General features: G+C 35.6%; 1 protein-coding gene across 2 annotated transcripts; it reads left to right on the top strand.

Moving 5' to 3' along the window:
* Positions 1–489: 489 nt before the first annotated feature.
* GOSR1 (golgi SNAP receptor complex member 1) lies at positions 490–47,779 on the top strand. 2 transcript variants are annotated; one of them, XM_058560168.1, is made up of 9 exons: positions 490–592; positions 2,903–3,017; positions 5,501–5,588; positions 5,959–6,066; positions 9,021–9,112; positions 11,821–11,895; positions 36,660–36,689; positions 43,979–44,061; positions 47,205–47,779. In XM_058560168.1, the coding sequence occupies exons 1-9, from the start codon at positions 562–564 to the stop codon at positions 47,327–47,329; spliced, it is 747 nt and encodes a 248-aa protein (XP_058416151.1). In that variant the 5' UTR covers positions 490–561; the 3' UTR covers positions 47,330–47,779. The 2 variants fall into 2 exon arrangements, with proteins under 2 accessions (XP_058416151.1, XP_058416150.1); XM_058560167.1 differs by having other exon boundaries at positions 2,903–3,023.
* Positions 47,780–51,268: the final 3,489 nt, after the last annotated feature.

Raw genomic sequence — 51,268 nt, 5'->3', positions numbered from 1 at the left:
TGGAACTACATCAAACTAAAAATCTTCCGTACAGCAAAGGAAACCATCAACACAATGAAAAGGCAACCTATGGAATGGGAGAGAATATTTGCAAATCATATACCTGATAAGAGGTTAATATCCAAAACATATAAAGAACTCATACAATTCAATAGCAAAAAAAAACCCCAAAAGAGTCTGACTCTGAGAAGGGAAATATACATTTGAGAGAAGGTGAGGGTAACAGGGAGTTGGGTCTGAGGATAATTTTCTTCTCAGCCAAGCAGGCCCTTGCTGAGAGCAGATAAGCCGAGCTGAGGGCGATGATGCAGGTTTGGGGCGCGGAGACCGGATATGAACACGAGGATGACAGACGTTCAGGGAGTGTCAGGCGCTAAAGCTAAACTTGTCAGCCTCGCTCCTCAAAAGCTGTACAATGATGAACTGCCCGCCAGGTGGCGGTGTCTGCGGAAGCTCACGTATCCCATCGGCCCTGGCGCCAGGGCGGAAGAAGGTTCAGAGGTGATTCTGTGGCTCGCTGCGCCTCGGCTCTCCTAGCCAGACTGACGTTGGACAACAAAGATGGCGGCAGGAACCAGCAATTACTGGGAAGGTGAGGGGGAAGCCTCCGGGTGGATCCAGCCGAGGGGCAGAGGGGCTGAGTGCGGACGGGGCTTGGGGCAGGCAGCGGAGGAAAGAGCCTGGTCTCCGGAGCGGCCGGGCTGAGGGGCGGGGCTCGTCTAGTGGGAGCCCGGGGCCTGGGGGCGGCGGAGACCGGACGGTCCGGGCCAGGGGCTGACCTGCCAGGCAGCGGGACCTGGGGCAGGGTTGGCCAGAGAGGGCTGAGCGGGGACGGAGGGAAGAGGGGCCTGAGTCGGCGGAGGAGGACTGGGTTGAGGGGGTAGCGGAACTTGGACGAAGGGGCTTGGGCTACGAGCTCGGAGAGGAAACGAGTGTTGAGAGAGAAGATCCGAGCCCAGGAGACTGGGGGAGTCAGCGCGTTCGAGTTGAGGTCGCTGTTGGACAGTTGGGTAGGAAAAGCGAAAGGAGGAACTGGTCAGTCCGGTCCACAGAGGGAAATTGTGTAAGTGGAATGTCTCTTACTGGGTCCCCTTGGCAGCTTCAGGCTGGGACTTCGAGGACTGGGTGTCGAGTCGGCTTTTGAAGGCGGAGGAAATAACTTTGCCTTCTGCTCTAGAGATGGGTTTTGTTAAAAAGAGAAAGTTGGGAGAACCACTGTGAATTGTCATTATTGCATTTGCTATATACCTCTTCTACCAAAAAACCGTCTTGTGATTTGACAAGTACGTTTGTTTAATTCCTGAAAATATGGTCCGATAAAGTGGACTCACCTAAAACTCATTCCTGGACCGTGATGATGAACAAAAATCAGAGGAGGCTCACCTTTTTCTTTCAGTTGTCTCTTTGCTTTACTGCAGCATAGAAACTATTCTCAGAATCTCTTACCCCTTTTAACCTATTTCCTATTGCTACCCACTGAAACCTCTGGAAACCCACCACAAATAACAGTATTGTTACTATCAGATACTTGGTCTAAGAAACTTGATTCTAAGTTCATCCATACTTACCTGTTATACTTTTCAAAGTGCTTTTGCTTGATGTTTTCTGTTAGAAAATCAGTTACTAATTACAGAAGAGCATGCTTATAGTTTAAAACACGTATTAAAATGCCAATTTGAAATGTGTGTACTAGCTAGAAAATATTTTTAAATTATGTAGAAGTGGCTGTTGGTATCTTTAATACAAGTCAGTAGACTATGGTTTTTTGACGCACCGTGCTATAATAATTATAGAGCTTATTATTGACAACCTACTCTGTGCTAGGGGCTTTAAACACATGATTACTAATGCATAGAAAAATCTCGAAAGTAGGGGTTTAAAAAACAAAAAGCTGAGGTGCATAAAGTAGATTGTCAATAAATCACAGAGCCAGTTCTTAGAATCTCAGATTTTTAGGCTGAGCTGAGATTCTAACTGAGATTTGGTCTCTGGGCAAATGTTCTCCACTGTATTACTCTGCTTTTTACTTCTGGCTGATAAGTATATTGAAATAATGTTTTGTATTCCTTATTCCGGAAAGATGAGATCCTTACATTATTCCTTCCTACGTTTCAGCCCTTTTATTTGGACCTTGCTTCACCATGAATGAGAGTACTCACATCTAGATGTGGGTTTCTGAACTTTGGCTTCTCTCACTCAACCACTTACATGCCAGACTACTATACCAGTTTCTTTGCTTGTTTGTTTTAAAACTTATGCTCTTATTTCTGTCATACTTAGGTCTAACCCTGTTAGTGGCTCGTTGTTTATTGTTAGTTTCAGCCTCTCCAACTTTCTTTCAGTAAACTTAAGGAATTTTTTTTATCTTTGTCTATGATTATTTTTTCTTTATGCTCAATCGCTAAGTCATTCTACTATTAAGAATTTCATAAGGCTAATAAAGCTTTGGGACATAAAGAGATAGGAAAATCTCTGTCAAAAACAGTCGTGGTTTCTTGTCGTAAAGATAGCTGGTAAACTAATATAATGCTGGTCAGAAACCAGTTCCTTTGTGATTTGTATTCTCTTCTGTTTTCCTCCAAATTATGAAATTTTAGTTACTGCTATAGAAATAATTTCGTGGATGTTAGGACATTTGTTGTCTAGCTGTTTTTGAGATAAAGCTGAAATTTTGTGTCTCCCACTGTCCCTCCCCTTCTTGTCCCATCTGAAGTTTAAATAAGTGACAATTTGCTTTCCTGGGTAAATACTTGGTTTTGTCCTTATAACACTTCTTTATGGGAGGATCTAGATCAATATGTGATCATTTGCATTGTTTGTTTTCTTCCGGTTAGTTTTATGATTTTCATGTCTACTGATGGACTTGTTATGTCTAATTATTTGCTTTTATAATTTTTTAAAGATCTGAGGAAACAGGCTCGACAGCTGGAAAATGAACTTGACCTGAAACTAGTTTCCTTCAGTAAACTATGTACCAGTTATAGTCACAGCAGTGCCCGAGATGGAAGACGCGACAGGTATAGGTAGTACCAGATTCTGTCTCTTATGTCTTAGAGTAAATAATGTTTTTCTGTGTGAGTGAGGAACATCAGCCCTGAGCTAACATCCATGCCAATCCTCCTCTTTTTTACTGAGGAAGACTGGCCCTGAGCTAACATCAGTGCCCATCTTCCTCCACTTTATGTGGGACGCCGCCACAGCATGGCCTGACAAGCAGTGCATCGGTGCGCACCCGGAATCCAAACCCGGGCCGCCAGCAGCAGAGCGCGAGCACTTAACCACTAAGCCACGGAGCAGGCCCCTAAATAATGTTTTTAAAGCATTAAAAACTAAACCAAAATATATAATTCTGTACCTTGGTCATTTTGGTGAATTTTTGGTGTTTTATTTTGTTATTGATTGTTTTATTTTTTATTAATTTATATAAATTCTTCTTAATTCTTGAGACTAGCATTTATTTGGGATCCTTTGGCAAAGACTGTGACAGTGTTAGGAGGAAAATGCCAATGCTTAAGAATGAGTTTGTGTCAGAGATAAGAGTTTCTAGTTCAGCGTTTGTAAGGAAATGTGGTGGATTTGCCCACATTGTATTTCTTATAGCTTCTGATTGCTAAATGGAGCTGAGGAGCTACCTAAATGCAAAATATACGTACTGCTTTTCTGGTGTTTTAGAATGGATCTAATGCAGTATGTGTCCTCACTATTAATCATCTGAGCTGCTTTTAATTTTGCTTCTTTTTTGAGCATCTGGTATACAGCTGTATTGAACATATGGAAAATAAGTTCTTTGAATCTTATGCTCACGTTGAATCTTATGCTCACATCCACTTGCTTCAAAGAATTTTAGGAAATCTTTAAGATGCTTGGAAAGTGTCTTAGATGTAATGGACTCCCACATGCCTATCTCCCATTTTAAGAAATAATCGTTAACAATTCAGTTGAAACCCTGGATGGCATTTCATTTGCTCCCTCCCCATAATCTCCATATATTTTTACTACATATGTTTGTGTTCCTGAACAGTTCATGGGATCCTACTATAGTTATTTTGCAGTTTTCTTTTTTGTTTAACGTTATCTTTGAGATTCAGCTGTAGATATATTTAACTGTGGTATATTCATTTTCAACATATAGTATTACATTGTATGATTTTATCACAATTTATTCTATAGTTGCATGTTGTTTCTAATTTTTGCTAATTAATAATAATTTTAATAGCTGACACAGAGTGTTCATTATGTGTCAGGTCCTGTTTTAAGCGCTTTATATAAAGGCTACTGGGAACATTTTTACCTATAAAATATTTGTATATACGTAGCAGTAGAATTGCCGGTAGCAGAGTTGTTAGTTGTTATCCTCTCTTTATTTTACATACTTTTTTGAGGATTGGTGGTAGGCAGGATATTTTTTCAGCTAATAATAATAACAACAACAAAAACTGATCTTGGGTTTGAACCTAGGTTTTTCTATCTCCAGAGCCCTCAACACTAGCCAAAGTGTTGCTTCTTTTTAGTAAGGGCACATTATTAAAGAATTAAAATTAAAGATAGCAGGGCCAACATATTGACTCGAGGACCTAAAAGAAAGCTATTGGCATATCACATAGCTTTGATTGCAGTGCATTTTGCGGGGCTTGCCTTTACTTAGCAAGTAAAGAGAATAAGGAATGTCCTTTTCTATGAGTAAACTTATTTTATCATTGGAAAGCATTTTTCCTGAAGTCTCCCACTTGGCTATGCCAGTGAGTATACAATTTTAAAACTCCTAATTGTTAAGGGATACAGGGGCCAGCCCAGTGGTGCAGCAGTTAAGTTCGCACGTTCCACTTGGGTGACCGGGGTTCGCTGGTTCGGATCCTGGGCACAGACCTACTACTGCTCATCAAGCCGTGCTGAGGCGGTGTCCCACATGAAAGAGCTGGAAGGACTTACAACTAGTACATTTTATGGCTCTTCTTATATGCCATACTACATAGTTCTGTGGTTTTTTTTCACGTGATTTGTTCTTTCAGATTCAGCATTCAGTTGGGCACTGCCATAGCTTAAGTTACTTTCATCTGGGGCAGTAAACAAGCATTTGGAATTTCTTTACATTATGAAGATTGGATGTATTAAAGCTTGGGAAAATCTTACATTCAATTATATTTTATACTGAATTTAATATTTAGGATATGTGATCTTTATAGGAAAACTCCTATAAAATTATAGCTTCTTAAGAAACAGAGAGATCTCAGGGGTTCCACTTGACCTCTTTAAGAATAATTACCCTCCACTTTGGCGGCCCAGGTTCATAGGTTCATTGGACCTACTCTGCTCATCAGCCATGCTGTGGAAGCCTCCCACATACAAAATAGAGGAAGATTGGCACAGATGTCAGCTCAGGGCAAATCTTCCTCACCAAAAAAAAAAAAAAAAACCCAACACTAATTACCTTATTATTTTAAATATTTTTTAAAGGATTGGGTTTAAGTAATGGATTCTCTTTATTTGAACTTCTCTTTAGCTCTGACACAACACCTCTTTTAAATGGATCAAGCCAAGACAGAATGTTTGAAACAATGGCAATTGAGATTGAACAGCTTTTGGCAAGGGTAAGCACTTAACAGCCATCGGCTAAATGGCTATTTTGCTAATAACTGTGTGTTTGTTAGTTATGATACTAGATTATATTACTGCAGACGTGTTTATTGAAGTCACCCTTTCATTCAAGATATGTGCCTCCCCAGGCCACTTGAATTTTGATGACAGCCATTCCCAGATCCTATGAATATTATTTTAGCCTTTATGAATTATTTGGGGGAAATACTGACATTGTGTGCTGTCTTCTTGTTGTTTTTTGTTTGTTTGTTTGTTTTTTGCTGTTATCCAAAAGGACATACAGGCAAATAACTTACTTTTATCTCTTTATAGTGCTTTCTAAAATATTTTTATTGGTTTTCAGTATTGCTTCTTTTTTTTTAGCTTACAGGAGTAAATGATAAAATGGCAGAGTATACCAACAGCGCGGGTGTCCCCTCCTTGAATGCAGCACTGATGCATACGTTACAGCGACATAGAGACATATTACAGGTAATATTTTGGGCTTAAGATTTTTGTTATTATAGGAAGTTCTTTTTTTTTTAATCCCTGTAGAATGTGTACACATGTATTTAAGAGAACGAAGGGAAAAGTCTTCTGAGAGGGTAAATGCCATGCTATAGAAGTTTGTCTTATTTTACTTTTTTTTCCCTTGGTATTATAAAACTCTGAAAATGTCTAATAGCTCTTGCTTTTGCCTAGTAAAATAGAATAATATTCATCAGTAGATAAATATACTTCTACTGTGAGAGACCTTGCTAGCTAACTGTAACAGTGAAATAGCCAGTGGTCATTATACAGTGGTTTAGAGTATACTTTCATCAGGCTTTGAAGATAACATGGAAGAGGTGTAATTTACTTTATTTAATATATTGTTTGAGAAAATATTAAAAGTGTACCAATAAAATTAAATAAACTCTTAAACATTTTCTTATGGGCGTGTTAAAAATATAGTAGTACAAATAGAAAGGCAGATATTTTTAATATTGAAAAAATTCAGCAACTGTTTCTAATTTTAAAAACTCTTCTTAAAAATTAGAATAGAAGGATGCTTTACCTAATGTAAAAATGTGTATATCACATTAAAAGCTAGCACTAAAAGCATTCCCATTGAAGGAATAGGATATCCACAATCACCATAGATGTTTAACATTGTTTTGGAAGTTCTTGGTGGTGCAATTAGACAGTGAAAAGAAACAGGATATAAATATTGGAAAGGAAGAGATGAAATTTGTATTATGTAGCAGTGATAAGATTATATATCTAATATGACAAGAAAACTAACCCCCCAAAATTAGAAACAAATTCAGTAAGATGGTGGATTACAAAATTGATATATAAAGGCAAGTAGTTTTCCTACATATGAGCAATAATCTGTTAGGAAATACAATGGAAGAAACTGTAAAATCCTTATGTATAAATTTAATAAGAATGTATAGGACTTGTATGTATAAAACTCTACTGAGGAACATAAAAGAAGATTTACTCTGCTTTTGGATGGGAAGATTCCTCTCTAAATCAGCCTGTGAATTGATTGCTATCCCAATGGAAATAGCAGCGTTTTTTGTTTCTTTGTTTCATTGTTTTTTAATTGGCAAAATGACACCAAAGTTCAAGAATAAACAAGAAAAAAAATGTGAAAATGAAGATAAGTAGTAAAAGATGCCTAGTTCTACCAGATATTAAAACCTGTGAAGAATCTGGAATAATTAAGACAGTTTGATCTAGAGAAAAAATAGACCAATAGAACAGAGTTCATATATAGACCCAAATGTGTGTAGAAATTTAGTTTCTGATAAAGGAGGTATTTTAAATCAGTGGGAAAAAGAGGGATTATAAAATAAATAGAGCTGTAACAATGGCTAATTATTTGGGGGGAAAATGAAAACCTCAATTTCTATCTCATTCCTCCCATCCAGAATAAATTCCAAATGGATCAAAGATTTACAAGTAGAAAAAGAAACCATAAAAGTTCAAAATAAAGCATGGGTGAACTTATACAATTTGGGTATTAAAGGACTGTATGCAAGACCTAATACCAGAAACTATAACAAATGACTAGTTTGTTTAGTATACAAATAATAGAAATTAAAAAAAGACAAACTAATAGGAAAATGGGCAAAGGATATGAACTTGCTGTTTACAGCAAATGAGTGACCAAAACCATAGAAAGATCTTTGGCCACATTCCCAAATAAAAATAGACAAATCAAAATGCGACGTGATTTTTCACCTGTCGGATTAGCAAATATTGAAACATTTGTAACCCATTATTGGCAAGAGTATAGAAAAATGGGCACTCATCCATTTGCTGGGGACATAAATTGGTGCAGTCTTTATAGAAGGCAGTTTAAGTGCTATCAAAATTTAAATATAAGATTCTTTGATCCAGTTCTTCTGCTGGGCATTTACTCTTTAAATACACTTAAAAAAGAGAGGTTCTATAAAATATATATAAAAGAATGTTTATTGCAGCATTTTTTAACAGAAAAAAATGAAAGCAACTAAAATATTTATCAGCAGGGAATTTATTAAATTATAATAGAGCCATAAGGTAGAATTTTATATAGCTTTTATAAAGAATACAGATTTCTGTTTGCTAATATGGAAAGATTTCTTGGTATTTTATGAACTACAAAAAACGAGATGTATAGCAGAATACCATATGATTTCTTTAGCATAAATGAAAGAAATAATAGACAAGCTTGTATATGCAAAAACATCTCCTGAAAGAAAATAAAAGAAAGTGATGATAATGTTATGAACTATGGAGCCAGGATGGTTTTACTTTTATTCCTTTTGGTGCTCTTTTAGTACTCGCCCTATGTTCATGTGTTATTTTTGTTTTAAAAGGGTCAGTATGGGCTCGCTGGAAGATAGGATTATGCTTTTCATCTTCTTGATATATACATCTCTTAATTTAAAAAAGTAATGAATATTTCTTAATATCTTAAAAGTATGGTAATAGAAAAAGAAAGCAAAATATTTAAAGATTATTTTGTTTACAGTTCTCTTGGTTTTGTTCTTTGATTAGTTTAGACATTAACTTTCTTTGGGAATTCCAAAAGGATGAAATCTGAAAATAAGCCCCATTGAGTACACTAAGGAGTAGAAAGAGCCCCTCAAGTTTTCTCTTAGGCTATTTGAAGTCATTTTATCTTAGAGTTATTTTTTTCTTTACAATTCTGCCCCGTAAGACAAGGTGCTAGAACATATGAAGAATAGTGATTTAGTGGCACCATTACCCTAGCACCAAATTGTTTTCATTTGAAAGAAGTTGGGCATTCTTCAGGAAAGTGATTATAATGTTATTTTAACCTCTTGGCAATTTTATTTCTTAAATAGCAGTTTTTTTGACTGAAATTTCTAAAAGGATGACAATACATAACTGGCTCAGTAAGATGAAAATATATAATTATGTTGAGACCGGATGTTGATTTATTGCAGGATTATACACATGAATTCCATAAAACCAAAGCAAACTTTATGGCAATACGGGAAAGGGAGAATCTCTTGGGATCAGTACGAAAGGATATTGAGTAAGTTACCTTTTATATTATCTTGTGGGATGTTTATTCATATTTAGATTGAGAATATATCCATGATTAACAGCTACTTGAGTAGGAGAACCATGTTTCAAGATTTCTCATTCCCATTTCACTGTTTTTTAAACATTGCTGCTACAATATGGTCCTAATCTACTTTGCTGGTTTTATCTCCAGCTTCCCTTGTTTTGTCATTGACTCCTGCCAACCTTGACTTTCCTGTCTTCGTTCAAATTCCAGTTTAGGTGATATCTTCATGGGTTTTTCTCTGATCTACCACCCACCTTAAAAATTGTAACATTACCAGTAACTGAAGCTCCCCGTGTTTCCCTTCCTGATTACCACCTATCCCCCTACCTTCTCCCTTGCCCCAATAATTATATATTCAGGTAGCTATCAACGTAGCCTTTACTTCCCTGGAATCAGAAATATCTGTTTTTTACAGATTTTATACAAACTTATAGCCTTATGTCAAATTATTGAAGGACTCCCAACATTTTCATGCTGATCTCAATCCATAATTTTAAAGATTTGTTCTTTTCTTCCATCCCTGTACCACACCTTCAGTAATATAGTCTAGCATTTCATACACGTTTTTGAGATTTTTTTCACAACTGAACGTGAATGACAATGTTAAATCCATGGGGCATCTGATTAAAACTGCAGACTTTCCCACTTTTAGACCATCTATTGATGGCTATCATTGTCTCATGTGATAAGTTTATGATATTTATGTTTCATAAGTATGATACTTATGTCTCATAAATGGTTATTTACATTACCATTCATAAACTGATATATATCCTGTGTACCCTGAGAAACATTTTCTTAGAGATCCTTTATTTTGTTATAACAGTAAGACAGCTCTGCAGCAAAAATAATTTAATATTCGTCGCATTCAAAATTTTTGTTTGAAACTCTAACCCAGGGTTATCCAGCCACCAAAGTTATATTTCTACCTCCAGAAATTATCTTGGAAAATAAATTTTTATTGTTTATCTCTGTTTTATTTTTGTTTTTTATGTTTAGTCATATGTACTTTGTGTAACATGGAGTAAAAAACTAAATATTTTTGCCATAATTAGGAATTTTGTAATATCTTTAGTTCTCAGGAACATGTAATAGATGTACAGTCTATTTACATATATATTTTAAGGAATGCATTGAGAACCAGTAGGGGACAGCCTTTAATGTATAGGCATTTAGCTCCCTCACAGTTTGTGGGAAACACTGGAATACAGCCCACTGTAATAACTGGCTTTCTGAAAGATGATCATAAAGGAAAACTTGTTCATCCATTCATTAAATTATTTTCTGATTACCAACCATGAGTAGGGCACTGTGTCAGTCATAGTAGAAGGTAGAAATGAAAAGACCAACTTGGCTCTCTAGGCGTTTATAATCTAGGTGCTAAAGAGGAGTAGGGCACATACTCAAATTTATATAATACGAGGCAGAATATGGTTAGTGAGATGAGATATAGTAGTAATAACTGACGTTTTAAAGTTTTTTGCAATTACATACCACTTTTCCACATATTATCTCTTTTTGACTTCATATAATCTTTTGATATAGACAGAAATTATTAGTCCTATTTTATAAAACTAGATACTAAGAGACTTGTGTCAGGTTAAATGGCTAATAAACGATGGAGTACAGATTTAAATCCAAATCATCAGTCTTCCAAGTCCAGTGTGTTCTTGGTTATGTCATGCTGCTTTTCCTGATGTTTTCTTTCCCGCTGTGCTGTGAACATTAGCACTGCCTCTCAGCCAGTATCTAGTTCAGTTTTAGCAGCATGACCCTCTTTTGTCTTACTGCAGTATATGTGCAGTTCCTTGAATTTTTATTTTGTTCTTGATAAAGTAAAGAACAGAAACATGAAAGTGTTGATAGTAGTGATACAAAGCATTTTCTTTTAAACTTTAATGCACTTAGGACCAAAATAGAAGTTCTTAAGTACGCCAGAATTGTCAGATCTTTAGCTTCATTTTAGTGCTCCTGAGGCTTCTATTGATGGACTGCATGTACTGTTGTGAAGGAAAACATTCTCTTTCAGTAGCTTCACCACCCCATGTGCTGTGTAGTAATCAGTCCAAAGTTTTACTTCCACTTGAAGAAAATAAAGATATAGGAGATAATAGACAAAGAAAGGAAAAGTAAAGTTTTTGTTTATTTGTTTAAGAATGTTGGATTATTTTGCTGAAAAATAATAAACTCTTAGGCTTAAATGAGAGAGGCATTCGTATTTATCTATTTATAATAGATGTCATTTTTAGAAGGAGATGAAAAGGATTATACCTTTTAATTGTTAATTGAAAACTGGAGAGGTTTTGGGGTCAGCTCTGTACCATAGTGGTTAAAGGTTCGGTGCACTCCACTTTGGCGGCCTGGGTTTGCATGTTCAGATCCCAGGCGTGGACCTAGGCCACTCGTCAGCCGTGCTGTGGTGGTGTCCCACATAAAAAATAGAGGAAGTTTGGCATGAATATTAGCTCAGGGCTGATCTTCCTCAAGCAAAAAAAGAGGAAGATTGGCAACAGATGTTAGCTCAAGGTGACTCTTCCTCAGCAAAAACAAAACAAAACAAAACAATGGCAAGGCTCAGTTTATCCGCTTTGGGTATTTCTAGAGTCAGTCACTTAATCTTTTTTTGTAATATCTGCCAAAAATGTTCATAAATTTTCTCCATTTTGTTCTAGGTCATATAAAAGTGGGTCTGGAGTAAACAACAGAAGAACTGAACTATTTTTGAAAGAACATGATCATCTTCGAAAGTAGGTATTATTGAATGTATGCACACTATGTAGTTTTCTATACCTATTAATTCATTTACTTATGTAACAAACATATTATGGTTTTTATTATAGTGAGTGCTTTATCATTGCAATTCATTTTATTCTTCTAATGACCCTATTCGGAAGAAATGGAATTGCAACTGTTCTGACCATAATTAACAAAGATACTACCCTGTCAAATATCCAAAATCTGCATTCACACTTAATTGTTACCTGTAATATGTCCTTTTTTTTTTTTTTTAAAGATTTTATTTATTCATTTTTTTCCCCCCAAAGCCCCAGTAGATAGTTGTATGTCATAGGTTCACATCCTTCTAGTTGCTGTACGTGGGACTCGGCCTCGGGTTGGTCGGAGAAGTGGTGCCTTGGGGCGTGCCCGGGATCCGAACCCGGGCCGCCAGCATCAGAGCGCGCGCACTTAACCGCTAAGCCACGGAGCCGGCCCTGTAATATGTCCTTTATTGCCTTAATGTTTCTTTTCTTTAGCAAGTCTATTGCTCTAATACTTTTGTCCACTACTGTAAGTTATTAGTAATAATACTGATACTGACTTATGTTTGAATGGCCTGATACCAACTAATATATGTCAAGAAACTTTATAAAGGATAATTGGCCATACCTCAAATCCAAAGAAAATCTATTTCCCAAGATTTCAGAAGAAAATGCCTAAAAACTTGGATGAACTATATATATATTTTAAAGCAAGTCACCATGCTCGATCCCTGCTTCATCTATTTTTTCTCTGAATGTACGGTTTCTTTAATTATTTTCTCTGTATTTTGTTGTAGAACTTAAGGCTCAAAAAATTACTTATCTCTGTGAGCTCAGCCTCTAAGCATTTGAGCAGCTAATATCCGTGATAGTTAAATGTTATGAATTATGCTGATATTTGCTGTTGAATGTCATAAATTAGTCATATCCGTATGAGCTTAATGTACTGTTCATTTTTCTTTAAAGATCACCACTTTAAATATAAGCTGTTGAAATTAGAACATGGAAAGATCAAGACCTTTTTAGAAGTCTGGATGCTTCTAGTGTTGGAAATAGTTTTTGTGTTCTTTCTTAATCTGTTGAATATTATTGATTGACACAAGGGGGCAGTCTTTCCTAGAGTATGTTTAGTTTATAGTTATTCATAGCTTTGGTAGTTCCTTTTGTATTTGATAAAGACCACCATAAAAAGAATTTTGCATTACATCTAAAATTATATTAAAATATTCTTGGGGTACAGAGTAATTTAGGGGGTAAGATAACTCAAGGAGCACAAAATAAAGATTAGATTGCATCAGTGTTTTTATATTTATTACTTCAAAAAGAAATTAAACAGAAATGCAGTAGTTTAATTACTTTAGGAATGATTTTGATGCTGAGAAGAGTATACCAGAGTAATTACATAAGTTAATATCTTTTATTATTTCAGAATACATTGTTTATGAAAATTTCCAGTTTTGCGTTTCTTTTAATAATTCAAAGAAAACTCTTCAGGAGTTTAATATTGTCCATTTACAGAAAAAAATATAACAATTTAGAGACACACAGCTTAAGTAATTTGTTTAGGGTTATAAAAATGAAGAGATGATTGGAAATCAAAAGATGTTTTTCCATTTTTGTTTCTCAGACAAATATATACTTTATGTATATAGTATATGATATATGTATATCATAGTATATGATATATATATCATAGTATAAATATGTATATCATAGTATAAATATGTATATCATAGTATATGATATATATATATAGTGTATAATATACTTTCTGTATATTCCTGTCAACATTCTTGTGAAGAAGTTTGTATGTACTCATTGTGTACAGAGAGAAACTGGAGCAGGATGTAGTTTAAAGTAAAATGGAATATGAGCTTCTGATGAATTAGGGGAATTGTTGAGACTAAAAACAAGGGCTTAGTCCTTGCTCTCAATATTAGAATACAAAGCTTCCAAATACATTTTTGAAAAATAAATCTTTTGTATAAATTACAAATACTTGTTAGGTAATAAGATAATATAAAATTATGGACAAATATGCAAATATGTGTACAAAATAATATGAAAAACTTTCTCTGTTTTTTTCAGTATTGTTTCCGTATTTCATTTGCAAAGTGCTTTGAGGAAGAATTGACAAGATTTTTTTAGAATAACTTTTTTTAATAGAAAAACTATAAATATTCTTTGTAGTACTTATTTTAGAAAGTATTAATAATTCAACAACACAAAAAAGACGAATCACTCATTAGTACAGTCTGTAACCATTTTTTACTCATCAGTAATTGTGAGCCTTTTCCTATGTTATTTGATGATTTTTTTGTTTGTTTTTGAATAATTCTTTTAACTTTTAATAGTGTATATATTCCATAATACAGATAAACTGTAATTCGTGTAACCATTTCCCTAATGTTGGCCTTTTGGATTATTTCCAGTTTTTACTGTTACACATACTGAAGTCTTTGCATATATCCATAACTATTTCCTTATGATAAGTTCCTAGAATTGGAATTACAGGATTAAAGAATGTATTCATTTTTAAAGCTTTTGGTATAATATTGTCAAATGTCCTTCCAAAGATTTGCTAGTTTAGAGTCCTTTTAGTAGCATATACATAAACATTCCGCAATACCCATACTAACACTGATATTTTGATTTTTTTTTTTTTTAATTCCTGCCACAAAGATAAGTGAAAATTCTCAGGCAGTGTTTTTTTTTAATATAAGGAATACATTTTCATTAGAGAAAACGTACGTTAACAGCCAAGCAAAAGAAGCATTAAGAAGTAATAGTTAAATTAACCTAAAAGTGATATGGACAGCAAGGGATAAAATATTTCATCAAGCCCGTTTGTAATTAATTGGCTGGATTTGCTGCGAGGGTACTTTTTATTTTGGTCTTTCATGAATAGAGGTTTTTTTCAATACTCAGTAACTCAGGTAATTAGTTTGATTTTGTGCAGTAGGGTCAGACTTTTTATGGCAGAAGCATTTTTTATTTGATTCTTCATAAAATATTGTTTTTTTCATGTTTATGTAAATTGCTACAACTTATTTCAAAAGTACATATTTGTTCCTTGAAAAAGAGTAAAACAATGTTTATAAATGAATGCCAAACTTAAAAAATTGACTTTGTAATGAATTGTTTTTACCAGCTCCCCTTAATACTCTTTTTGTCTAAAAATTAATATTGTTAGCATCTAACAGTTTATCTTATGGAGGACAGAAATTTCTCTTCCTATATGGTGGATAAGGTAGCTTTCATTTTTGGCTTGTCTTTTCCTGAGTCTGTCTCAGTATGTCAGTCAGAAGAAAATGCTGACTTTGAATTGTGTCAAGGTTGTAGCTATTTGCTTTTCGCTGGACTATAAATGCATTCCTATGAGCTCTTTGGTTGCTATTTGGATTCATTTTTCTTCCTTTATATAATTGTTCTCTTTCAGTGCTCCCTTATATTTTCCTTTTTGAAAGAAGTATCTGAGTTAGTTTTGTATTTTAAAGTTCTTTTTTTCCCCTTAAAGAACTTCTGCTTTTATGATCTTGTCTGTCTACATATTTATTTTTAAAGGATGTAGGGCTGATTGTATTATTGCTATTTTTATAGATGGGAAATTAAGGAATAAAGATGATAGACAGACTGAGTTACCTGAGGCCTTAAAAAGCTGTGATTTGTTCAACGTCATACAGTCAGTATCTGACCAAGCATTTGTGCTTTTGCTCTAGAAGCATTTTGCCATTTTGAATAAAAGCATGTCTTCCATATTCACTTTAATGAAGCTGACAAATTTCAGAGATTCTCAGTAGTGGTGAGAAACTTGGATTAGGAGGTAAGTGTACACAAATAGAAGGAGGTTAGCCTCTTCCTGGGCTTCTTTAATATTGGCGATCATCTTCAGGTGAAAATTAGCCACCTTTTACCAGGGCTGCAACCTTCCTCTTGTCATCTGTAATTCTACCACCTCAGAAATCTTCAACTCTGGCCTCTCACTATGACCAACACACTTTATCCTTTCAAGCCTGTCTACAGCATCACTAGCTTGTCTCCTATTTTTCTTCTTACAACCTCTCCTCCTACCCTAGCTAGCCTAGGTCTCATGGTTGACTAACTGAAATACTTCCAGCATTTGGCCTTTCCTCTGCTCCTGTCTTTCTGCTGTGCCCCTGTAAAATGCCAACCCAATCCTCAGTCTACTGTTCTTCTCCTATATCTGAGGGCGAGAGAAAAGCACCCAATATACAGATTAACCCTGTTTTAAATTCATCATTTCCAACCTCATCTGGGTATTCAGTATTGCTCGATATCTTTTGCTTGCTTAACTCTGTTTAGTTCTCTCTCATTCTCTACCAAAACTTTCTCTCTTCTCTTCTTGACTCTCCTGTCCCTTCACCTAAAAAAGAGGTCCTTACCTCCTACTTCACTGAAATTTTTAACTTTTTGCTCTTTCCTACAAATTTACTTGTAGGAGTACCCTTCTCTACCCCTTTCCTAGAGTTTTTAGAGGATGGAGTATTTCTCCTGGGAAAGCCAATGCATTCATCTGGCTTTTGTCTCTATCCTTATCTGCTACATCAAATATTCTACTCTTCAGTCATCCTATATACTGGCTCTATCTCTCTAATTTATAAATATACTTTCTATCTTTGTGTCAGTACTCATTTCCTCCTTAGCCTGTTGACTTCTTCTCTCACAACTCTACTGAGCATGTTGTCACTAGGGACATCGGTAACCTCCTGAGTGCCAAATCTAATAGACGTTTTTCATTCTTCATATTGTTTGACTGCTCTACCTCATTTGATAGTGTTAATCTTTTCCTTCCTTGAAAACCTAGGCTACTTGTAACGCTGAAATTTACTGGTTCTCCACTTACTTTTCTTAACTACTCTTTGTTTCCTTCCTGAGTGCCTCCAGCTGCAGCCTCAGAATCCTTTACATAGTGCTCCAGACAGAAATTAGTTAGAATTAGTCCACAAGATGAAACTTATTTGCCATCTACCCTCTCATTTTAGGCCAATTATTTGTCTTTGGCCCACATCATAATAACACTTCCTCCTCCCCAGAGGTGGCAGCTAAAAAGAAAACCTAGCAAAGAGAAATTGCAATTTTCATTCACAAATTTATAGGAAGCCAATCGGTGAGATTTTTTTTATTGCCAAGAATAATAAAACTAACGAGAGAGTTGAAGGAAGAGGGACGAACTTTGAAATTATATAGAACCAGCTAAGGAGTTAAGCTGAGGAATTTCATCCATACTTGGAGACTGTTTGTTTTCATGAAAGTAGTCTGATTTGTGGGCATGTCACAATTACAACTGGAGTTGAAGACTGGATATATTAAGGACATCAGCTTAAAAATCTTTGACATTTTTAAAAGACCCTTGGCAGTATTTCAAAGTGGTCAAGATATTTAAAATATTACCATAATTTATCAGTTCCTAAATGTAATTCCACTTAATTGCATCACATCATAAGAACATATAAATAATTGACTTCTTGGTTTATAGAATTAAACATTTTTTTTTTAATTTTTCCTCTCATTAATTTGCCACTTTTATCTTGACTAAGATATCTTAATGGATTTATTCCTTGAATTGGCACAATGGAGAGGGCATGGGCTTTGAAGCCAGACAGACCTGAATTCAAATCCTCATGTGAACTGTATATTTTGGGGCAAAGGCCTTAAACCCTCTGGCTGTCTACTGTCTTTTAAACGGGAAAAATCTTCCTTATTTTGCAAAGTGTTGCAACGATTAGAGATGAAGTGTGTCAAGTTTACCTAGTACAGTGCCTGATGTATAGTAGACCAATTCTCTAATTACATTGAGCCATTCTTGCCCATAGTGGCGTTAGAATAGAAAAGTAGACTAGTACACTAGAATTGTGTACTTAGAGCTAGGTGACAGAGACTCCAGCCCTCTGGGGCCCTTCACTGTCAAAATGGCATGTTGGAATAGATGAATGTCAGCTAACCCTGATTATCTATTAAAACTCAGAGTGTGTTTTTAAATCATTCTCTTCATTTATTACTCCTTAGAGTTTTGTTAGTGGAGTGAATGGTTTATTTATTCATAACCTTTATTATTTTTAGATGAGAGTTCTCAAATTCCAGTTGATTCCATCTGTTTCTTTGCATTTATTGAATGCATATAAATTTTTTGTATCAGTTTTGGTTGTTTTAACAAGCATTTGTTGAACATCTATTGACATGGAAAGCATTGTACTAGGTGTTGGAGATAGGGAAGAGAATAGAACATAGTGGCATTCTACCCTGTCTTCAGTGAGCTCAGCGAGGGTGGGAGTTGGGGCAGAACAGAAATGTTAACAAGTAATTATAGTTCAAAGTAATAAATACTTTAATATATGGAGAGGTTTGTGTATACTACTATAGGATCACGTTAAAAGGAGTGTTTAACTCTGCTAAAGCTTCTGAAAGGGCTTTATAGAAGTAAAACATTTGATTTGAGTCTTGAAGGATGAGTAGGTGTTTGCCAAATGAAGAAGAGTTTTGGGAACAGGTGAGACTTGAACCTTACGAACATACCTTTCTTTTTTTTTTTTTTTTTTTTTACCTGTATCATTCCTGATAAATTATCAATATGGATATATTAGAAATGTCATTCATTTGTTGCCTACCTGCAAACCCTCTCCCAGATTACAGGCCTTACTCATGGCCCTGAAAAGGCAGCCCCATATAGAGCAAGAGATGGCAGTGGAGGGGTGAACTGAAAGGTTATATGGAGTTAGTCTAAGGCTGCCATTGTTTTCATAAATCAAATATAAAAGGTATAATTTACTTATAATGAAAATGTAGCCATTTTAAGTTTACAGTTCAGTAAGTTTTAACAAATGTATATACTCTTTTAACTGCCCACCACAGTCAAGATATAGAACATTTTTATTACCCCAAAAAAGTACCATGCTTCTTTGTAGTCAATCTCTGTTCCCCAGTCCCAGACAGCTCTGTCACTATAGATTAGTTTTACCTTTTCCAGAATTGCATATAAATGAATTCATACAATATATACTACTTGCACTTAGCGTAATGTTGCTAAGATTCATCTATTTGTTTTTTGTATCAGTAGTCGCTTCCTTTCTATAACGATAATTTCCATTGTACGATATACCTCAATATATGGATTTGTTTATCCATTCACCCATTGATGGATATTTGGGTTGTTTTTAGTTTTGGGCTGTTACAAATAAAGGTGCTGTGAATATTCATAGACAAAATTTTGTGTGGTCATATGTTTTCATTTATCTTGAGTAAATACCTAGGAATTGTATTGTTGGGTTGTATGGTAAGTGTAAGTATGTGTTTACTTTATAGGAAACTGTCAAACTGTTTTCCAAAGTGGTTATACCATTTTTGCCTTCCCGTCAATACCATATTGAGAGTTTCGCTTGCTTTAAGTCCTTGTAAACATTTGATATTGTCAATCCTTCTATTTTAGCCATTCTGATAGATGTGTAATGGTATCTCATTGTGGTTTTGATTTGCCTTTCTCTGATGACTAATGATAAGCATCCTTTCAAGTGCTTATTGGCCATTTGTACATCTTCTTTAGTGAAGTGCCTGTTCAGATATTTTGCCCATTTTTTAATTGAGCTTTTTGTCGTCTTACTATTGAGTTGTAAGAGTTCTTTCTATACTCTTACACAAGTCCTTTGTCAGATAGAGGTTTTGCAAATATTTTCTTGAGCTCGTGACTTGCCTTTTCATTTTCATAATGGTGACTTTTCAAAAGAGCAGAGCTTTTACATTTGTTGAAGTCCAGTTATCAGTTTTTTCTTTTATGGTTCATTTATTTTCAGCGTAAGAAATCTTGACCTATTCTAAGGTTGCAAATATTTTGTCCTTTGTTTTCTTCCAGAATTTTTATAGTTTTAGCATTTTGACTTCATTTTTGTGTATGGTGTGAGTTAAGGGTCAAGATTCATTTGTTTACCATGGATAGCCTGTTGTTTCAGCACCATTTGTTGAAAAGACTCCTTTCCCTCATTGAATTATATTGGCATCTTTTGTTGAGACTTAATTGATCTCATATCAGTTGGTTTATTTCTGAACTCTGTTTTGTTCCTTTGACCCATATAGGTTCATCTTTATGCCAGTGGCTTACTGTTTTGAGTACTATAGCTTTATAGTAAGTCTTCAAATGAGATAATGCAAGTCTTCTAACTGTTCTGTATTTTCAGAATTGTTTGGCTCTTCTGGGTCCTTTGCATTTCCGTATAAATTTTACAATCAGATTGTAAAAAAGCTGCTGTGATTTTAAATAAGATTACATTGAATCTATAAAACAATTTGGGGAGAATTGCCATCTTAACAATAGCAAATCTTCCAATGTAGGAACACAGTATGTTTTTCCATTTATTTAGGTCTCATTTAATGTCTTGTAGCGTTTTATGGTTTTCAACATACAAGTCTTGCACAAATTATGTTAAACTTATCTTTAAATATTTCTTGTTTTGGGATGTGATTGTAAATGGAATTCTAAATTTTAAATTTTCAAATTGTTTTTTCTAGTATAGAAATATAATTGATTATTATATATAACCTTTCATCCTGTGACCTTGCTAAGTTTACTTATTAGTCGTAATAGCTTCTTGGTAAATCCTTGGAGATTTTCTGTGTACATAATCATGTTATCTAAGAATATAGTTTTATTTCTTCCTTTCCAATCTGTATTCCTTTTATCCCCTTCCTCCCTTATTGTGTGGATACGACCTCCAACACAATGTTGAAGAGAAGTGGTTAGTGCGGATATTCTTGCCTTGTTTTGTAGTTTAGGGGGAATCATGTATCCTTTGATATTCACAGAGTTTTTGTACATGCCCTTAATCAGACTGAAGAAGAACCTTTCTCTTTCTATTTTGCTGAGAGTTGTTTTTTGTTGGTTGGTTTTTTAGCCTTTTATTTTAAAATAGTTTTAGACTTACAGAAAAATTACAAAAATAGTACAAAGAATCTCGTATACCCTTCACCCGGCTTTCCTAATGTTATTGTCTTATATAACCTTAGTACAATTATCAAAATCAGGAAATCAACATTAGTACAATAATATTAACTAAACTGCAGATGTCATCCACCAATTTTTCTACTAATATTCTTTTTATATTCCCAGATCCAAGTCAGGATTCTATATTGCATTTATTTGTCATGTCTCCTTCGTCTCCTCCAATCTGTGATAAAATTGCCTAACCTTAATTTGTCATGAAAAAACATCAGACAAACCCAAGTTGAGGGACATTCTACAAAAATAACTGACTAGTACTCTGAAGTGTTATTGTCATGAGCTTATGCGATTTTGGCAAATTGCCCATACAGTGATATGTTGGGCCCTTCTTAAAGCATTTTAGCAGGGTATATATGTCATGTCAATATTTCTCATTATTAATAATGTTCATCTAGATTGCTTAGTTAAGGTGGTGTCTACCAGGTTTCTCCACTGTAAAATTACTATATTTCCCATTGTAATTAATAAATATAGGGGAAGATGCTTTGAGACTATGCAAATACCCTGTTTCTCCTCAAACTTTTCCCACTAATTTTAGCATCCATTAGTGAGTCTTTCTTCCCTAATTATTCCTGTGGTATTTGCCTGCTAGTGATTTGCTATTTCTATCAGTCCTTGTACATTTATTAATTGGAATTTTATAAGGAAGAGCTGCCCCTTCTCCATTTATTTTATTTAATTATTTATTTATCAGTGTAGACTCAGTAGATACTTATTTTATGCTGTGGGTTATAAACCAGCACTGTCATTATTTTGCTGTTCAAATTGTTCCATCTTTGGCCACTCCTTCAGGTTAGCTTCTGTCATTTGACATGCCGCATCCTTTTTTGAGCACTTTCTTTACAATCTGGCACCACAGAATGTTCATGGCTCATCATGTATTTTCCCTACCTCAGCTCTGGAATCAACCACTTCTCCAAGCAGCCTTGGTTCCTTTGATTGGAGAGTGGTTCAGAAGCTAAGATCTGGCTGCTAAGTGTGCTTATTCCCATTGAGGTGTCATTGCTTCTGGGCTCTTACTTGCTAAAAGTTTTTATCATGAATAGGATTGAATTTTTTCATATTTTTTTTTTCATCTATTGAGGTGATCAGTTGTTTTTTTCTTTATTGCTGTAATATGGTGAATTACATTGATTATTTTCAAACATTAAACCAATCTTGATTCCTAAAATAAACCCCACTTTATCATGGTATATTTATTATCCTTTTGCTATATTGCTAGATTTATATTATTAAGAATTTTTGCGTTATGCTTGTGAAAAATATCTTTAGTTTTCTTTTCTTGAGATGTCTTTGTCTGATTTTAGTGTAAGGGTGATATTGGCCCCATTAAATGAGTTGGGAAATGTCTCCTTTTCTATTTGCTGAAAGAGTTTGTACAGGTTTGGTGTTTATTTCTTCCTTAAATGTTTGATAGAATTTACCAGTGAATCCATCTCAGGCTGGAGTTTTCTTTGTGGCAAGATTTTTAAATTACAAATTCAATTTCTTTGGAGATATAAGACTATAGCTGTGTTTGAATTTATATCCCTGGGCCAAGGGGGATGGGTTACTGTGATTGGCCCAGCCTGTCACAAATTCATCCTTGTGGCCAGTGGACTTGGAAAGTCTGTTATCAGAAGAGGATGTGGCATATACAGGGCTCCAGGGAAGTTATCAGCCAACCTAGTCACTTCCGTTGGGCTTACTATACTCTCTTCTATGCTCTAAGCCATAAACATAGAAATAATATGCAAAATCTTTTATTCTAGTGATATTTATTGAAGTGGACTTTTACTTTAATATTCCATTCCTCCCTCCCTCCCCCAACTAATGAATTATCAACTTTTTATGGGCCTAAATTTAGGGCCCTTCGTGATCAACCTACTACCTAAATCTCCAACTTCATCTCTCCATCTCTTCATCTATATCACTCTCTCCCTTTACTTACTAGGTACCAGCCATACTGGCCTCTGTTCATTTTCTTTCCCAAAGAAATCAAGCCTTGTCCCTTCTCAGCCTCTTTGTACTTACATTTTATCTACTTAGAATACTCTTCTCTTATGGGCCAGCCCTGTGGCTTAGCGGTTAAGTGCACACGCTCCGCTGCTGGCGGCCCGGGTTCGGATCCCAGGCGCGCACCGACGCACCGCTTCTCCGGCCATGCTGAGGCCGCGTCCCACATACAGCGACTAGAAGGATGTGCAGCTATGATGTACAACTATCTACTGGGGCTTTAGGGCGGGAAAATAAATAAATAAATAAAAATTAGAATACTCTTCTCTTAGCTTTTCATATGGCTTATTCATTGACGTCTTTAGGGTCTAGGCTCGTTTGTCACCTCTTCAAAGAGGCCTTTTCTAACTCTCTTGTCTGAAATAGACCCTCCTTTTTTATCTTTAACAGAGCACTTTTTTTGTTTCTTTCATAGCATTTATGAGAATCTTTAATGATTTGTTCTTTTTGTTTACTTTTTTATTGTTTTTACTCTCTTTGAATGTAAACTTCATGAGGGTAGGGACCTGGTTAGTCTAGCTCTTGGCAGTGTTGGGTCTCCAGTTCCTGTTTTATCGTAGACACTTAATATTTATTTGTGGTATAACAAATGCATGTCATATACATGTGTATATACATGTGTGCCCCAATGTAGAAAACCTGTTTCATTCATTTACTTAGTCCTCAAATATTCATTGAATACGTACTATGTGCAAGATGTTGGTCCAGATGATATATATATATATATGTATATATGAAATCTGATATATATTTCATATATATATGAGACCTGATATATATTTCATATATATATATGAGATCTGATATATATTTCATATATATATATGAAATCTGATTTTGAGAACTAAAGGGGGTATTATTAATGTGATGAATTAATTTTTTGCTTTGCAAAATGAATTTGCCATGAAATTCCTTTTAACATGAAATTCCTTTTAAAAATCAAATTCTTACATGGTATATAATAAAAGTCTTTGTCAGGCATCTCTCTTATTTACAGATAGGAAACAAGATTCAGAAAGGACATAGGCCAAGGTCTCATAACTATTCAATAGTATAGCTCTTACTAAACCCACGTTTCCTAACCTATTTCCATTATTTGTCCCACATCATGCTGCCTTCCCTGTGATTTGGTTCTTTAAAATTTCATTTTCCTTGTGTTGAGGAGCCAGCATGGCGTAATGCTATTGAGAATTAAAAGATCAGTTGCTTTTCACTTCCCTGAAAATCAAGTGAACTGGCCTCTCTGTGTCTATTTTTTTCATCATTAAAATGGGATAGTAGCTGTCCCTTTATGTTACATGATTTTAGGGGAGAATGGCTTAAGCGTTAAGGCATTTTACAAAATTAAAAGCACTCTAAAAATCTAAAGAATTTGTTTCACATAACTTTTCAAATACTAGACTGTTGTATAAAGCAAGTCACACTTAAATAAACAGGATCAATTACAGTTATTGTTGAGAATTCGTTGTTTTGTTTTCATTCCATTGACTATTTAGCAGATATGATTGAGTTGTTATCTGAGATGGTACACATATTTGTGTTGTAATTTTACACGTAAGTATAAATATGTCCATGAATGAGTAAAGAATTATTATATTCTCAATTGGAGGCTTACCTTTTCTCTGCTAACAGAGACATTTCTTAGGCTATTTTAGATTATTGATATTTTGAATTTTTGTAATTCGCCAGGCTTGTCATTTGGGTGATCCAGAGTTGTAGTTGCAGAAATATTTTAGGTAGGCATTTTAAAAACAATAAAATGGTTTAACTTTTTGTTTATTTCCTAATTTTAGCCAAATTTCTCTGAGGTCACACAGCTAGTAAAAGCTGAGATTCAAACCCAAGCCCTCTGATTGTGTTGCTTCTGCAATACTGTACTGCCTCTCTAAGATGATTCTTATGGTATCTACTTCACAGAGTTGCTAAGATAATGCGTGTAAAAATGCTTTGTAAACTGTGAGGCATTTTTGTATAAAGCAGAACATAATGAGGGTTGTAGAGTAAGAAAAGCAAATATTAAAAGAGAAAACCTTTTATATGCACTGTCAATTTACATTTCTTAAATAGAATTTGGAATACTTTTGATGCCAGGATAGTCATCATGAAACGAAATTCTAATTGTATTAACTGACCATGAATGTATTTGAAAAGTATGAGAGCTATGATCACCATAATTTAGTGACCTTTACAAGGAGTGGTTTTATCTCAAAAGTTATTGGTATAGTTGTATGTGTATTTTTTAATATACAATAAGTAGCATATGATGCCAATTAAATAATGATCAGATTATAACATCTGTAAATGGGATGATATAGTAGACTCTTGTCATTCAGGATTTGGCATTAGCTTTCTCAACTATTTATGAACCCGAAGATTCATGATGTATAGTTTGAGATACATACTTGAAAGTTATGTGCTGTGGAGCTGGTGTTGAGGAAGTCACTTGGCTAATGAGTACGTCTGACCTGTGTGGACAACAGCATTTACACTTCAGCCTCACTTCTAACTTCATATTTGCTGCTTGTTGTTATTTACTTGGTAACTACCATGAAATGATTTATATACACTCATACGTATACTTTGTTTCTTTGTGAAACATCACTCCAAGGAGAAAACACCATTATAAAGATGATAGTGAAGTGATCCTAAGAAAGTGATGTTCCTAAGTAGGAAAACAGTTTATGGAAGAAACTACATGTAATAGTAGTAGCCATAAATTTGGGAATATGCAGATCTTGAGATACATCCCTTACCTATATTGGGTCATTTGTATAATAGAAATTCAATAGGGAATTGAATTTTTAGCCTGTGAGGACTGGTAGCATCTGATGATTTCACTATGTATCTATCATTCCATTCATAGGATATTTTAAAATTACATATCAAAGCTCCATTTGTCTCAGATGGTGCAGTTGTCTGCCATATTGAAATAGATGACAAAGCAAATTAGTATTACCCTGAACAATACTTTGCTTATTTTTATATTCATGTAATAATGTCCAGTTTTACAAAGCAGAATGACATAGTTAGGAACTTTTATACAGAACTCATTTTTTTTCACTTGGAGCTGTAGTGAAAGCACATCCATCTTCAGTTGGTACATGGCTTTGTTGAACAGTAAAACTTCACTTGGAGGTGCTCTGCTATAGTGAGGAATTTTCTCTCTCCAGATGTATGTTTGCATAATATCATATATATATCCTACTTCCCACCCCCTGTAGAAATTTATAAGGATTATTTCAGTGTTAACTCTGATTGATATTTTATTAATCCAACAAGTGTCTGTTACTCATTTATTCATTCATTTACCAAGCATTTAATAAGTGTCTCCTGTGTGCTAAGTACTGTACTAAACTCTAGGGAATCAAAGATGAATCAGAGTCAGTCTCTGCCCCTTGGGAATTCATTCTAGTTGGAGGAATAATAAACATATAATTATGATATTGTGTGAAATATTATATTTTTAAAAGTATTAAATGAGATAATGTATGTGAAAAAACTTTGTAAGCTTTACAAATTTAAGGTATTTTTCCTCCAGTGCATAATACAATGTCCAACATATCTTAAGTGCTTGTTATATTCCTAAATGAATTGATAAAGAGCAAAGGGCTATGAAGGCATAATATTATAGTATAAAGAGAATTAGTTCTGCCTGGATGTATAGATGGAATGGGGAAGGCTTCACAGAGTATGTGACTTTTGAGCTGAACTTTGAAATATAAGCAATTTATGTTGAGAATCAGGAGAGGGGATTCCAGAGCAAGAGAGAGACTATGGGATATGAAAGTGCCTTGATCTATATCAACCGTACATCTGTAGGCTTATACAGTTTACAAGATACTTTTGTTTACATTATCCCTTTGAGCCTTGTGACAACTCCACGTAGTGAGTTCATGCAGCCAAGTGCTTGAGCCTTGACTAGAACCAGGGTTCTAGGGTGTAAGAGAGAACAGCTAGCAATTTTCTTTATGGTTTCATGAATGTCATTATTGCTAGTATTGAATTTCTATGATTACATTTATGAAAGAATTGTTTTCTGAGTTATAAGTATATGAGAGAGAAACACACATAAAATGAAAAATATAGTTCCATTTTTGTTTATGTAAGCAGATTAGCTTATATTGATACAAGTTATTTTTTACAGGTTTCAGAAACAAATTAGAAAATATTTCCTTAATATTTCATAGATTTTTTATGATTCAGGTAGTTTTTCAGGATTTTCAATCTTTTTAAACCATTTATTTAAAGAATAGCAAATGGAAACTGCAACCCTCATTCTGTCTTAAGCTTTCTCTTTCTGCTATAGTTGAACAAATTTGTTGACATTAAAAAAAATTTTTCTTTTGGACCAAATGTTTGGTTTAAAATACTTTGAGAGGGAAAAAAAAAAGAAACAAAAACTTCTTCCCCATTTATACTTGACTTCCTGTTGTATATATGTTATATGTTGTATGTAGTCAAGGCAGTGTGGTATTGGTGAAAGAATAGACAAATAGATCAGTGGAACAGAATAGTTTACCCAGAAATAGACCCACACAAATATAGTCAGCTGATATTTGACAGAGGAGCAAAAGCAATTCAATGGAGAAAAGATAGTCTTTTCAACAAATGGTGCTAGAGCAATTGGATATCCACATGCAGAAAAACAAATATAGACACTGACCATACACCTTTCCCAAAAATAACTCAAAACAGATCATAGACCTAAATGTAAAATACAATTTTCTCCTATAACATAGGAGAAAATCTAGGTGACATTAGGTTTGGCAATGAGTTTTTAGATGCAACACTAAAAAACACCATCTGTGAAAGAAAAAATTGATAAGATGGACTTCATTAAAATTAAACACCTCTACTCTGCCAAAGACACTATCAAGACAATGAAAAGACAAACCACAGACTGGAAGAAAATATTTGCAAAACACATATCTGATAAAGAATTGTTATTGAAAATATACAAAGAACTCTTAAAACTCAACAAAGTATCTGTTCATATCTTTGCCCACCTTTTATCTGCGAAGTTATACAGGTGGCCGATAAGCATATGAAAATGTGTTCAACATCATGTCAGTAGAGAATTGCAAATTAAAACAACTAGATACCACTACACACCTATTAGAATGGCTAAAATCCAAAACACTGAAAACACCAAATGTTGGCAGGGATGTGGAGCAATAGGAACTCTCACTCATTGCTGATGGGAATACAAAATGGTACAGCCGCTTTGGAAGCCAGTTTGGCTGTTTTCTTAAAAAACTAAATAATGTCTTACCATATAATCCAGCAGTCACACTCCTAGGTATTTACCTAAGTCAATTGAAAACTTATTTCTAAACAAAAACCTGCATATGAATGTTTATAGCAGCTTTACTCATAATTGCCAGAAATTGGAAGCAACCAAGATGTCCTTCAGTAAGTGAATGGATAAACAAACTGTAGTATATCCATACGGTGGAATATTATTCAGTGATACAGGAAATAAGCTATCAAGCCCCAAAAGGCATGGAGGACCTTTAAATTCATAAAAGAAGCCAGTCTGAAATGGCTACATACTGTATAATTCCAACTATATGACAAAAGGCAAAACTAGACAGAAAGATCAGTTGTTACCAGGGATTCAGGGTGGAAAGAGGAGGACTAATGAACAGATGGAGCACAGGGGATATTTAGAGCAGTGAAACTATTCTATGTGACACTGTATACGTGATATAATGCATTTGTCAAAACCTATAGACTATACAACACAAAGAGTGAACCCTAATGTAAACTATGAACTTTATTTAATAATAACATATCAATATTGGTTCATCAATTGTAACAAATGTATCCCACTGAAAGATGTTAATAATAGGTGGGGGAGAATGGGTATATGGGAACTCTGTACTCTCTGAAGAATATTTCTGTATACCTAAAACTGTTCTAAAAAAACAAGTCTACTGGGGCCGGCCCGGTGGCGCAGCGGTTAAGTGCGCGCACTCTGCCACGGTGGCCCGCGGTTCGCAGGTTCGGATCCCGGGCGCGTACCAACACACCGCTTGCTAAGCCATGCTGTGGTAGCGTCCCATATAAAGTAGAGAAAGATGGGCATGGATGTTAGCCCAGGGCCAATCTTCCTCAAGAAAAAAGGGGAGGATTGGTTGGCATCAGATGTTAGCTCAGGGCTAGTCCTCCTCACAAAAAAAAAAAAAAAAAGTCTACTAATTTAAAAAAATGGAAAAGGTGACTTTCCAAGATCTCAGTGCTAATAACTTAGCTTTTATTTTTCTCTTTTTTCCTCTCCCTGAACTAGGTAGAATTCTGAGTCTGTCAGATGCTTAACTTTTTGTCCTTAAGTAACTTTATGTAATTATAAAACAAAATTTCTATGCTAAATAAACTATGAAAAAAGCATGTAAAGATACTCCTTGGTCTACCCAGACTGGAAGGAAATATGCCACAATATTAATGTTAATGGAAGAAAGGTTACAAATGGTTTCTACTTTCATCTATGTTTTTCTGTGTTTTCCAAATGTTATCTGTAAAATAAATATCTGTTAGCACTAAAACAGCTTTTTGTATCCTACTGCAGCTAAATTGTATTCAGTTAGCATGTTTTAAGAGATATTTATGTAGAAATAAGTATGACATAGACCTTAAGGGTCTCTCTGGTTAACTATAAGTAAATGAAAGACTGCGTCACTGCAATGCCTGATGTAAATGATTTGGTTGATTGGTGACAGCCTCATCATTGCGGTTTACAAAGGGGTCGATTTTTAAGTTTTATTATATACTTGTTTGTTTTCTCATTTACTTCTTTATTTACTTATTTACCTACTCATTTAAAAGGATTCTAATTAGGTGTTACCTAAGTGATTTTGCCAAGTTATTACATTTTGTTGGTTTAAATTGCTTTAAAATATATGCTTGAAATCCCATTTTTATTCTTGAAATTTGTGCCATTGGCAGTATGTGTGTTGGGGGAAATGAATTATTTTTTTAAGAGAGAATTACTATTTAAATGCGCTGTAGTGATCCTCGGTACAATAATTGGAGATGAAATTTGGCTCATTGTTTTCAGCTAGTTTAAATTGGTCTTGAGAGAAACAGAAACTTGTTGCTTAATTACAGACTCTAGATGACTGTGGAGTGCCTTTGGGCTGTTACGAAGTACTTGCTTAAGAAGGATAATTCCACTTGATTATATATGTTATACTCCAAAGGAAAGCAATTTTAAATTCAACTTTTACCAGATTATGCCATCTTTCTGGAGCCACTCTGTTGTTGAATTGTATCCACACTGTCCAGGATGCTTTTAATGAATGATATTTATTCAGTGGAAGTCTTAGCTAAATGAGTAAGGACTTGGAGACTGGGCAATCTAAGAAGAAATTTAAAACTCACTGGCCTTCCTCTGTTTATGCCACTACAGTTATGCGCCACATAATGATGTTTTGGTCAGCAGCAGACTCGTATATGACCGTGGTACCATAAAATTAGTACCATATAGCCTAGATGTCTAGTAGGCTATACCGTCTGGGTTTGTCTAGATGTTTGCACAATGACAGAATAGCCTAGTGACACATTTCTCAGAACATATCCCCGTTGTTATGTGCCGCTTGACTGTATACCAGGGGGAGGGGGGCCCCTTCCTCTGTAGGGTAGGATATTTGGGGTTATAATTTTAGTTTTCTTTTTTAAGAAAGGGGAATCCAGCAAACTGTTTTCTTTGACTGCAGTTCAGATGATGCTATTAAATTACCATAATATGAGGAAAAATTGTCAATTTCCAATATATAAAATGATCTGTCTCAATGAAAATGTATCCTTTTAAGAAAACCTATTATTGAAAATCTAGTTTTATACCAAAAATGGAAAATAGAGGCGTATTTAGTCTATAAGATTTTTAATTTGATTCATATAAATAGAACAGTCTTATTACATTTAAAATATGATTTAAATTGGCCAAAATGTCATTTTCAGAAAGCATACCTTTTAAGGAAAGTACTCATTACATAAAACAAGGGTTATATCTGTGTGCTATTACAACATCAGAGAATTTTCTTTCTATGTAATGACATAGAAAGTTGTTCCTGGGCCGGCCCCGTGGCTTAGCGGTTAAGTGCACGCGCTCCGCTGCTGGCGGCCCGGGTTCAGATCCCGAGCGTGCACTGACGCACCGCTTCTCTGGCCATGCTGAGGCCGCGTCCCACATACAGCAACTAGAAGAATGGGCAGCTATGACATACAACTATCTACTGGGGCTTTGGGGGAAAATTAATTAATTAATTAATTAATTAATTTTAAAAAAAAAAAAGGAAAGTTGTTCCTTAGTGGCCATTTCAATCTCACTTCTTCAGGAACATTGTCTTTGAATACAAAATATAATGAATTTATTTTCTAACCAAAGTTTAGTGGTTAGGCAAGTTTATTAGCTAGTGAACTTCAGCTCTGACATCTTTGGTTGAGAACAGATACAACAGAAATACTATTATATCTTCAAATCTTACAGAAAACAGGTAATGGTAATAATGAAGTATACCTGCCTGATTTTCTGATGGTTTGTGTGAAATGCTTAGCTTTATATTTTCACATTTCTCTCTAGACAGATTCATTGAGTTTAGGTAGATAGAAATCTATTTTCTACAGAATAGTTTTTCTCTTTTTTTAAAACACTGCGTCACAGTTATATACTACTTAATGTTTATGTCTTTATTTTCAATTTAACTTGGACTTGGGTTGTTGTTGTTGTTTAGTACATGGTCAACACTTTGGTTTTTTAATTTTTAGCTTTATATTTGAGTTAATTGTAGATTCACAAGCATTTCACCCAATGGTAACATCTTCTAAAATTACAACATTATATCACAACCCAGATAATGACATTGATATACTTGTCAGAGCTTATCCATCACCACAAGGATCTCTCATGTTGCCCTTTTATAGCTACACCCACTTCCCTCCCACCTTCCACCCTGCTTCATTAGCTCCTGGCAATCACTAATCTGTTTTCCATTTTTATAATTTTGTGATTTCAAGAATTGTTTGTCTGTACGTGGAATCATACAGCATGTAACCTTTTAAGATTGACTTGTTTCACTCAGTGTAATTCTCTGGAGATTCATCCAGGTTGTTGCATGTGTTGCTAGCTCATTCCTTTTTACTGCTGAGTAATATTCCATGGTATGAATGTACTGCAGTTTGTTTAACCATTCACCCACTGAAGGACATCTAGGCTGTTTCCAGCTTTTGGCTGTTACACATGAAGTTGCTCTAAAAATTCGTGTCCAAGTTTTTGTGTAAACATAAGTTTTTATTTCTCTGGGATATATGCCCAGGAATGCAATCGCTGGACCATATGGTAGTTCTACTTTTAATTTTTTTGAGGAACCTCCATACTATTTTCCATAGTGGCTACACCAGTTTACATTCCCACCAACAGTGCACAAGGGTACCCTTTTCTCCACATCCTCACCAACACTTGTTATTTCTAGTCTTTTTGGTAATAGCCATTCAACAGATGTGAGGTGATTTCTCATTGTGGTTTTGATTTGCATTTCCCTGATAATTAGTGATGTAGAGCATCTTTTCATGTGCCTGTTGGCCATCTGTATGTCTTTAGAAGAATGCCTATTCAGATGTTCTGCCCATTTTTTAACTGAATTGTTGGTCTTTTTGCTATTGAGTTATGTGAGTTTTTTATATATTTTGGATATTAGCCCCTTATCAGACATGATTTGCAGATATTTCCTCCCATTCAGTAGGTTGCCTTTTCATTTTGTTGATGGTTTCCTTTGCTGTAGTCCCACTTGTTTATTTTGCTTTTGTTGCCTTTGCTTTTGATTCAGATTCGAAAAATCATCTCCGAAACCAATGTCAGGAAGTGGTAGCCCATGTTTTCTTCTAGTTTTATGGTTTCAGGTCTTATGTTCAAGTCTTTAGTCCATTTCAAATTAATTTTTGTGTATGGTGTAAAAAAGTGGTCCAGTTTCATTCTTTTGCATGTGGCTTTCTGACTTCCCCAACACCATCTGTTGAAGACACTGTCCTTTCCACATTGTACATTCAATTAATTGACCATTTATGTGTAAATTTATTTCTGGGCTCTCTATTCTGTTCCATTGATCTATGTGTCTGTTTTTATGCCAATACCATGCTGTTTTAATTACTATAGCTTTGTAATATAGTTTGAAATCAGAAAGCATGATGCCTCCAGCTTTGTTCTTCTTTCTCAAGATTGCTTTGGCTATTTGGGGTCTTTTTATGGTTCCATACAAATTTTAGGATTGTTTGTTCTATTTCTGCGAAAAATACCATTGGAATTTTGATAGAGATTTCATTGAATCTGTATATTGCTTTGAGTAGTATGGACATTTTAACAATGTTCTTCCAATCCATGAGCATGGAATATCTTTCCATTTATTTGTGTCTTCTTCAGTTTCTTTCATTAATGTCTTGTGGTTTTCACTATACCAATCTTTCACCTCCTTGGCTAAATTTATTCCTAGCTATTTTATTCTTTTTGATGCAATTGTAAATGGAATTGTTTTCTTAATTTTTCTTTCTGATGATTCATTATTAGTGTATAGAAATGCAACAGGTTTTTGTGTATTGATTTTGTATCCTGCAACTTTACTGAATTCGTGTATTAGTTCTAACAGTTTTTTGATGGATCCTTTAGGGTTTTCTATATATAATATCATGTCATCTGCAAATAGTGACAGTTTTACTTCTTTCGAATTTGGATGCCTTCTATTTCTTTTTCTTGCCTAATTGCTCTGGCTAGGACTTCCAATACTCTGTTGAATTAAAGTGGCAAGAATGGGCATCCTTGTCTTGTTCCTGATCTTAGAGGAAAAACTTTCAACTTTTCACCATTGAGTATGATGTTAGTTGTGGTCTTGTCGTATATGGCCTTTATTATGTTGAGGAACATTCCCTCTATACCCACTTTGTTGAGAGTTTTAATCGTAAATGGATGTTGAATTTTGTCAGTTGCTTTTTCTGCATCTATTGAGATGATCATATGATTTTTTTCCTTCATTTTGTTAATGTGGTGTATCACATTGACTGATTTGTGGATGTTGAACCATCTTTGCATCCCTGGAATAAATCCCACTTGATCATGGTGTATGATCCTTTTAATGTATTGTCAAATTTGGTTTGCTAATATTTTGTTGAAGATTTTTGCATCTGTGTTCATTGGGAATATTGGCCTGTAATTTTCTTCTCTTGTGGCATCCTTGTGGTATTCAGAACAGTACATGGTTCATAATAAGCTCTCTATATAAGCATTTTTGCAAAACGTCATTATTTTAAACAAACTAATCAATAAATTGTCTACTCTTTTGCACTTAATTTAGTAGTTTGTTTAATTGATGTTTTCTTCAGTAAGGCTATTAACAGAAAACTAGTTTGTTGAGCTTGGCAATAGAATTATTTATTTTCATATTATACTGCCTGGGTTTTTAAATATCCCTTTTTTTTTTTTTTTTTTTTTTTGGGTGAGGAAGACTAGCCCTGAGCTAACATCTGTTGCCAATCCTCCTCTTTTTTGCTGAGGAAGATTGGCCCTAAGCTAACATCTGTGCCCATCTTCCTCTATTTTATGTGGGACACCTGCCACAGCATGGCCTGATAAGCTGTGTGTATGTCCATACCCGGGATTGAACCTGCAAACCCTGGGTTGCTGAGCAGAGCGTGCGAACATAACCAATACGCCACCAGGCCGGCCCCTTAAATATCTTATTTATGTGCCCTTTGATGTACTAAAAGGCCTTGATGAGAAGAGTCAACCAAACCACTGTATTGGACAGGGAGATATTAACCCAAGTATAGTTAACCACTCCCTCTTTTGTGACTTTGTGACCACTTTACCAAGATGCCCGTAGGCATATGTGTTGTCTATCTTTATCAGAGTAAGATCTCTGGAGGTTAGTGCCTTATCTTTGTAACCCCTGTCTGATCCGGAACACTCCAGGGGCGCTTCCATATACATTTGTTAACAAAATAAATGCATACTTTATAATTAATAGATTTTACCAGAACAGTGAGTTATTCTGGAAATTTATATCAATTTTATGCTTAGATTTAGAATTAGTCCATAGTTCTTGAGAAACTGCTGTAATAATAGCAAAAAATACTTAGTGCTTATTATGTACCAGGTCCTGTTTTAATCACTGTTTATATATGTGTTATTCTTCTTAAATCCTCTCAACAAGCATTTTTTTTTTATCATTGCCCTTTTACAGATGAGAAAACTGAGGCACAGAGTAATTTGCCTAATGTCAGATAGCTAATAAGTGGTAGAGCCAGCATTCAAAAGCCACGCAGTCTGGCTCTTCATCTCTCCACTGTCTTTGTAATTTTTGAAATTCTTAATCACAGAGTTTATATAAAGTATTTATGACTTTTTTAAAGCTCATCATTTTCCCTAATCCATGCAGTAACTTAGATTTTCTGGCCCACTACTTTATAAGGCAACTCGAACTTAAATATAATGAACTTAGAATTTCTTTTGGAAAAAATATGCAAGAATTTAAGTGCCTGCTGTGTTCCTTGCACTGTGCCAAATGGATACAGATACCTGGGAGTTTGTTTTCTTAATTTCTGCTGTCAAGTTGCCCCTTTACCAAGTTTAGCTACCTATAAATTCCTCCCTAAAATGGCTGTTCCATTTGTTTCTTTCTTTCCAACGTGTCATGCATAAAGGCAAACATTTTACAGATCAAAGGTGCATTCACTGTCTTTATTCAGATTCTTTTTTTATGTGTGTGTGAGGAAGATCAGCCCTGAGCTAACATCCATGCCAATCCTCCCCTTTTTCTGAGGAGGACCAGCCCTGAGCTAATATCTATTGCCAGTCCCCCTCCTTTTTCTCCCCAAAGCCCCAGTAGATAGTTGTATGTCATAGTTGCACATCCTTCTAGTTGCTGTATGTAGGACGCGGCCTCAGCATGGCCAGACAAGCAGTGCCTCGGTGCGCGCCCAGGCTCTGAACCCGGGCCACCAGTAGCAGAGTGCACGCACTTAACCGCTAAGCCACGGGGCCGGCCCCTATTCAGATTCTTGAATTCTAAAGTTTGGTAAGCTGAGATTTGGTTTAGTTTCCAAAAAAAAACGTTTCCCAAAAAAGGAAGGAACTTTAAGGTGTAAATAATTGCTACTTGTAAGCATCAGAACTACAGTCTTGAATTGCTTAATGATGGGGATACATTTTGAGAAATGAATTATTAGGTGATTTCGTTGTTGTGCGAACGTCAGAGCGTATTTACACAAACCTAGATGCTATAGCCTACTATACACCTAGGCTATATGATACTGATCTCATGGGACCACCATCGTGTATGTGGTCCGTTGTTGACTGCAACATCGTTCTGTGGCACATGACTGTGTGTTTGCCTATCCTGTCTTAACAAGTTGGTGTAATTCTTAAGTTTTGAATAGACAGTGGTGACACCTTTCAGCTATCTAGATTAAAGAAGTTTCATTTCTTTATGCTGTCATTAAAGCTGTTCTGACTTTAATCGTTAAGTATCTCTGTGGAAGAAATAGATTTAAGCTAACAGATAGAAGTAAAATGAAAACTATATATATGGATAAATTAAGTTTATTTCAGAGTCCAGAATTTTGTCCAGATACTTTCAAAAGTCTGGGTATTCTGTTTACATAAATGGCTGAAAAGTTAATCTAGCTATAAAATGTAGAAAAATTAAGTACAGGTTTTACATGTGCTTTTAATAATTCCAGAATTTGAATTTTCTTTTATTTGCAGCTCAGATCGTCTGATAGAAGAGACAATAAGGTAGGGAAAAATTTTTGTTTTACTTCATTGTGTTTTTTTGTGTTTGAACATAAATGAACAGGTCAGGTTAACCCTATAACTAGAATTAAAGTCAATTCATCTTCCTTAAAGATGAGAATTTCACCAGATGATACTGTATTTTTACTGTATCCTTCCCTTATAAGAAACATTTGAAGCCCAAAACATTTGTTTCCAGAATTACTAGAATTAGGCTTTTTTACCTAGGTTAATTTTTCTGATTAATTCATACTCAATATTTTCAGCCTCAAATCTTTTATTCTCACTTTTTATTATTGGAAAACAGTCTTAAACATGTGATTTGATAAATGTCTTATTTATACCATTTCTATAGACTTGGTTTCTATTACAGCAGCTGTAGAAAATCTACTGCAGTAATATTTAGTATTTCTGTAATAACATTGAAGTAGTTTCTTATTTAAGGTAAGAGACATGTATTTATTGGTTTGAACTGCTTAATTCTCTAGGTTTGGTGAATTTTTAAATACCTATCTTATGATAGTAAAAAAGGAAGTTAACTAGGTATGATCACTACAATTTAGAATTCAGCAGTGTCTAAAGCATTGTTTTTCAGGAAAGGTAGAATGAAGTACATAGAAACAAACATGTGTATTCTTATAATAGGCCTTGGTGTTGTGCTCAAGTGCTTCACATGCTTTATTTTACTTAATCTCGTCGATAACCAGTGAGATAGACACTGATCATTAGGCACCATCTCCAAAACAAAGAAATCTTCAAGTTAGTAATTTGCCTATTGTCACATGACTAATAAATAGTATTGAGGATTCAGATGCTCAAATCTGAGTCTCTACAACTCTAGAACCAGAGCTCTGTCTAAACCACTGCTGTATTTAGCATGTTATAGAAAGAGTACAAGCTTTGGGGTGTGATTTGGTTTGAAACTTGGCTGTGCTACTTAGATCTCTGTTCTTGGATACGTTATTTGGAGCGTTTATTTTCTTATGTGTTTAAAAATATGGGATTAATGATAATACCTACCCTAAAAGGGTGTTGTGAAGATTAAAGATAATACGAGTAAAATACCTAGTACAGTGCCTGGCTGATACTAGGCAATCTGTAAATGGTAGCTCTATTAGTAATAGAAATTTTTCTTTTCCTTTTATTTTGATATTTTGGATTTCAGAAAAGTTCCAATAGTATAAAGAATTCCCATATACCCTTTACCTAGATTCCCCAGATGTTAACATTTTGCCACATGTGCTTTTTTATTTTTTTCTGAACAACTTGAAAATAAGTCGCAGGCATGATGCCTCTTTATTTTATGCCTCTACCCCTAAATATTTGTGTTCATATTTTAAATATTTATTTATATTGATAAGGAATAATGGATTCTTATTTTATTCAATGAGTATAATATGTTTCTATCATTATTTAATAATAATCTTAATAAATTATAATCTTTTATAATAATACGCAGTTATCATATCTTGGAATTTGGTTTAAATTGCATGCACTGGCTATTCCGTCTGAACAAAGTTTTCACAGAATTGCCTAATTCAACTGAAATATCTCCCTTGTGACTCCTTCCCTTTCATCAGCACATGAAGTAAGATCACATTTTGCCAGGAGTTCTTTTTTTTTTTTTTTTTAATTCAGTTCTTTTTTCTTTTGCTGGGAAAGATTCGCCCTGAGCTAACATCTGTTGGCGATCTTCCTCTCTTGTTTTTTTTTTCCCTCCCCAAAGCCCTGGTACATAGTTGCATATTTTAGTTGTAAGTCCTTCTAGTTCTTCTGTGTGAGCCACCGCCACAGCATGGCTACTGATGGACTGGTGGTGTGGTTCCGTGCCGGGGAACCGAACCTGGGCTGCCAAAGCAGAGCGCCGAACTTTAACCACTAGGCCATCAATGCTGTCCCCAGGAAATCTTAAAGTATCCCTTTAGTCCTTTTTTTTTTTTTCTTCCTTTTATCTCCTCCTCTTTCTGCCTAATCTTCTACGGCCAGGCCACCTTAATTAAGCTTCTCAATTCAAAGCTGGCCTATTTAAGGGCTGGTAATATGAGTATAAAAATTTAGAGTGCCTCCTAAAATAGAGGAGGTACTCTAGGAACATTTGAAAACCATTGAATCACTGCTACTATTATTTTGCTAGTTAAAAAACAAAAGACATGTAATTATAATTTTATTTCACTATTTCCCTTTATTTCAAAGTATGATAGGTATCACAACTGAAATTTCCTTGACTATAAAGCTAGTTATGATTACTTATGGATAATATAAAGTTGTGTCAAATAATAGTTATTTTTACATATTCCATATGTAAAAATTTACCTTTTCCATTTGGAGATACATTTTAAAAATATGTGCACAACTGAATATAGACTTTGGCATCAATGTATTGAAAAGAAATAATATTTTTAATATTTATAAATTTCCTCTGACACTTTAAATGTATAACTAGTATTGTCTGTTGTTGAAAAAATAAGTGTCTGAGTTTACTTCACAGAATAGGTAGGAAAGTTCCAGTAAGCAAGCACATCAATGATGTATCATTTTAAAAGCGTTGTATATTATTTGCAGCTTATGTTTTGCCTCTGAGTATTTGACCCTTGAATTAACAACAGCCTAGATTTCACTCAGCTTGATGCCAAATGATGCGATGAGATGGAAAAGTATGTCTAGATATACTTTATGTGGTACTGGAAATCATGCATATTCAACAAGATAATAACATAATGTATGATGATAATATCTTTCCTCCAAGGAATACAAAGTGCTTTCCAGAAATTATTTTTTAATCTTCTTTATCTGCTTCTCAGTCAAAGTGCACAGGAGATGGTAATAGTCTCAGTTTAAAAAACACAGGCATCTATGATGCAAAGATTGGCCTCAGATTCCTTGGCCTAGGTTTAAATTCTGTTACTTTATACAAGACCCTAATACTTATTTTTAAATACCTTGTAAATTTATTTTAAAACACCCACATTTTAAATATATCATATTCTATCTTAGACATACGCTTAAACTGAAAAATTATGAATAAGAGCTAATGATGCAGAGGATGTTGTTAGGTTGACTCTTCTTCTTGTGCTTTTTTTATTTTTTGGATCTAAAATTCAATGTAAAGTTGACATTGCCTGCCTCCTCCTGCTCTCATCTTGACTGGTTGTTCTCTAGGCCTGCTACACTGCTCTGGTCCTGGGATGTCATTTCCCCATCGTCTAAAATGATATCCTTTATTGGATCACCTATTTCTTGGATTTAGTGTCTTCTACTTTCTTTGTTTATTCCCTCATTATGCTGGGCCACATCCTTTAGTAGCTTCCTGAGAAAGAACAGGGGGTAAATTTTTTAGACTTGCCTCATCTAAAAAGTCTTTATTCTACCCTTTTTTTTTTTTTTTTTTTGGTGAGGAAGATTAGCCCTGAGTTAGCATCTGTTGCCAATCCTTCTCTTTTTGCTAAGGGACATTGGCCCTGGGCTAACATCTGTGCCCATCCTCCTCTACTTTATATGTGGGACACCTGCCACAGCATGGCCTGATAAGTGGGGCATAGGTCTGTGCCTGGGATCTGAACCCACAAATCCCGGGCCCCCCGAAGAGGAGTGCATGAACCTAACCACTACGTCACCAGGCCAGCCCCCCCCACCCATATTCTTGATTCATTGTTTAGCTAAGGTATAAAATCTAGGTTGGAAATAATTTTGCAATTTTTGAAGGCATTGTTTCCTATATTGCTTTTTAAGTCCAATGCTAAATAAAATTTCTGATCCTTTGTATATGATAAGCTTTTTATCTTTGGAAGCTTTTAGGATCATCCCTTTTTCCCTGTGTTTTTGTTTGTTTGTTTTTAACCTCCCCATGATGAGCTTACCGTACATGTTTTCCAGTCTGTTGCACTGGGCATTGAGTGAGCTCTTACAATCTGGAAATCCGTCTTCAGTTCTGGGAAATTTTTTTGTGTTATGTATCATTTTCTTCCCTCCTTTTTCTCTCTTTTTTTTTTTTTTTTTTTAATTTTAAAAGGTCAGTTGGGCCTCTGATCCTTTCTTACCTTTTCTCTGTTTTCCATTTATCTTTTTTTCTACTTTCTGGGAGGTTTTCTCAATTTGTCCTTTCAACACTTCTATTACATTTTTATTTCTACTCGTCTTTTTTTAATTTACATGAGCTCTTTCCTAAGGGATGGATACACTCTCACACACAAACACATGCGCACCATACATATATTTATGTGTTTCATGGATGTGAGATCTTCTTTTCTCTCTCTGAAGACATTAAATATAATTTGATTTTAGAGTTTCTTGAGCTTCTGTTATTGCCTCTCTTTCCTCAGATTCACTTTTCTGTTGGCTGGTTGGTTTGTTTGGGTCTTTGCCTTTTATGTTAGAGGCTCTTGTCAAGTGTCTGGTGATTCCTGGCTCTTTGTTCATGTTTAAGAGTGAGGCTCCAGAATCCGGTGATTGGAAGCTCATTCTGTGTGCATGGGTAGGGGGACTTGCTAAGTGACAGGCCTCACAATGGGTGATCAGGAAGGGACCTGGCTATTTCATTGGGAACTTCAAAATGTCAGTGTCTCTAAGGTCTCTTCTCCTAGGTTAAGTCTTCTTCTGAACTGAGGACAGTCATCTGCCTGCATGGTTTGGGGAAGGTAATTTAGGGATCTGGTAACTCCTTGTACAAATTTCCACAAATTTTCATTTTTAGCCTTATTCCATAGTTCTACCTTCAGAGATACTTGATCCCTTCAATTCTTGAGCTTTTCTAGGATCTGGGGAAAACTTTTATAAGTCGTTACTTGACTTGTAGTAGTTCTGAGGCAAATAACAGTAGTAGATTTGGTGCTGATAATATTATTAGCAGGGCCAGCCCCAGTGGCCTAGTGGTTAAGTTTGCCACACTCCACTTCAGTGGCGCAGGTTCAGTTCCTGAGCGCAGACCTGCACCACTGTCTGTCAGTGGCCATGCTGTGACGGCGGCTCACATACAAAATAGAGGAAGACTGGCAACAGATGTTAGCTCAGGGCCAATCTTCCTCAGCAAAGAAATATTTGTGTGTATTATTAACATTTCTTAATCACTCAGGTGGAATTCCTCTAATTTTTTTTCAATTTTCTTTATTAGATATTTATATATTACAAAAGTACAATGTTCTTATTGTAGCAATTTAAATAATTTTAAATGTATAAAGAAAAAGTTCATCTCCTGGTAGTGTCTCTCCATTCCTACCCCTTGAAGTAACTTGTATTAACTGACAGTTGTGTATCTTTCTAATACCTTTCTCACTGTCATACAAACATACACAAAGATGTTTTGATTATTTCTTAAAATAAAAAAGGATTCATACTCTACACATTCTGTGGCTTGCTTTAATCATTCAGTATATCATAAACATCTTTCCAGGTTAATAGAAATAATACCAACTCATTCTTTTTAATAACCAAATATTATTTCATAGTATGGTTATACCACAATCTGTTAAACCATTCCAGTGTTGTTTCCAGTTGGGGGGGGTGTTTGTTTTTCTTTTACTATTCCAAACAGTGCTTCAATATATATCCTTTTATATATCTCCTTACACACTGTTGTTTCTTCTTTGCCTCTTCAAGTCTTGAAATTTCAGTTTTGATTCATTTGTCGTTTGCTTAGAGTACTGCCTCTAACATTTTCCTCTAATAGGATACCTGGTCTTACCTGTCCAAAAATGTGTTCAATCAGCTTCCAGATAGGTCAGGCTATATTAGAGACCTTTAAGCAGTGGCATACCAATGGTAGTGGATGGCCCAGCAATTTTCCCCTTCGAGACTGGGCGTCACACCAGCTGGCAGACTGTCAGCTCTCTGCTTATAGGTCTCTCTGTGTGTAGCAGTGCTTTCCCAGCTGCAGGGACTAGGAGCAGTTCAGTTCATCACTGCAGCCCCTGCACATGCAGATCCGTATCTTCCACTCCTCAAGATGCAGTGAAACCTAGGTCTTTGCCCCAGGCTTGAAGAAAAATCTGGGCTCTGCCACTAGTTCCCAGGTTCTTCCCTCACTTGAGCGAGTGTAGCCCTCCCCCTGGCTTCCTTCCCTGGAGATCTCAAGAGAACTTGGGACCTTGGGTGGACCCTCTCCAGCGTGTCTGCCTTTGTTCTTGTGTTCCTCCATGGAGGAAATTGGGCCAGAGATGAAGTCAGGAATTTGCACTCTGACCACCATCTTCCAAGATTTTCTTCATCTCTATTGCTTTTTTTTTTAAATGTTTCACATATTTTCAGAATTACTCAAGAACATTCTGTTTCCTATTGCTTTTTATAATGTCAGTATCTAAAGCACTCCCATGTGTGTTACATATCAAAATGGATACTGACCCTGCCCTCTTGGATTCTAATGTCCAGGGAAATAATACTGTTGAAAATCCTGACAGTGATAGCAAAAAGATATTAACTGAGATTCTTTTAAACAGAATATCAGAGTAGTCACATGGAAGAGACTATACTCTACAAAGTATAGTCTTTGTAAGAGAAGGGACTTTTTCACTTCTCTCTCTGTCATTTAATGAATCTGTGACCTTTGTCACCTGGCTTGGAAACCCAACATAATGTTACATGTGTGTCCTAAATCTGCCTAGTTGGCTCTCAAGTAGAATTTTGGAACATAATCTTTTCATAAATTGAGGGCTGGTTATATATGAATATTTTGTGATATGTTACACTTTTGGTTCTATTTTTCTGATTGTAATTCCCTACTTCTCTCTCAATAGTTTTTTCTGATTAAGGATATTTTAGTAGCTGGCCCCTTTCAAAACCTTTTTAAGACGCTTTTGTAATATGTGATTTGTCTGTTCTTTGTTTGTTACTTTGGAAAAAAAAACACAGGAAATGGCCTACTGCCTTGTCCAAAAAGACATCAGAGGATAGCAGTGAGGTTAGAGTGGTCATTCAGAAAAAGGACAATGGGGGCCAGCCCCGTGGCCTGGTGATTGAGTTCAGCATGCTCCACTTCAGCGGCCTGGGTTTGGTTCCCAGGCACGGGCCTACCCGACTCATCGGCAGCCATGCTGTGGCAGCGACCCATGTACAAAATAGAGGAAGATTGACAGCAGATGTTAGCTCAGGATGAATCTTCCTCAGCAAAAAAGAAAAGAAGAGGGACAATGGGAAGGTGCCTTGGGAAGTAATTTTTTTTCTTTTTTTTCATTTTCCTGCCCAGTGCTTTTCAAGGTGATGTTGCTCACTTTAGTTTTTTGTTCACTTTTAAGGATATGATAGATCCATGCAGAATAATCTTAAATGCCAGTTTCATTATCTTCTCTTTTTCCCCCTTGCAGCATTGCTATGGCAACAAAAGAAAATATGACTTCACAGAGAGGAATGTTGAAGTCGATTCAGAGCAAAATGAACACTTTGGCCAGTATCCTTTTTGAAAGTTTGAAATCTGTGGGTTTTTGGGGGGGGGGGGGAAATCTGTGTGTTTGTTGTTTTTTGGGGGTTTTTTTGGCAGGTTGCCATCATCGGTCACAGTAGAGGCCATCAGTAATTACAGAAAATGAATATACTCTGCACTCCTACTTTATGGAAGTTCATATTGTTTAGTACCATTTCTAAAAGATTGTACACCAGAGGTTTGATGTTAATAGATTTAGAAAAAAAATTACAAATGTGAATTTTCAAAGTATTCACAAAATTATTTTACATTTTAAAAGCTCCTGAATCCATGTTAGAACTCCACAGTATACATTATACATTATTCCTTCCTAAACATCATAAATTATATGCTTTTTCTTTTTTCTTTTCCTAGTTTGGAAAATAAATCAGTGGCAGATGCTTAGAAGGAGGAGGAGGGAGATAGCCGTGTATGTAGATGAGTTGTAACTGCTGATGTCTTGTGACTGTGACTCGTGATGCGCAAGCTGAACTCTAGGATAGGTTCCCTACTTGTTTGTTCTGACCTCTACCTTTTTAATTCTTCAGTTTCCCAATTTAAATTAGTATTACTAAATACTTCTGAGAAACCCAGTGGGGAAACTAAGCCTGCTACTTTGAAACATTTTGTTTACTTTCTGAGAAGGCAAGCCTTTTAGGGGGAAGAAAGTTTCCTTCCCCAATTTCTAAGGGGGGAAGGGCCTGTAATTTTCAACAGTTGAATATCTTCTGGTCCTAAATAATTTAAGATCACTTTTAGTTTGATACCTTATTTGCCTAAGGAAAAGAATATCCTGAAGTGTGTTGATATTTTCCAGTTTTTTGTGAATTTTGTTCTTGCCTTTTCACCCTAAGTATAAAACCGCACATCCAAAATCATACTATATAGGGCTATACAGTTTACAAAGTATTGTCATATACATTATCTCATTTTATCATAACCACAAATTAAAATCATTCCAAAAGAATGTGTATTAAAAAAAATCGAATAAAATAGGTGTGAGTTAGTCAGGACACCATAGAGAGGTAGTAACAAACAGAATTCACAGTGACTTAAGGGGAAAAAGGAGGGAATTAATTTGTTTATATATCTATAAAAGTCAGGAGGGCTGGGACCGTGGCCGAGTGGTTCAAGTTTCGCATGCTCTGCTTCGGCAGCCTGGGTTCACGGGTTCAGATCCCAGGTGCAGACCTACACCACCCATCAAGCCATGTTGTGGTGGCGACCCACATAGAAAGTGGGGGAAGATTGGCACAGATGTTAGCTTAGGGCAAATCTTCCTCAGAAAAGAAAAGTCAAGGGTAGAATTTGGCTTAAGGTATGGCTGGATTCAGGGGCTCAGATTTTATCATCAAGAATCTGCCTTTCCTGTGTTCCCCCTACCTACTCCATCTCTTGTTTCTGTTTTCCTTTGTGTTGATCTCATTCTCAAGCGGGTTTTCTCCTCATGGTGATAGAGATGGCTGCAAGAGTCACCTCCTACCCATGAAAAAAGGGTGTCTTTTCTAACAGCTGTGGCACATGTCCCAAGAGGACTATAGTTGCCCCATCTTGAGTCAGTGCCTGTTGCTAACCTGAGCACTGGCCAAAGGGAGAGAATATTCTTCCTGGCCAGTCTCAGTTTGTATATACAGCTGATGGCAGGGGACAAGGTCCACCCCACCCTATTACATGGAGTGAACTAGATTATTATAGAAGGGGAAAGGGCTGGGTTCCCTACCGGTAAACTGGACAGAAATATGTCCACTATAGATAGGGTTTCCTGATGCCAAAAGTTTTTATACTTTCTTTAAGGGAATTGTTGATCCTTCTTTTACCAAGCAAGAAGAGGTTAAGCATTTGCTCTATATGAGATTCATATCTTGTAAAAGTTTTGCCCATTACTTTATGCTTCCTGTTCTTCTACATTTTAAAAATTGTTCTTTTTTTCATTAATTAATTCAAAAGACACATTAATGCCTACAGAGTGTAAAGCTCTGTTGTAGATGCACAAGGAAATTCAAGATTATAAGAAAACATGGCCCTAATCATACAATATGTAGAGTATATAAGTACACAAATAAATATAGTCCCTGCTGAGAGTCATTTCGTTAGAGGAAAACGCAATGAGGATTCACAGGGAGTGGGGATTGTTTCAGCTCTGTAGTACCTCTCTAGTACTACCATCCTAGGTCATTTTGTTGGTGGTTTTCTTGACCTTGATGTAACACCTCTGTTAACAAAGAGGATATACCTGCAGGTGTATAGTCAGAAATCACTGCTAGAAATGCAGAACAATGTAGGATCCACAAGCATGTGCTTTGGTCTACAACATACAAACAAGTAAGAACGTGAAGATATTTTGAAATACTAAGTAAAATACAGTGGTGACTGCTATAAAACCCCTAAAATTGAAAATTTTCTGTCTTTCCTTTTTCTGTTCCCCAGTTAGGACAGCTAGAGCAGTTTAACCCACTTTCCTACCGTATCCTGCCTACTACTGCAAAGTAAATAAAAATTTTTAAATAATTAACCAGTACCTGATTACACAGACCCTAGAGTTGGTTCCCATCAATTGTCTGAATCCAAAGGGGCTTATCACCCTGTGGGGAAAGGATCAGGTACTCTTCAAAACCCTTCTGGGGAAACTTCCCAGTCTCCTGAGAGAAGGGGAAAAAAAAGCCTAACTAAAAAACACAAAAAAACAGAAGGAGAAAAAAGAGAGGCGGGAATGGAGTGGGGCTGCTGCTGGTGGTGGCTGTGCCTGCGCCTCCTTGCCCTGCAGGGTTCCTCTGTTCCTGGGCACATTGGCTCCCACCCTGACCTGAAGCCTGGCAGTGATCTCTCAAGACATGGTAGCTGTCATCATTGTTATTTTCTTCTCCCTCTCTATTAATTTTTTTCCTTTTCATTGTTCTTACTGTGTACTACGATGTACCAGACTTGAATTTGTTTGGAACCTTGAGCAATACGGCATTCCCAGTTTTGGCATGTATGTTTGCTCAAGACTCCCTCAGTGTGATTTTCTTTTCCTCTGTTTCTTCTGATCACTTATTATTTCTGGACTCCACTGATCTCTATTGTTGAGATTCCTGGGACTTTTCACTAAAGAGACTTCTTCCAGATATGACCTTAATAAAGATTTCCCAAAGATCGTTTTCCTGCTGTGAACAGTCTGATCCAGCGAATCAACCTTAGGAAGCGGCGAGACTCACTCATCCTCGGTGGTGTTATTGGTGTCTGTACCATCCTATTACTGCTCTATGCTTTCCATTGATGGGACGTCTCCGGGGACTTTTGACAACTACCATTTTTATGCCCTGATCTGGAATAAGGAAAATTAGGAAAGAGAAAGACTGTCCTGATAATTAACCTGACCAGCAGGATTAATTCAAGACTGATAGTGATGGACTCTGTGACATGGTCAGGTTGAGCTGAAGCCACAGTTTTTCTGTGCAATCTTTTCTAACACACATTTCCTTCTGTTTTTAGTTAAAAAAATAATAATTCTTTTTCAGTTGCTTTTGTTTCCCCAGGAGGTAAGTAAACCAATCAGAAACAGAGTTTCTGTGCTTCAGTGATAGTGTTGAAGGCTGATGGTAAGCCAGGTCTTATAGCTGGACTCTTCAGAAAACCAGGTTTCTCTGTATCCAAAGACGGCTTTCTCTTCAGCCACCAGATTGGGTTGTGAATAAAAATAGTTCTTGTACTTTTATTTTATACTCATGATGAGAAATCACATGTCATTTCTTGATGATCTGTGCTGTAAATTTGTACTCTGTGTCCCCACCTCTTTTGGTATTCAAGAACAATTTCATTTTTCACGGATTCTGTGAGATGCTGACAGGCCAACTTCAACATTTTTGAGGTTGTCTGAAACAGAAGATAAACACCACAAAAAAGCTTTTATCTTTTTCTTTTTTTTTCCCCCGAATCCTTCACACACTGGGGTTAACTGCATTGCTGGAAAAACGTCAAGAATGACAGGCTTTTTTTAAGGAGTCAGTCATTGTTTTTATTATTTGTTTATTTCTTCCGTTGGGTTAATATTTGCTACCACAAGAAAATGAAACCTCAGTTCTACCATGACAAAAGAAACTAACAGCCGTTGTCTGTCAATGCCCCCAACTATTCCTCATCCTGTCTGGATTAACACTGGTAACTGAGTGAGGGGACTGCTCAGTTTTCAGTGATATCTATTCAATAAGCCACACGCAAAAAGACATTGATTGAAGGGTTGCCATCCAGATAATTCCACTTGTAAATGCTCCACAATTTATAAACAAAAGCTTAAGAACTACTGCCTGATGTACCAGGAATTCTGTGTTCTGTGAAAACCTATTCATTCCAAATCTGTTAAGATTTTCCAAACATCCAGAGAATGGTTTCAGTGTTGAAGGTGCATGTGACAGAATCTATCACTATCTGCACCTGTGTTCTATTACCATCCCTGGACAGTGATGAAATTTTAAACCACCTACCAGAATTCTTTTCAAGTTCAACCATTTCTCAGTTTCTGTAAATTCATTGCTTGTTTAACTAACTACCACAGATAGTTCGAAGACTTCCAACATATACACACCAAGAAAGAAGGCTGCTTTTTTACCATTGGAATTTACTATGGTGTTTATAGTATTGGCTTCAGACTGTGCCACAGAGAATAAAAGATATTAGCATGTAGTTCTTAACTACATCATAGTGTGTCGATGGTGTCATTCAGGTGAACTTGATATGTAGACTGATGGGTAGACTAACCCATGGTCTAGTACAGACTGAGAAGTTTTCATTCTGGTGTCAGTTTTGTTAAGTTCTGGGTATAAAGGGTATTTGATATTTTTTTTCATCTATGGGGTTTATTTTTCTAAATATCAGTTGATCAGTTAGTTGATTGGGAATGCCCTTTAAAGAAAGTTCACGTTTTCCCAGTGTGAACCTTAAAGGATCAGGGAAGTAAGTTCATTTATTAAATTCTCTGTTGGGAAAACAAAACTTCTCTCCCCTGACACTTTATTATCTTTGATTTTTCAAAGGGTCTTGATTGGTGGTTGTGCCTCAGCTAGAATTTATGGGACTTTGGTTGCTATATAGTTGGCATTTATAAAATCTGAAGTATCATAAATAAAGTTATTTATTTAATTATACTACCAGTCTTTTTTACTGGTCTGATTATTTGGTACATTGATTAAAGCTGATTGTGTGAGAGTAAACCTAGGACCCAAGCTAATCTAGCTTGCTGTAGCTAAGCAGACACACACTTTTGATGGCTGATGAGCCTTTCCATAGGGGTTATGCTTAAATGAAGTAATAGAATTATGTTGGTTATTTTCTTTATGAAAATAAACTAGTTCTTCCAAGGAAGTTGAACAAGCTTGGTGTAGATGTTGGTGTCAGATAGGTCTGACTAACCTCCCAGTGCTGTAGCCCATAGTGAGGTGACCCAGGGCCAAATGTAGATAGCTAGGACAGTGCTCATCCTTTCCTCTTAAGGCTCCTTTGTTTGCAGAAAGAAACCTTAGAGCAAGGAAATAGACACATGCCATTTACAAGTAGAGGCTCAGTTCGGATCCCATGATAGCTGATTTGAACTCTTTCCATTTCATGCCATTTAACTTTTTTTTTTTTTTTTTAGCATCTTGATTTTCTCCCCTTTTTTGCTGTCCTTACAGACCAGTTGCTAGGTCAGAGGCCAACAGTAAGTTACTTGTTAAAGCCAGTCAGAGCCCACAGGTCAGAAGGACTTTTCTATTCCTGGTCCCAAATGTTGCCTCTTAGGAGAAGTTATTCTCCCTCAGCCATTGTTTTATATAATGGGTCTTTCCTTTTGTGATCTTTTCAGTAACCACTCAGAACTTTGCATTTCACTAAAAAGTTTGAAAAACTATGACAACAAAGAAAATTTCAAAAGGTATACTTCTGAGATTTTGTTTTAATGTGTGCTGATAACTTTAGTAAAAAATGTTTAATAAATCTATTACTCAAGTTCAAGCCCAGATATCCAAGTGCTTTAGCTGATCTGTCCTGGCTATCTCTCCATTCTTTTCATTATTATTATTATTAATGATGCTGAAGGAGTCTCTGTAATCTGCATTGCTCACCCCTTACTTTTCTAATGTTAGAAAAGAGCTTTCCTTCTCCCTGTTCTCTCTCCTTTTACCAGAATTAACTTTTACAGAGAATGCCTTTTTCCATGCTGCCCAGTACTCAGATCAGGCTTGGGAGTAAAATCCTTAAATGGAGACGGTGATGAGAGGAGGCATCGTGAGGGCACTTTTTGTACCTGGAACCAAATAATATTTACTTTAGTTCTTTCCTGTTGGATGCTGAATATATCTGAATAGAGAAATATACTTACTGAGCCTTTTGATGCAATGACTTTTGGCCTCTATGGAATTGAGGCACCTTGGACTTGCATTCCCACCATTAATTTTCTGTTTCACTGTAAATAATCTCAACCTGATGAAAAGGACTTTAAAGAACTGGACTAGCCATTTTGGTTTTCTAATACCTCATGTTTGATCATTAGATAGGATTTCTTAGAAATTGACTGAGTTTCCTAACTTGCATTATTAAGCTGTTGAGGATAAATGGCCATGTCTAGTGTTACACTGAATTTTGTGGCAAACGTAACAACAGAACAGATGAAAATGAAAATGATTGTGTTCCATTCTCCTTTTGGGTTAGGGGTTGTTTAGCCTGGTCTCCAAAAAGATGCAGAGCTTTGCATCATGGTCTTTATAAACTAATCTTGTCATTCCTTTATAAACCTGCAGACCTTTAAGTTTTATAGGGAAAAGAAAATGAGGAAAGAACAAGTGACTCTTAGGGTGTTTATTGGATGGGAAGCTGAGCCACGTCTTGAAGGATGTTTCTCATTTTCTTTGTACTTAAGGTCTCACTTTAGTATCAAAGTATTCACATCTGTTCCCATCCTATTAGCTCTTAGGGAAGGAAATCGATTCCAATCACAGTTTACCATGATGGAAGATGTTTACTCATGAAAAATGCCAATACAGATTTTTAAAAATCTATTTCAAATGCACTTTCTAGTTTTTTGCTTTTAAAATGGCTTCTTGGAACCAGTTTTATTGTATTTGTACTTAATTTTTGTTCTCATCTTCATGTGCATTTTCTGACTGTATAGAAGAAGCTTTGTTATGTAATTTAATAATAAATTAGAAATTTAAATGGTTGTGCGTGTGGTTGTTTGTCTGGCATA

This window comes from Diceros bicornis, chromosome 18 (genome assembly GCF_020826845.1).
Source record: "Diceros bicornis minor isolate mBicDic1 chromosome 18, mDicBic1.mat.cur, whole genome shotgun sequence".
NCBI classification, from domain to species: domain Eukaryota; kingdom Metazoa; phylum Chordata; class Mammalia; order Perissodactyla; family Rhinocerotidae; genus Diceros; species Diceros bicornis.
The sequence above is the reverse complement of the archived record's forward strand: the minus strand, read 5'-3'. Positions and strand labels throughout refer to the sequence as shown.

Bases quoted from the DNA above. Each gene is read 5' to 3' on its own strand.
- GOSR1 (XM_058560167.1), top strand. From the start codon at position 562: ATGGCGGCAGGAACCAGCAATTACTGGGAAG. The intron at 6,067-9,020 runs GTAATATTTTGG...GATTTATTGCAG, and splicing joins GACATAGAGACATATTACAG to GATTATACACATGAATTCCA. The intron at 36,690-43,978 runs GTAGGGAAAAAT...TCCCCCTTGCAG, and splicing joins CTGATAGAAGAGACAATAAG to CATTGCTATGGCAACAAAAG.